The sequence below is a fragment of the Engraulis encrasicolus genome, chromosome 22 (assembly GCF_034702125.1).
Source record: "Engraulis encrasicolus isolate BLACKSEA-1 chromosome 22, IST_EnEncr_1.0, whole genome shotgun sequence".
Classification (NCBI taxonomy): domain Eukaryota; kingdom Metazoa; phylum Chordata; class Actinopteri; order Clupeiformes; family Engraulidae; genus Engraulis; species Engraulis encrasicolus.
The window spans coordinates 19,614,089-19,686,022 of record NC_085878.1 but is presented as its reverse complement, the minus strand read 5'-3'; the positions used below and the strand labels follow the sequence as shown (position 1 = coordinate 19,686,022).

Here is a 71,934-nt window from a genome sequence, read left to right as displayed (position 1 = left end):
TGGAAACTCCAACGCCCATTGTCATTGTGGCACAGCACTCCACAGCACACAAGTGAACACTGCACACAACGAAATTCCATTTATGCCTCACCCGTGCAAGGGGGCAGCCCTCAGTGGCGCCCCATGGGGAGCAGTGCGGTGGGACGGTACCATGCTCAGGGTACCTCAGTCATGGAGGAGGATGGGGGAGAGCACTGGTTGATTACTCCCCCCACCAACCTGGCGGGTCGGGAGTCGAACCGGCAACCTCTGGGATGCAAGTCTGACGCCCTAACCGCTCACCCATGACTCACCCATGACTTGTGATGTTGCACTAAAGTTATTGAGGTGGGTATTGAACCAATGCAACATTTCAACACCAGAATGCATTTCTGAAAACATGGTGCATATTTTACCACATTGAATTAACTGAAAGCTACATATGTAGCAGCCATACCAAGACAGGTCAGTAGGAGGCAATACTACTCCAAAGTACAGTAACTACACTCTGTCCAAAATAGAGGAGGTGATTACCAATTAATTGAGCAATACTTTTAAATGACATGACATTTGCTGCAAGCTGATAAGTTTCATTTTCATTGGGACATTGCTCATATAACTTGTATAGGCTACTGGACATACGTTTAGATAGCCTACTCGTGGCCCCATGGTCTACCTATAACCACAGATTGTTTAAGGGCTGTGCTATAACCCCTGCCTTTCCGTTGTAGGGAAACGCCCTTTAATTACCGGTACATGATATTTAGGGCACAAGCGCATGATTGGCTACATGCAGGCCCACGTTCACATCGCATATATCGACTCCACGGATGACAGAACTAGTGGTTATTACGGACAGGACAGTATATATAGCCTGTGTGACTACTGCGCGACTTTCGCATTGGGTTGTAGTCAATTAAAATACATGAAAATCACTCGCGTGTACACACGCCCATTACAATGTACGAGTTGAAAAGATAACAGAAAGCAACAAAAACAAAGACAGGACCGAATTAAGCTACATGAAAATAGCACAGGGCGTGAAGATAAGATGAACATTCACTGCATGTCTAGGTGACACCGTGGTGGCCACATGAACGCAAGCCAAGTATTTGAAGTTCATGAGAGTCTGATATTGACAATTGCCCCCTGCCCGAGAGTAGGGATTAAGTAGCCCAGAGCGTGCAGACAATACAACCTGTGCATCGTGCGTGGAATAACTGGATTCGATTACGCAGAAGGGCTACGACAGGGAGCGCGCGAGAGAGAAAGGCTGTGTGAACCTGTGCGAGGCTGTTTGGGGGTTTTCACAGAGCGCGTTGGTTTAGTCAGCATAACTAATATAAACATCTCCCTGAAATCAGTTTGACACGTGGTTTGTCAGGAATGACGCAAAACACCATCCCTCAATCAACAGTAGACCAAAATCCACGAACTCAGCTCACACTAGCCTACAAGGGGTGTAGGCTAACTAGGCTTGCCAAACATTAGCGATCCAAGCATTCCATTGTCATTTGGACATGTCGCAATGGTAGCCGCTATTCCAATGCAGACCACATTTACGCACTACACCTAGAAAAAAAGTATCATGACGGGCATAGCATAGCCTACCGTTTTGAGCATACAGACTTTTTTTGAAAGAACGTCCATCTCCATCAAAGTTTGTCAACATTGCGCAGTCATTTAGCGCACATAAATGAGGAAAATAGACGAACCTATTTCAAACTCTCACTGAGCCCGTTTATGCGCATCAATAAGCCGTTTATGGTCAGGTTTTTGGAGTAACCTGCGCAAGGCAAAATCATTCGGGCCCAAGCCAACATGCCACAGTGGGCAAATTAATAACTAAATGGCCTTACCTTCAAACGTTTTCTTGATCACAGAATTTCACTAGTATTCCACTGACATCCACACGGTTCAACACACCCATCACAACTAGCAAGCCATGTGGATTTGTGCTAACAATAGTTGCTAATTTTTATCGGAATCCAAATGGTCTAGACTTGGCCTATTAGCCTACTTTCTTCAGTTTCTTCAGTATAACGAGATGCCATTTTTGGATTTGCCTCCGTCGACAGTGAAAATATCTGAGAAGGGTAACCAGTAGGGGCCTAGAACTCTCTTTACTGTGAATACTGACAGCCAATCTACTTCTCCTTTCACTAGAACTAGAAGACTGCCGCCAGTGATGTGGTGAGTGACTCAAGAGCAAGACGTAACAAATTGATACATTTTTCAGTAAGATGTCGGGATGATACAATTATGGGCTGCTGCTCATTTGGGTTCCTTTCGCGTCTCTTACAACAGGCTGTTGCGCGCTCATTTATTTTCACCATACATTAATGAAGGCCTACGCGATAGTTTATTATTTTATTAATTTTGGGGAAATTATTATTTAATTTTTTTCTACAGCCACGCTACGCCGGATTTCCGGCGCGGCGCCGGACTGCTATCACCCCTGATTCCAGCCAATGTCAACATGCAGCTGAATATTATAACACACTCCAAATAGCATCCCATACGTTTCTGCCTTTGTTGATGCAAGGCTGATGCTCATCATCCCAAAAAGTGATGGGCGTATGCATTTGATATATTATTGTGACATGTGCGTCAGCTGACACTTTACAATACAGCAGTATCATGTGGGATGATGTAAATGCCACATCTCCAGGAAAGCATGGAAAAGTCCAGGGTAGTGTGCGTATGACCATTGCAACTGCATGTTGAAATCAGCTGGAATTTCCCTGTGAAGTGAAATAGGGTGTGCAGTATGTAGTCTCTTCTAATTCTTTAACAGTCCATATGGTGTACAAGAAAATGAGTGTGAGGTAAATGCAAACAGAGAGGGTAAATGCAGTAGGTAATAGGCTATTCTTTCAAAAAAAAAGAAGAGCAGAAGTACAGCAGTAAACATTTGTAAAGTCCAGGGAGGTAGCAATGTGGGGTGGCATTACTATTGTTCAAAACTAATATTTACATTGTTTCTTCAGATGGGGATGCAAGAATGAAGAACTGGCCAGAAGTTATTACGAAATGCAGCATCGACTATCACACACAGATGTCCTGGTGCGACCAGCCGGATTCAGAATTTCTACTCAGCACCCATTTATCGGGGCCTCACCTGATGGGTATGTGTCCTGTAGCTGCTGTGGCACAGGGGTAATAGAAATCAAATGCCCATTTTCAGCAAAGGACTTGTCTGTGAGTGAAGCTGTAGATTCTGGTGGACACTTTTGCCTAGAAAAAAATGTTGACGGAAAAATTTAAGTCAAGCGAGACCATCCATACTTCTACCAAGTCCAGATGCAGCTATTTGTCACAAAATGTGATTACTGTGATTTTATTCTGTGGACGGAAAAGGAACTCTTTGTAGAACGCATTGCATTCGACTCAGAATTCTTTCAAGTACAACTTGAACTCGCTCGTGCCTTCTTCACAAAATGTATTATCCCAGAGTTGTTAGGAAAATGGTTTTCTGCACCTAAACAACCAACTGCTGACTCCGATCCCCAGCAACAGTGGTGCTACTGCCGTGCACCTGCGGCAGGGAACATGCTCGTTTGTGCCTCAGGGTTCTGTGCCGTGAAGAGGTTCCACCAAACCTGCCTCCAGCTGAAAAGGGTACCAAAACAGTGGCTGTGTCCAAGCTGTAGGAAACTATGCAATGCCCCAAAAAAAACCTTAATTACTTAGTCTTACTAACTTGTTCCTATGTACTCATGGTTGCACAGTAAGAAGATAATAAAAAGAATTGTATGTGTAATAGCTGTGTCCTCCTTTATCATCCAGAACATGTCGGGGAAAATTGTGTTTTAACATCTGGGTTGTCTCACCCTTTAATGAGACTAGCATACCGGTAGTCACCTTTTGAAACCTGATTGAGTAAAAGGTTGAAATCTTGGTAAACGCAATGCCACAATGTTGTTCTCTTCTGTCTGTAGTAGTATCTGTGACGAGCATAAAACATGGATAGATCACTCAAATCTAGTGTGTGAGAAAAGTAGTCACAACAAACAAGTGAGAAGCCATCATAAAAGGTTTATTTTCTGTTGGCACACAAATTCACTCAAAGGGCACCACAGAATCTGGTACATTTGTTAGTGCACAACATACACTTACAATTTTATCAAGATAAGTGACATCATTTTCTGTCTCTATGTCTGTGAAAGTTATTGGCACAGTGCTTTGTAAGATAGTATATTTCTGACGAAGTACTCCTATGACTCTTTCAATGTGAATTCTTAAGGAGGCTAGGGATCTTGTATTCTCTATGTCAACAGGATCTAACTGTGCTTTCCCACGAGTAAATGCTGGGATTTTCAATTCAGCCAGACATCTTTCAATAGCCTCTTTCACCAGAAAGCCCCTGTCTGCCAAAACAATATCCCCTGGGAGAATATTAGGTAAAAAATTACTGTGTTCTGTAATGAATTTATCACTGGTGCGACCTCCCCATCCATTAGAGATGAAAGAAATTGAACCTTGAGGGCAAATGGCAATTAAATATTTCATGGTGTGATGTGATTTGTATTTTGAGTAACACTGTGCACTGGGTCGCAATCTACTTGGTTTCTCTAAAAATATTTCAAAACAATCTATGATACAAACAGTCTTCTCATAGCCACCATTTCTAAATACATATGGAAGAGATGTTCTTAAAGATTCTCTATCAGGCCACACCACTAGACTTGGCACCAGTCTACAATAAATCAAATTAACGCAGTGTTTGAAGTGTCTAGAGGCAGTAGTTGGATCGATGGCAAAATAAAAACCTAAAAAGTCAAAAGTCAAGTTCATCCGCAGCTTCATCAAAGTCAACATATATTGTTGAAAACATGTTATTGATGCTCTAAGTTTGAGAAATGGAGTCAAACATTGAAAGATGGTCATAAGACATGTATAGGTTGCTAACCCAGTGAGGGTATTCACCTTTTTATCATCATTTTGCAAACTAAGCTCTGTCAGGGTCTTTCTATTTATTTTGTCCCTTAACAACATATTTTCAGTCCTTAGAGCTTGGCATTCTAGCTCAAGAGACTGGATGTGCTTACTAGGGTTTAATCCCGGGACCCGGGATTCCCGGTGTAGTAATCCCGTAGGTTTACTAGAAGTCCCCTAGGGGGCACCGTAGGATTACCATGGACTTTTGTAGTCTGTAACAGGCTTGCCTACGCCAGTTCAATGTAACCACACGATGGCTGTGTAAATTGCCCTTAAGTTCTCTGAAGATAAAAGAACCAAACAGACCCATGTTGTGCGTGTCAGTTAATGTAGTTAAGATACTACATATTGGCGACGAGGACTCCATGCAAAGTGCAAATTCCGGACAACTTGGTGAGAGATAATCGTCAATTTTGTTCCCTGAAGTTACGAGGGAGGGAAGAGCTAACTAGCAAGCTGTGCTAATAAGTAACTATGGCAGCGACCATTGGAACACTGGTGGCTTTCGACCACAACTCGCAAAGTTGGGAGGAATACATAGAAATCATACAGCATTTCTTTGCGGCAAACGGCATTAATGATGCAAACAAACAGAAGTCTGTTCTCATTAGCGCGGTAGGCGCTGAAACATACAGTCTGATGCGAAATTTAGTAAGCCCAGATAAACCGGGAGACCGCTCATTTGATGAGCTGGTGAAGTTGATGAAAGACCATTATAACCCACGACCCAGCGAGATTGTGCAGCGTTTCCGATTCAACTCCCGTGTGAGGCAACCAGATGAGTCTGTGTCCGAGTTTGTTGCTCAACTTAGGAAGCTGGCACAGGACTGTAATTATGGGGTGTCATTGTCACAAATGCTGCGGGACCGACTAGTGTGTGGGATAAACGATGAACACATACAAAGACGTTTACTTTCCGAAACTGGCCTCACGTTTGAAAGTGCATTAAAATCCGCCCTAGCCCAGGAATCTGCACACAAACACACGCAAGATCTACAAGGAAAGACAGCGTGCAATAGCATACGAGAAGGGGGGAATCCCAACGTTGCATTCAGGCCAGGGGAAAAGAAAACAGGAGGGGAAGGAAAAACGTGTTACAGATGCAATGGCAGTCACGATCCCTCAACCTGCCGTTTCAGGCAAGAAAAATGCCATTCATGTGGAAAAATAGGCCACATTGGGCGGGCATGTCGCAATGCAAGAAAGCAAAGTGATCAGAAAGCAAATAAAAAGGAAAGGGGCCGCAGTAGCAGTAATAGGGCACCCAGTGGGAGTAGTCACTCACACCATGTCAGTGTCGATTCAGATGAAGATGAAACAGCAGATGCAGAGCAAGCTTTTTCAATGTACAGTATAAAGGACAGACATTCAAAAGTAAAACCAATTACAGTGGACATGGAGGTTCATGGAGAAAATGTGAAATTTGAAGTTGACACTGGATGTAGCATTACACTAATGAACGAGTCAGAATTCAATGCAAAGTGGAAAAATGGGAAAAAGCCCAAGATGGGGGAAACCAGTCTGAAATTAAAAACATATACAGGGGAAGACATAAAGGTGCTGGGAGTAGCCGATGTCAAGGTGAATTATCAAAACCAACGGAACAACTTGCCCCTCTACATAGTGAGTGGCACTGGACCCAGTCTGCTGGGCCGAAGCTGGCTAGAACAGTTGAAGTTGAATTGGGCAGAAATTCACAACATGAAAGTAGCTGGGGGAGAAAGGCTGACCGTGGAGCAGGTGCTGGCACATCACGAAGATGTATTCAAAGATGAGTTGGGGACGTTAAAGGGTGTCAAAGCAACCATTAACATTGTGCCAGGTGCTGTACCAAGATACTTCAGGCCCAGGCAGATCCCTTTCGCCATGCGCCCCAAAGTGGAGGCCGAAATAAGCCGCCTCTTAAAGGACGAGATAATCACACCTGTCAAACACTCAGACTGGGCGTGTCCTGTTGTACCCATATTAAAGCAAGATGGGTCAATTAGGCTGTGCGGTGATTACAAACTCACCGTAAATCGAGTGTCCCTTCTAGAACAGTACCCAATCCCGAAAATTGAAGACCTGTTCACAGCCTTGGCGGGAGGCCAGCAGTTTTCAAAATTAGATATGAGCCATGCGTACGCCCAGATTCTGATGGATGAGGATTCTAAGAAATACCTCACAGTGAACACGCACAAGGGTCTTTTCGCATACAACCGCCTCCCTTTCGGCGTTTCCTCCGCTCCGGCCATTTTCCAAAGAACGATGGAGGGCTTACTGCAGGGCATACCAATGGTGGCTGTGTATTTGGATGACATTCTTGTCACGGGTCTAAATGCTCAAGACCATCTCAAGAACTTGAATGAAGTGTTGGGACGCTTGGAGGAGGCAGGGTTGCGTCTGAAGAGGTCAAAATGTGAGCTCCTGAAAGACGAAGTGTGTTACTTAGGACACAAGGTAAATGAACAGGGTTTGCACCCAATGAAGTCCAAAGTCAAAGCAATCAGTGAGGCCCCGGCACCATCCAATGTCTCAGAGCTCAAAGCTTTCCTAGGCCTGCTAAATTATTACAATCGATTTCTCCCAAATCTGTCCACACTGCTTGCCCCGATGCACCAGCTGCTTAGGAAAGATGAAAAATGGGTGTGGAAAACTGAGCAAGACGAAGCGTTCCGTAAGTCCAAGGAACTCCTTCAGTCAGCTGATGTGCTAGTTCATTACTCTGCAGACAAGGAGCTAATTTTGGCATGTGATGCATCTCCTTACGGGGTGGGTGCTGTCTTATCACACAGGATGCCTGATGGGGCAGAGAGGCCGCTTGGGTTTATGTCAAGAACCCTCAGCTCCGCAGAGAAACGGTACTCTCAGTTAGACAAAGAGGGATTGGCTGTTATTTTCGGCATTCAAAGATTCCATAAGTACCTATATGGGCGGAAGTTTACGATCACCACTGATCATAAGCCTTTGATTACACTCTTCCATGAAATGAAACCTGTACCCCACATGCTTTCACCCAGAATCCAGAGATGGTCGGTTCTTCTCAGAGCCTACGAATACAAGATCATCTACAAGCCTGGGAAATTCCACAGCAATGCCGATGGGCTCAGCAGACTCCCGGTTCCATCCAAGCAGAAAGAGGAGGAGACACCTGAGCGAGTGCTGATGTTGGATCAGGTGGATGATATACCCATCAATGTGGCCCAGGTCAGAAAGTGGACGTCCAAAGATGTCATACTGTCCCGAGTCTATAGTTACATTCTGAGTGGGTGGCCACTGGTACAAGATTCAGAGCTCATGCCATACTACAGCAGGCGAATGGAGCTTAATGCGCAAGATGGGTGTATCCTCTGGGGAGCGCGAACTGTGATTCCTCCACCAGGACGAACAGCACTCTTGAAAGCTCTCCACCAGTCGCATCCAGGCATGTGTCGCATGAAGGCGCTGGCCAGGTCTTACATGTGGTGGCCGCAGATGGACCAGGAAATAGAGAAAAAAGTGAGTAAGTGCCAAAAATGCCAAGAGAATAGAAAAGCACCACCAAATGCACCACTGCACCCATGGGAGTGGCCGGAGAGGCCATGGTTGCGCATCCATGTCGACTACGCAGGGCCATTCTTGGGGAAAATGTTCCTGATAATCGTAGACGCTCACTCCAAGTGGTTGGAGGTTTACCCCACAAATGGCAGTACAACCCAAACAACCATCGAGAAGTTACGCCAGTGCTTTGCAGCTCAAGGCCTTCCACAGATACTGGTCTCCGACAATGGCAGCTGCTTTACAAGCTCAGAATTCTGCCATTTCATGGCTCAAAATGGCATTCAACATATAACATCGGCCCCATTCCATCCCTCCTCAAACGGGCTGGCCGAACGGGCAGTGCAGACTTTCAAGGAGGGAATGAAGAAAATGGAAGGGGGCAGCATTGAGGCACGGGTTTCCAAATTCTTATTTAGCTATCGCATTACACCACAGACCACTACTGGGCTATCACCAGCCGAAATGCTGATGAACAGGAGGCTGAGGTCTGCCTTTGACCTGTTAAAACCAGACATTAAGTCCAAGATCGAGCACAAACAAATGAAACAAAAGGAGAACCATGACAAAACTGCTCGGCTGAGAAGATTTGGGCCTGGGGATGCTGTGTACGCCAGGAATTATGGCCTGGGACCAAAATGGATACCTGCTACTGTAGAGTCACCAACGGGCCCTGTGTCCTACACTGTCATCCTGGGTAATGGCCAACGCATGAGGAGACATGTTGACCAGGTGAGGGCTCGTCATCCTGAGTCGTCGCTGACCGTGGAAAGGACACCAGAACTTCCAGAGGCTCGCTCACCAGACGGCGAGCCTGAAACATCTTCATGCCAGCCAGAGACAGCGCCGCCACCTCCTGACCAGATGAATCTGCAGGGTTCCACGCCCGAACGACCAGACTCGCCTGCAGCCCCTTCAGCTGAGCTGCGCCGATCCACCAGGGATCGGGTGTCACCTCGATACTTGAAAGACTATGTTAGCTAGCAGTGAGATCATGTTGAAGAAAAGGCAAGAATGCGCCTTATGATCTCACGGAAGACAGGCAGTCTACCCTGTACTTCCTAGATAAAAAAAAAAATGATGTTTATATACTGTCAAGATAGTGTTTTCATGAACTAGTTTAATTCATGATCTTGTTACATCTAAATCTTGGTCTCGTTAAAATCTATGATTTGTTACAGTAAGGTGGGTATGTTACGTATTTTTGCATTTTACTCTGACATGTATTTCTATCTTAACAGTGGGGGAGTGTAGTAATCCCGTAGGTTTACTAGAAGTCCCCTAGGGGGCACCGTAGGATTACCATGGACTTTTGTAGTCTGTAACAGGCTTGCCTACGCCAGTTCAATGTAACCACACGATGGCTGTGTAAATTGCCCTTAAGTTCTCTGAAGATAAAAGAACCAAACAGACCCATGTTGTGCGTGTCAGTTAATGTAGTTAAGATACTACACCCGGGAAATCTGATCAAAACAATTTCCCGTTTCCCGGGAAAGCCATGACGGGAAACCGGGAAAAAAAATTAAGTGCGTGTCTATTTGTTGTCCCAGCAACATAAGCAACAGTGCCATCTAGCAGCGGTAACACTTCAGGCTCATTTAAGCAGCAGCAGTACAGGCCCATTTCAGCAATGTCTGAGGTGCGCGGTTGACGTATTTCATCCGCAACCGCTTCTCAGAATTTCTAATCCACCCGCCCTGATGTTTTTTCTCCAATTTCCAAAACCGAATCCGCCCGCCATCCGCCTATTAGTTTTTAGTATTTAAGATGCCTGAGGCACATAGGCCTAGTCGATCGTCTTTTTCAAGCAGTGCAGGTCATTTACATCTTGCCAGCCCATGTTTAAAAAAAATCTCTAACTTATAGCGATTCCCAACTTGTCTCCACCCATCGCACAACGTGAAAGTTGAAACGTGTGGATGCTTTAATGCAGCCTAAATTTTAACAGTTTAAATAGCCTACATCCAGTCCAAGCAGCACAATCGAAACTATTGGCTATCTAGCTTACAAGTTTGGATGGTATCCAATAAGACGAGTCAAGTGTCTTGCGAAGAGTGCAGAGAATTACGTCGCGCGTGTGTGTGTGAGCGAGAGAGGGTGAGAGAGGGAGCGATTCCAAACTTGTCTCCATCCATCGCACAACGTGAAAGTTAACGTGTATGCTTTCATGCAGCCTAAATTGTACCAATTTTGCCTCCTCTCCAAGCAGCACAATCGAAACTATTGGCTATCTAGCTTGCAAGTTTGGCTGGTCTATCCAACAAGATGAGTCAAGTGACATATGTCTTGCGAAGAGTGCAAGCGTCGCTTTGTGTGTGAGCGAGAGAACCAGAGAGAGAACGAGAGAGAGGCGCTTCCCAAAATCGCTCTGCAGAAAGGGCAAGGCGATGTCTCCAGATATTAGACAAAATGCAGCTTATTTTAGTTAAGTAGACATCAGGAAAGTATTTTGTTTAGTTGCAAAGCCGAGCTGATTGGTTCATATTGCTCTGAAAGACACTCAAGTCTATGCCTATATTTTAATGGGTTTATTATGCGCGCGAGGTCACCTAACTGTAGTGACGCCCGGTGCTATTACCAGAGGAAAACGATAGCACTTGGGCAAACGGTAAAGTCAGTTTAGCCATGCATACCTGCCTATGATGAACCAGTTTTCTTGTTTGAAAAAACACTCTTCCCGGCGCTAAAGCAAACTGCCATTTCTGACTGACCCAGATGAAATCCCATGCACGGAACTCCACTATTGAGATGACATCGCATAGGCTATATTTCCCACCGCTTATCACAGTAGCCGACAGTGAAACATTGTTCTCATGAAGCTGGCGGTAGACGTGTATACTATCCACAGGTGAAGGACAATGTGCCATGATTTTGCGCACAACCTCAAACACAATTCCTTAATGGAAAATAGCCAACCCACTGTTGCATCAAACTTATAGGTGAAAGTCGTGAGCTCCACCAACAATCCACTGTCATTGATAAGCGCTGCATGCTGCGCACAGGCAATCATCTTACACTTCATTATTATTGTGTTGGTGGATAGGAGAGCTTAATCTTAATTCCTTTCTCCCAATAATGATACAAACAGTAACAACTTAGGCTACAAAATGCCAGTTTGGGAGGAACAGTTGAATTATAGCCTGTACATGACTAGATCAAAAAATTTGAAGAAAAAAACGGGATTTCCCGGGAAATGGGCCATCAGATCCCGGGATTTGATTCATGCCATTTTCGGGAAAAATATTAAACCCTAGTGCTTACTACAGGTTTCAGAGGTGCAAGGTGGTGTTGCTGGATCAGGCTGGACAGGATCTTCATCACCCGAGTCTTCCAAAGGATCTGTGATGGGGGGCTCTATGACTTGGTTTTCTGTGGTTTGGTCTTCTGTTGCTGCATTGTTTTGGGGACAATCAATTGATGCCCTGATGAAACACAGAACCAGCAAATCATGCATAAAATACTAATGACAATGACATGTTTACACGTTTACTGTTTGACATGTTTCATGGAAGCAAATCATATGTTATTCCTTCATTAAATTACTGGTGTGGCGCTTTTCTTTATAACCACATCATGGCAGCAACATGTAAATAATCAATCAGACGGGGGGCTTGATTTAACAACTAGTTTTACCCACCTTACACGGATGGCTTCTGCAGTTAGCTTTGCCTGCTCTATTTTCGCCTTCTGCCTCCTGTTGAACACCTCCAGTCTAGCTGTCCGTCTCCTCTTCTCTGGAGACGGAAGATAGCCAAAAATCGATGGCACAAAGTCTGGACTTAAAGGGTTATCACTCTTTCTCCCTACAAAATAAAAAAGGAATGTCAACACGGGGTTGTTTACCACTAGCTTACTACAAGCTACTGCTAACTGGCTAGGTTGCGCCTGAACCTTGTTGTGTAAAAAAGGGACGCCACGGTGTCCACTAATTATAATAATTGCGTGCTGTGATTCAGGTATACATATACATACGTAAATATAAATATTAAAATTAAACTTCCAGAAATGTTTTGTAACATTGGTCACCCACCTGATATGAAGTGTTCGCTGCACAAACGAAATCCTACGGCAGGCGGGTCCCACCTTTCAGTCTTCTTCTGATGGCTCCTGGCTCTTTTGATAGCACTTATCCACTTTTCCCTCCTCGCAGCATCTTTTGGGATGCGATAAAATGATAGAGCTAATCCTCCTTTCTTCTTGCCCCGTCTGTTTCGACAACCTGGAGCACAACAGTTGTCTACCATCCTGTCAAGTGTCAACTGTCAAGTCCGTCCTCCTTCACCGTGACAGCCAGTCAGTGTCTGCCAATCTACTGACGCGATTACTGCCAAAATGGCTACGCCCATCATTTTTCGGCACGCGACCAGCAACTATGACGACGGGCGCAGGAACTCAATAGGTCCTATTGTTTAGATTAGGGCTTAGATTCACCATGGCGTGAAAACACGGTGTTGTCGCGGCTAGTTGCGGCAGCTGATCATACGGCCCAGTTCTAGTCCCAGTTGTATGGAAATGCGTGCGAGACAGCACCATCGACCCCCCGTCAAGTTTCATGAATATTTATAAAGCCCGCACCGGAACGCGGAACCCAATGGAAAAGAGACAAAAGTCGCCAAAAACCTTGGCGTCATGATTGATGATGAGCTGTCAGGCTCCAACTACATCAACTCGGTCACCCGGACCTGTCGAATCCAGATGTCCAACGTACGGAATATCAGACCTGTGCTGACACAATATTCTACACAACGACTGGTACAGGCCACGGTCCTGTCCCGCGTTGACTACTGCAACTCACTCATGACAGGTCTACCTGCTTGTGCGCTAAAGCCTCTGCAGATGATCCAGAATGCGGCGGCACGGTTGATATTCAATCAACCCAAAAGGACCCATGTTACTCCTTTATTTATTGAGTTGCACTGGTTACCGATCGCCGCCCGGATCAAGCACAAGGCATTGACCCTTGCCTACAAAACCATCACAGGAACGGCCCCAGCTTATCTGAAGGACCTACTAACGCCTTACATTACTGGAAGAGAACTGCACTCATCCAGCACAAGCCGTCTGGCTCTGCCATCCAGTCGCTCTAGGTACTCCCAGTCAAGATTGTTCTCCGTTGTGGTACCCAAGTGGTGGAACAGTCTCCCAGAGGCAGCAAGACTAAGCACATCTCTTGCAGCCTTCAAGAAACAACTAAATACATTCCTCTTTCGAGAGAATCTACTAGACTAATGCTTGAACTGGCCTTGCCCCAGGGTAGACTCCTGACATGATGTTTAGTTTAGTTTAGTTTGTGAGTGTGTGTTTGTGTGTGTGTGTACTCGTTATTTACTCTTTAAAATAAACAAAAAAACAAAACACTAACCCCTCTTTGCAACTGCACTTGTTGTTCTGTATATCTCCTGTGCACTTTGTATTTGATTGTGATGTTGGCTTGATTATGTCCTCTTTTGAAAGTCGCTTTGGTTATAAAGTGTCTGCCAAATGCAATGTAATGTAATGGAACTAGGCCTACTATACTGCTACTGTACTATGCCTCAGTTGGTTGCTTTGAAATGCACCTGCTGCCGTGGTGTTTTTTGTTTAGTTTGAGACAGAGCCATACAGAGAACAGAGTTACGCGATTGGAGGACCAGGAATTAAATTGCAGCCCCGCCTTTCAGCTAGATAAGGTTGTTCCTAAAGCGGCTGTCTTCCCATAGACTCAACATAGAACCACCACATTAACAGCCAAAAATAAGGACTAACGAACTATACTGCGGGGTAATCACCACAAATATGTAAACTATCAACTGTCTCGGTGGTGATAATCACAACAGTTTTACCACCTGTGATGTTTATCTGAAGTTATTACTACAGCAAGTCTTGTCATAGCAACAGCAAGTCTTGTCATATTCCCTGCATTGCATCGCATTGCATTTGCTGTGTGCTACGCCCACTACTAGGAACTAACATTCGCAACGCTGAGCAGTACTGAGAAGCTAAAACAGCTAATTTTGCTAATGAGGAAGTCGGCCCTAGCAGACAGCGGAGATCGCCTGACTCTGTTCTCTGTATGGCTCTGGTTTGAGATGCTGCTCGTCATCGAATGTTATGTGCACACAGTTGTTGTTGGTGGTGGAGGTGGTGGCGGCGGCGGCGCGCGCATGTTGACAATAGGTAGGCTAACTAGTTACCCTTCTGGTTGCTGTGAAATGCACCCACCGCCGTGGTGTTTTTTGTGTGTTTTAGTTCAAGATGCTGCGTGATCTAATGTGTTATTTGTACTTGAGTGTGTGAGTGTGGTAGAGAGGGAGAGAGAGATCGCTACTACACGTCTACCCAAGCAGCAAAATACGCTTTCTGAACCAATTGACATGTCTTTTAACGGTGTCATTTAAGCTGGGCTTACACTGTGCGACTTTTGCCCCGATTTTGCCCCGATTTGGCACTCGCACGACTTTTTGAGAGTCGGGCCGATTTCTTGCTCAATCGCAGGTCAATCGTGAGTCTCTCATCGTGCAGTGTACACGGGGTAAGGACAAGCGATTTCGCCTCACGGTCGTGCAATCGCAGGGTCGCAAGAAAATCATAACGGTTTGAAATTCTGGTCGTGGCTCGTGCGTAAATCGCACAGTTAAAGCAGCGCTACGACCCAATTTGACACTTCACATGTACAAATTAATAGGGCCGTGCAACTCGCTGTTGAGCGCGACCTCATCTCCACCTCAGGTTCGCATGTTCCCTCCTCTGCAGACCGGGGAAACATGCCTGTCGCGTCGTACGGTCGAAGCATTTCGCTCGCATCCGAGTGTCGGCTCGTGTAGTATGAGGACGTGAGTCATGAGTTGTGAACTTTTAAACAGTGAAATTCCATCGTGCAGTGTGAGCAGAAGCTTAAGACCCACGAGTGAAAATATCGCACAGTGTATGCCCGGCTTTAGGTGTTGAATAAAACCAAGGTGTCAAACACGTTTGTGGAACGTTTTCTTTGACACGTTTGCAAAAACACCTTTTAAAAACGTTCAATACACGTTTAGGTTTAGTGTCAAATGACACCTGAAAATACCAACGCATCTGACACGAAATCTGAACGTACAAATTTTGTGTCAAAAGACACGTTTCTTAAAACACTGATATGACACCAATTTCAAACATGCAGTTTTGGTGTCAAAAGACACGTTTTTTAAAACACTGATTTGACACGAAATCTGAAAGTACAGATTTGGTGTCAAAAGACACGTTTTTAAAACACTGATCTGACACTAAATTCGAACATACAGATTTAGTGTCAAAAGACACGTTTCTTAAAACACTGATCTAGCACCGAAGTCCAAATTGTTTTTGTCTGAACTGGATGCAGCTGTGCAGCTCGCGGTTGGCCGGTTGCTAGGCGACCGCTCTGATTAACTGAAAATTCACTTCTTTTGCCTGACCTGACAGACCTTCACCCTCTTGATTTCTCCGTAAACTTTGACTATTTTATCCTTCATCTTTCATATTTTCACCTTCTTTGACTTTACCCGCATCCTCTTTACTACCAACTATCAACCCTCCTTTTGACAATTTCTCTTTCTGGATCGACGACGTGAAACTTCAAACGTGAAACTCCGGTGAGTTGTAATTAGCATTTCGCTAATAACATTTGCTCATTAGAAACAATGGGGGCTTTTGGACTGTAATGAAACGTGGTTTCCATACTTCTAGCCTACCGTTACGAACATTATATTGTACTAGACTATTATTTAAGATTACTACAGGTGCCACCTCTGTATTATTTTATTAATAAGGTGAGAAGACATAGAAGTATGTTGATAAGATGTTGTTTCATATTTCATACACGAGTCCCTTGAACCCAACGGACATTACAGTGAAATCCTCGCGACCAGCAAAGCATGATATTTTGAGTGGGCTCATGCAGCTGCGGCCCATTATGATATTTGTCATGAGCATCACTTGTTGAATAAGTTCTTCTTTTCATGTTTCAGGTGAAGCCAACGCAAGCGTCCTCTTCAACATTGACAACAGAAAGCCCAGACACAGACTGCACTCCAGCCCAAGTCCAAGTGTTTAAAAAAATAAAATAAAATACATGCATTACACATGCTTTTCTTCTTTTGCATAACTAGGCTAACTAAGGCTATAATAATAACAGTAGTAATAATGGTAATGGCCTCATAAATGCTATAGGATAATGCATAGGCCAAATTTTAAGCCCCTAACAGAAAAAGCAAGGCCATATGGCGCTGCGGCAGGTTTTATTTTTGGTGTCAAAAATAGGTGTTGAACACGTAATAAAACCCAAATGTACACCTTATTTGTACGTCCATGGACGTGTTTTTCCGAACGTGTTGTTTGACACCATTTTGAAACGTTTAGAGAACGTGTTGGACACAAAAAAACAACCCTTTCAGAACGTGCTGAGCACGTAATCGGGAACCTACAAATTAACCATATCTGAACGCAATTCTGAACCTATTCTGAACCAATTCTGAACGTGTCACTCACCAAAAATAAACGTTAAAAAAACGCGTTGGGCACGTTAATTTGCTGCTTGGGTATCTATCTCACTCTGCCAGTGACGAATGCCAAAGTGTTCCCCTTCTAAACTGGGATTGGTAAAAAGAAGCCTTCGATCCACCAATGGCCAATGGCCAAGGCAGATTGAATCACTTGTCGTCTCATTTGTCTTGACATTTTGCGTTCCTTGGACTTTTCAAGTCTAACTGATGACATTTTCTACTAAAAAAGCCAAGAGGACAAACTTTTTTTAAATGACTCTGGTTGTTGATCATCTCTTTCAGTAGCCTACTTTGTCTTTACTGTCATTCATTATAGCCTCCGTGTCCTTCAGCGTTTCAGTAGCTTAAGGCCTAGTACAGGCACAGACCAATAATTGTTCAGTTGCAAGTTATGATTGTTGTCAGTCCATTGGTTTTGGTGTTCTGTTTCACTGGCCCAGCTGTGCAAAGTTCAATAGGCCCACAAAATAACAAAGCATAACCAAAAGACTAAAAAGTAGCAAAAAAAGCAAATTCTTTACATATAGATCATGGGATAACATAATGGTGGTGGCGCAGCGGTACGGCCGCGTGGGGGAGGGAGGGGGGCCCCACTTCAGCTTGTAGCCTAGGGGCCCCTGGCAATGTTAATCCGACCCTGGTCGTAGCAATGTTGTTATGATATAGTTGAGTATTTTCATCAAATAGTGAATAGGCCCGCCGGAGACCTCATCTGCAGTATGAGGCTACTATGCTTCATATATGTGAAATAATGTATATGTAGCCTATGTATGCTACTTGTAAGGGATAATTGACGACACGGTGTGCGTATAACAGGAAAAATAATGCACACCTAGGTGGTGATGCGGCCACGACGGGAAGCATTATTTTTCCTGTTATACGTGTAACAGGGTAGACCTGTTTACGGTCAAGGTGAGCTTTGTCCCTTGCCAGCTCCCGTACTAGTCTGACGTCACAAACTCGGCTAGCTGCTGAGTGGCTCCGCAGTAAGTGGCGGCTAGCCCATTGTTTTATAAAACAGCTGAAAGTGAGCGCTTAGCTGGAGCTCTCCCGGTGTTTGGGATTTTGTGTTGGCGAACGCTGCGCTCTGGCTGAGCTAGACAGAGATCCTGGGATGGCCAGCCCCAGGTGTGAATCCATGTCTGTCAATGTGGAGGTACGTGTTCGTGTAACCATTTATGATGTGTGTTTGCTGAACCTTCCGAACACTGTATTCACTACCGTGTTGATGTCTAGGTGAGCCTGAGATTCCCCCTTGGTGTGCGACCTGTCGGTACCAACCTGTAACGCACACTCTGTCCTCCTGTGCTAAGGTATGTGTACCGCTGTGTTATGTTAACACTATGTTCTATATATTTAATGATGGACTCTCATTCACTGATGTTTGTTTGCCTCACCCCTCAGAGTGTGCCGTCGAGGGTCGGCAACATTTGCTTACTGCTGTTTTGTCCCTGCTCAATTAGTTTTGCTTTCCTGTTATGTTTGGTTTTGTTTGTTTAATTTCCGCCCGGCCGCCTTCCCCCTCTCCTGGTCTGACTAGTATTGCTGCTGTAGTAGGCCTACCCAGGTAATAGATTTACCCTGTTAAAGTGCTATTTTTCCCACCGCTGTCAGTGCAGGTCATCGTGTCTCCTTACGCACTTAGCTTTAGGTTTGACGCGCACAGTTTGAGAGCACCTTTGCGGTGTAACGACTTACTGCTTGAATCACTTGCTTGCGGTGTAACGACTTACTGCTTGAATCACTTGCTTGCAGTGTAAAGACTTACTGATTGAATCACTTGCTTGCCGTGGAAAGACTTACTGTTGAAATCACTTGTTTGACGTGGTAGCCTATGCCTATGCGCATTGTGTAAATAGGAATACTGCAGACACGGTTCACCTGCACTGATTGTCTGGTGATTTTGGACTAGTTAAACCATAGGAACCTCAGACCTCCCCCCCCCCCCCCCCCCCCCCCCCCCCCCCCCCCCCCCCCCCCCCCCCCCCCCCCCCCCCCCCCCCCCCCCCCCCTCTGCACAATCCTGTCCCCTTTTGTTTTAGGCGGTGCAGGAGTTTTAATGTATGTTCATTATCTTATTTTAAATCCATGTTAATAAAGAAAAGATTTTTATTTTGAAACAAGAAGTACACATCTCTGTCTACGTTTATCCGAACCTGTTGTGCCTTGGGTTATCACTGTCTTCAATCAATACTCTGGGTGGCGAAATTCCCCCAGTGGCGTAGTCGTGCAATTACACATAAAAAGGGGTAATTATTATTTTAAGGATAATTACCAGTAAAAGTCCACTTTGCTACATACGCACACCGTGAAGTCAATTATCCCACTTATACCACGGTTGCCACACTGTCTGAAAGTAATTTTAGGCATTATTTCGATGCTTTAATGGCTAAAACAAAGGTTTTCTGTAGAACTACTTCCTTCCTTTCTGGCGAACTGCTGTTACTAATTCTAAATGTAAGGTTGCTATGGCCAAGACACCGTCGTTAGTTCAGCCATTAAGACTCAGAGAGAGGAATTCGTATTTAACGATTTAATGTTAACGTAGTTGACAATGGAATTGGCATAAGTAGACAGAGAGAGGAATTCGTATTTAGCGATTGAATGTTAACGTAGTTGACAATGGAATTGGCATAAGTAGACAGTATTTGGCGGAGGTCCAATCATCAGCCCGGGTCTTGCGCTGGCGGATCCAGTAGAGCCTGCCGTAGCCGTGCAGCAGGAACTGGACCTTTAACCCCCCGGACAGGAAGACTGGACCCAACTGGTGGCGGTGGGGATGGAGGAGGAGATTTCGGACCGGCCATGCCTAAAGCCAGCAAGAAGGGAGAGTTAGACACATAGCAATAAAGGAGATGGCAGCCGCTGATTGGCTCTGCGAAATGCACAGGTGATCTGAATCTTCCTGGCAGAACTAACGCAGGCTACATTTCTGCCATTAAGATTCAGAGAGAGGAATTCGTATTTAACGATTTAATGTTAACGTAGTTGACAATGGAATTGGCATAAGTAGACAGAGAGAGGAATTCGTATTTAGCGATTGAATGTTAACGTAGTTGACAATGGAATTGGCATAAGTAGACAGTATTTGGCGGAGGTCCAATCATCAGCCCGGGTCTTGCGCTGGCGGATCCAGTAGAGCCTGCCGTAGCCGTGCAGCAGGAACTGGACCTTTAACCCCCAAAACTAAAGAGGGCATGCCGGATTTTAATACTGCCGATGGAGATTGAAATCCTGAGAAAATAACGCAACTTACCCCCAAAAGAGAGAACAAGGACAAGAGGAGACGCGTGACCCACCGTAGGCGACGACTGGAACCCACCTAGAGCATTTGAGGAGGACAAATAAAGGAGACAAACATGAAACACTGCAAAACCATGGGCAGGAACAGGCAGGACCCTGCGGCCACATGAAGTGGACATGGAAATCCCCGACACCACCACCAGTGGTTGCAGCTTGGGCACTTATGCAGGGCACTTATGCACTTTTATAGGGCGCCCTCACGGAGGGCAGTACATGAGACGCAAAGCGAGAGCCCTCACAGAGAGTGGCACACTTGTAATAACCTATAGCATGGGCCATTCGATTAGAATTTGCATGGGCCACATTTCGAAACCGTGAAATAAGATAACTGACGGCCGTAACTAACGTGTGGTAAAGACCGCTTGAGTACTTGTGAGTTGTAAAGTAGCACCCGATTGCAGTGTATATTGCTACAGCTGGGGCCACTTGAGCATGAGTGAGTAACGCACCAGCGAGGCGCAGGCTCCATTATGAGGAGCAATCACACGAATGCGCCACGCGGGGGCAGGAAAAGACTAAACGCACAGACGAACGGAGCAGAGAGAAATTGACGGACAAGGCAGACGGACGCTCTCACGAAGTGATACTCTTAATCGTGATACTCTTAATCGGCGCAGCGTGCGCGTGCCTACGAAGGAAGCAGTGATTGTGCCTCGCGGGAGCAGTGAAATAGTAGGTAAACATACGTTCGAAACAGAAGGAAAATAATGGACAAAGGGAGACAGACGCTCTCGCGGAGAGCAGTGCGTGATGAGCGCTAATCGGCGCAGCGTGTGCGTGCCTAGGAATGAGCACTGTGCCTCACGTGGGCAGTGAAATAGTAGGTAAACATGCATACGAAACAGAAGGAAAATAACGGACGATGGCGGACAGACGCCCTCACGGAGAGCAGAGCGTGATGAACACTAATCGGCGCAGCGTGCGCGTGCCTACGAGGGAAGCAGTGTTTGCGCCTCACGGGGGCAGTGAACACGAAACAAAAGGAAAATAAGGGACGAAGGCAGACAGACGTTCTCACGGAGAGCAGTGTGTGGTGAGCACTAATCGGCGCAGCGTGCGCGTGTGAATGGTTACCAGGATGAGAGCCAACACCAACGCGTGTGAGGGAGGTTACCTTATCGACTGACCTAGCATATGAATCATGAGCGCCCTCTCGCAGAAGGTGACGGAATTGCACAGAGGCCCTCCCGGGGGCAGCCAACGAGGCAGAGAGCAGCACGATAGCAGTGAGAGAGCTGCACGATAGCAATGAGCGCAAGATATTATAAATTATAATATAAAACAGTTAACAGATAAGGACCAACAGGCAGACGGAACAGATGATGGGCAAGTGAAGCCTTGTTGAAGCTCCGAACCATTTAGGCACATCGCTTCAAAATTGGGTTAGTACTTAAAGCGATGGTTCGGAGTAGAATCACCCTAATGCCATTTGAACCGTGACACCCATCCACCTTTACACCCGAAGTGTTTTCTGCCGCAGGCTTACATCAACAGAGTTGCCGTGTTATTCGATGTTTATTCCGGTTAGCTTGACTCAAGCGCATATGGATACTGGGCACCGTCTCCAAACTTTCCCCACAAAAATAACATGTCATGACACCAAACTTCTGCAGTAGCACAAATATGGTCTGTACTCACGAAACGAAGCATTTGGAAGTTTGGAAATAGTCCAGGAGTTTATTATTATCAACACAAGCCGAATAGCTTCTCTGCTGCTAAAGCTGCGCCAACGTTACTTCCGTCATCTAAGACAAGCATGTAAGAGTCCTCAACGAAGCTCATAATATGCACAATGAAAAGTGAATTCAGCATCAGTATTGATAACGAAAATCCTTGTCTAATTGATAGTAGGTAAGATTTGAAATATCTTTTAAGTATTGCCTTGAAAATATAAGCCTTAATCACAATTCAGTGAAAACTTTTTTAACACTCTCGTCTGGAAGTTTGTTGAAGACTTTTACGGGCTTGTCTCATATGACGGAAGTAACGTTGGCACAGCTTTAGCAGCAGAGAAGCTATTCAGCTTGTGTTGATAATACTAAACTCCTGGACTATTTCCAAACTTCCAAATGCTTCGTTTCGTGAGTACAGGCCATATTTGTGCTACTGCAGAAGTTTGGTGTCATGACATGTTATTTTTGTGGGGAAAGTTTGGAGACGGTGCCCAGTATCCATATGCGCTTGAGTCAAGCTAACCGGAATAAACATCGAATAACACGGCAACTCTGTTGATGTAAGCCTGCGGCAGAAAACACTTCGGGTGTAAAGGTGGATGGGTGTCACGGTTCAAATGGCATTAGGGTGATTCTACTCCGAACCATCGCTTTAAAGCTTGAGTAACAGGGCCCCCTCCTGGTGAAAAGCCATGTTTGCAAATAAACGGGCTCAATTCGATAAGTTGAGATGTTGTGCCCTCATCATCTGCGACATGACCCCCATTATTGGACTGAGCTCATACTTTTGCATGCTAACTTTCAGACGTTTGACATTTAGGCTACTGATGAGGCAGTTGAGGTAGACGACGTTGCAAAGGCTACGATGCCTCATTTATTTATTTATTCATTTAATTAGGCTATTTTTGGACGATCGGAATAAAGCGTTGCTGAACATAAATGTCTTCTTGTAGTGTTCATAACTTATGATGATGATGTCGAGGCCTACTTGTCTTATCGAGTGGGACTTACAGGCCTAATGACAGTCATTAAAATATCTATTCTCTCCACTGCAACCTGGTAGACGGCTCTGCAACAGGCCAAACACTTTTGTGCGCGCCTGCTGTTCGTGTGGCAGAACGCTGCTTTCGGAAAACTGAACCAGTTTACTGATTCATACGAAATATATCGCGTGGTTCTTCCGTACTGAAGCGAATTTCGGAACAGTGGATTAATGGTTTTCGCTGTTGATGGTTTGGAACGCGTTCCGGCGCGCTTGAGCTGGACTGCCATCACTAGGACAGACGGACGGACGGACAGACAGACAGATAAACAAGAGGTGACGGACAGACATGAGCAAGCAGACGCTCACACGGGGAGCAGTACGAGAGAGGCGTGAAACGACGCAACGTGCGAGTGAACAGTTAACGGGGTGGGGACCAACGCCAATGTTTACGTGTGAGGAAGATTACCTTATTTACCGTCACGGACATCAGCAGGGTGAAAACGGGCGACCGCAGAGCGTTACGATGAGCGTGTGCAAGATGTCGAGGGTGATTCGTGAGGGTATCGTGAGTCGGGCGCGTTGGGCATGGATTTGGCTATGTCTTAAGATGAGTTGAATGGAGGTGCAGAGACCAAACTATGGGAGACCTTGATCCCAGCCGCGTGCATGAAATTGAAAGCCAAACGTCGTACGATTGGAGGCGTATTGAAATTTCAGGTCTTGGAGTTAAAGACCGGAAACATGCACCTGTCGATGGGTGGTGAGGACTGAGAAGTGTTGGGTCGAGGAGAAAGGTAGTGCAGTATAAAGCATGAGGGCCGAAAGAGGCGTAGTGATGTGCAATAGGCTAGTAACCATGACGCCAGTCCCGAGAGTATCGGACTTAGATGTTCGAGAAATGTACGGAGAGGCCTAGTAGGGAGGGCCATTCAGAATAGCCAGACGAAGACGGGAATTAACTGAAGTGCAGGAACTGTAAAGTGCTAAAAAGAAGACGAGTTCAAAGAGAAAGCCGAGAGAACAATGGATAAACGGGACGCCTGGGTATGGACTTCACAGTAGGTATACCCTATGGGAGGAGAATAGAGATGAGTGAAAATTAGTTAGGGTAACCAGAGTCACTGTGCATGAAACCAAATGACATCCTGTAGGCCTTCTGAGGACATATTAAGGGAGCACCAGGCCTTTGAACCTGTGATAAATGAAGGAAATACATGACGGTAGGAAACGCACATGGGCAGCTATGGGCCCCAATGTGTGGACAGCATGACCATCTGAGCACCTGGGAAGGAAAGATAGAGTTTACAGTCAGCAACAATGACAGTTTGCCATAGCTAGGCAAGCATTCCTTTTCCTTGCCACGACTAGGCAAGCGTTGTGGTTTGCTAACAGAACTGGCATGCAGCATATACACAGAAAGGAGAACGAGACAGCCACGAGATAACAAAGAACGGGTGAAATTAGCAGTGAGAACAAATTGCAACGGTTGATTCATGGTGCGGTAGAGGGCCTGGCGTGCCTACGAGAGCAGAGAGGTTAACGGGAACTTGTGCATGGTTCGAGGGTTGGATACTCGTATCGAAGTTCGTCAATTTGTAACGAGGCCTCCTACTTCAGGTGGATGTCGCACCGTACAACGAGTAGTAACGGTCCTGCTTTGCACGTGAAAGAAAAAGCGATCATAAGTTATGCAATTGTAATAATTTGAAATGAAATGCACTTAGATAGGTGCGCCCCTAAAATGTAGACGAGCGTGTAGCTAGTTAAACTTTGTACCGCATCTTGATCCCCCCAAAAGAATCCCGGGTCCATTTGCATGACAACAACTAAAAGTGAGCCACGGAAAACCATGCACGAAGCAGTGAAAAGCCGAGTCACACAGGTCTCCAGGCAGCGGCACAGTGTTGATTGAATTAACCTATGAGACGGCGGAAAGAGAGGGACAAATACTATACTATGCATCGGAGGTGGAAAGGGCTCCAGCTGCGAACGTGGATGCGATAATCCCGACAGCCGTGTACTTGGAACATGCAGCGTGCATTCGCCAGTAGTTAACCTAGAACGAAAGAGCATGGCAATTATCAACGTATCGTTTTGATGTGTGGTTATTCACACTGAGTCCCGGCAATGGACAAAGCTAATTAGCATGCCAAACAGAGTGAGAGAAACGTCGGTGCTAGCATGCGAAATCACGGCACAAAGTCTCTGAATCATGAGCGAAAAGCGGTGCGTGCTACATTCACAACTACGAATATTTTAAGTCATTTACCTAGAAACCAGAGTACCCACATCAATAACCGCATAAATCCAGACCTCAAGTTATGCCAAAGTATTTTCAAGCATGAAACAACGAAGGCAGTTGACCAAGGCGGCAACGGCAAGGCCTAAATAGAAGGACTGAGGGCCATGTAGGCCTAACACCGCGGTACAAAAGCAACAGTAAAACAAGAATGCACAAACATTAATATGAAATACGGTATAGCCAAACTAAAAAGTCAATGAATCAAAGTCAAGACAATAAATAGCCTAGAAATAACAAAGAGCCGGTTGGTTCACATCATTAATCAGGTAGGCTTAATGCCACTGCGCCAGCGAAGAACTCCACCAGCACTACTCCAAAAAACCCTGCACGTACGCGAGTGCGAAGCCAAATGATGCACAGCATGGGCAACGTCACCGGAAACAGATAATTAAACGGATTATGCAAAATGTAGCAGGTCGACAATTGAGCCACTCCCATAGAGATGACGAACCGATCCTTAGGAACGAGAACCTCGTGGGAGAATTGCATGACTAAAGTAGAGGCGAGAGCCGACTGTAGTAGGCTACACATAACACGCCGTAAAGCACAACACATTGCCACCACGCCACGAAGGCTACAGACGAATGCACGAACGATCAGTCAATGGACAACCAGATGAACCAGTTAGGAATATCTTAAGTCGGCAAGGGTCGCAACGCGACCAGTAACACATTAAGGGGAGCACTCCACAAGTTAAACTAAGCGGTCAGAGAGGAGATAAAACAGCGGTAACGGGAAACGAGACATGAGAAGAAAGTAAACTGCATGACTATAAACTGAGAACCTATAGCAGCCTAGGTTGATGAAAGCAATACATTTTAAACGACGATGAAAGCAACACATTTTAAACGACGATGAGAGGCACGCCTCGCTGACTTACGGCACATGTGATCACAAAAAGCACGCGCTTCCGACCTTACTGTCCCTGCGGGCGTCCGAATTAGATGTCGATGTGATAGTAGGACTAGAGCACACGGTGAAAGAGAGAAAAACGTAGCACCAGAGAAACCCCGACATGTAATGAAGACGCCGAAGCCAGCTTCCTAGACATGGCGAGATCCTAAAACTGACTTGAAATAAAAAATAGCCTCGAGAAGAAGCGAAACGGCACGACAGCCTTCGATTAACAGCGTGAATGGAGTGATGAGAGATAATAATCATTGATGCTCCTGAAACGACGATAAAGGAAACATTTAACTGCAATAAACAACGTTTTGGCGCGCACAGATTTCGGACCGGCCATGCCTAAAGCCAGCAAGAAGGGAGAGTTAGACACGTAGCTATAAAGGAGATGGCAGCCGCTGATTGGCTCTGCGAAATGCACAGGTGATCTGAGTCTTCCTGGCAGAACTAACGCAGGCTACATTTCTATCGCATTCGATTGTCAAGTCAAGAGCCAGTCGTTAATTCTATTGCATTTGGTTGTCAAGTCAGTCGCCCCAATGTTCTACAGTACACGTCCCATATAGGCGCGTTTGACTTCTTGCCAGTGTTGGGGGTAACATCGTTACGTAATTTAATTACTTTTGGCACTAACTTAGGAACGTAACGCATTACTCTTCAAATTTAAGTAATTTAATTACAGTTACTGCGCTGCCGTAACGGTCGTTACTCGTTATAAATTTCAGCCTTGAACTCATCTTACGGTCTGCTGTTATTAGTAGTTCTAGATGCGCAAAGAGCTCTGTCTGGGCTGTTTTCCCCAGCCCTTCTCGAGCTCTCGGAAGTGTGAGAGCGGGCGCACGCAGACTGCTGTTCCTTTCTCGTGCATGCAAGGTCTTTCACTGGGACTTTCATGAGCCCATTGCGCTGTGATGTGGTTAACCTATACTACAATAGTTGGACTTCCACCATCACTTTTTTCTAACTTTTTAATTTACGCCATAGAGGGAAAGTGAAAATGATTCGCTGCGCAGTTAATTCTACAGTCATTCCGAGTTCATCGTTACGCAAATGCATTCTAAAACAGCTGTACCCCATATCGCAAATGCCATAGCCTCTTTTGTGCTCACTGATGACAGTTAAATAGGTTACACGGCAAAAAAACAAAACAATTTGAGTAGCTCCGTCAGCAGCAGCCAGCGCGAGTCAAGTAATTGTGAATAATAACATGAGAACAACAGCGCAAGCAACACCATGGCGTTGAGGCCGCCACGTTCTTCAGGCTATTCAAATGTGCCTGATCAAACCGTCTTCCAGCACGAACGGATTCTGCATTCGGCAGAATCTTTAATAATGATGTTGATGCATATGCAATGCAATGCGCAGGTAACTGAAAGGCTTTGGCGTAGCCTAAGCTGCAACATCTAGGAGAGGATGTAAGCAGAGTGTCCTACCTACAACATTTCTGTTTGGTATGGCCACCTCACCTTACTCATTCTGTTTTTATTCTGTGAGACCAAAAGTAATTTTAATGCTGACATGACAATAAAAGACAATATTCTATTCTATGGTGTAATGTTAGACTAGATTCAAATGTATTGACACTGTTATAAACAGGCCTACAGGGAAATCATGAAATGCATTTTAGATGTGAGAATGACAACATGCCTATATGAGGGATTCCATAGAGGTAGGCCTACAGTTTGCACAGATTAAAATATTAGGCCATTTACACAGCCGGCCTACTACCTTGGGAAGCAGATGTATTATGAGGTGTGGTTAAAATCCCTTTTCCCGCGAAAAAGTAAAGTAAAGTAATAAGTAACAAGTTACTTTTTAAATTTAGTAATAAGTAAAGTAATTCAGTTACAATTGAACGCAGTAACTAAAGTACTGCTTTTAAAAGTAACTACTTTTAAAAAGTAACTTACCCAACACTGCTTCTTGCCCACTAGATTATGCTGCAGTTGGCATGATGATTCACAGATCTCAATAGAAATAACAATAAAAATACCCTGCACATCTTGCCGAAATTCTAAATGCCTCGCCTCGCCATTAACTTCATGAAAACAGGCACCTCGTCAGTCTGCTCTCCTCCCATGGGAAACTTTCCATGCGCTTGCTTAGCTATTGATCCGAAAATATCCCCCAATTTTTTAAGATTTATTTTTTAAAGTCCTAATTTTGCGCGAGGAGTCTCTCTCTCTCTCTCTCTCTCTCTCTCTCTCTCTCTATCTATCTATCTCTCTCTCGCAGAAAGTTGACATAGTGATGGTCAGCAGGGAGAAATACAAATGTTTCTAATTGGATTATGTCTTTATATTACGATTTGCACCAGATTCACTTTGCTGGTGTTTCCAGACGCGCCATGCGCCATGTGTCAATTCAGCGCGTAATGCTTTGCAACTTTCTTTCCCTAACTTATGAACGAGCCTTAGCGCATTAATACACTAGAGTTATGCTATCCATAGACAGTTAATCAACACCCCATTTAGCGCGTCACAATGGGAGATTCCAGACTGCCGTGGTATAAGACATCCTTAATTTCCTTCAAGATGAATAGGTATACATTTTACTCTACTCTACTCTACTCTACTCTACTCTACTCTACTCTACTCTACTCTACTCTACTCTACTCTACCCTACTCTACTCTACTCTAATGTATAAGATCACTATTATTAAGTTATTTTCTGAGGTTGTAGGGAGGAAAGGAGTCACAGTCAGCCCACAGACTTTACCTCAGAGGCGGGGCGGAGTTATCTAGTGTGAAGATGACTCTTGGTGGAAGAGCATTTTAACAGGAAGTGATCTTTCTGTTTAGTATGTTAGTCAGTGTAGAGTTGACACACATCCACTGTGTTTATCTACATGCAACAAGTTAACTGGACTTTTAATTTAGGCTTACAAGAAGAACCATGGTTCCGACTTTTATATTCATACTTTTCCCCATGTGTAAGTTCATGCAAAATTCCTTACTACATTTGTCATTCAGAGTGATTGCTCTAAATACTGATCTTTGTTTTATGGATATGTATTTGTAAGTGTAAGAGTGCAGAATAGTACAACTATATCAGTGACTTATTTTCCAGATGCAGCAATTGAAGTTCTCCAGCTGAATAGAGTACAAAAAGCAGAGCCTGGAGGCACAGTGACTTTGTCCTGTCTTTACCCTGCGACTTTTGAGAATGAGCAATGGAGTTGGTACAGGCAGATACTGGGATCAAGGCCTGAACCAATAGTTAGACACTTCAGAGGATTTGTTTCATGGCATGAACCATTTTTAAATCTGGCTATAAGTGGACGTGTTATACTACAGCAATCCGAGGGATCCTTTAATCTTACCCTGAGGAATATCACAACATCAGATGAAGCAACATATTACTGCATTGTCACAGTTATGAATGACATACACTTTGGAAATGGAACATTTTTGACTCTGAAAGGTACATGACTTTGACTACAGCAATGTATATCATACATCACTGTGAAATGGACAGGATGATTCACATGAATGACTGGCTTCTTCTTAATCCTTTCAGGACCCAGACAGTCTACTGTTGGCATCAACAGTCATGTAGAATTCTTCTGTAACGTGGCCAATTGTGGAGAAATAAACAGAGGAAACAGAACTGACAAAGCTCTGAAATCAGGTAGGCATGTGTCCATGAACTTACTCTGAACATTTTAAACTAATAGGATGTTTATTCTGTATGTTTAGTACATGCGAACAGGGTTGCATACTGTAGCCTACATACATACATATACTCTACATTGTATTACTAAAAGAATATTAGTCAGTAACTGTCAAGCCTGAGCATAAATAAGGTGTTGATATATTCTCTATTACAGTTTCTCTCAATTGGTTTTGTACATTTCTCACAACAGAATAATGATTCTCAAAGGTCTTTGTTCAATTGTGACTTCCTGGTGTTACCTCTGCACATGGTCAAATCAGTTTCTCATTGTTTTCGGCATATAGCAAATACTCTCATCCACCATGCCATGGCTGTGTACAATTCTCAGTGATTTCGTACATTATCAATTGCTTTTGTCATATCACTCAAAAAGCTTTGTCACTGATTGCATGAAACTATCTCACCCCCCAAAATATTTAGGCCCTATGTCATAGTTTAAGTCTTGACATGCAAAATGATTTACCAAGCTGTCATAATGTGATAAGCACTGTATAATTTTACATTGGATTTTTATCTAAATGTGATCTGAATTGGTAAATTGCTCACAGGTAGGCTAAATATTGACTCTCTCTAATCAAAGGCAATAGAAGGGATAGAGAAAACAGCCATGCAATACAACAATAGGCTCTGTACTGCAGTATATTACTCTATGCCTCATGTGCCCTTTATAATTACGCTCCACGAAAAATTACAATATTTCCCTAGAATTTCACAAGACAGTAAGTGCACTTTATACAGTCTCAGTGTATTGTTTCAAATTTATTTTGCTTTACAGTTCTAGATTTTTTTTCACATGGGCTTGCAAGACAAGTAAAAAGGGATAGTAGAGGGCGCATTTTGACACCTCAACCAGAGTTTGCTATTTTTCCTATTTTGCGATGAGAAAACCAATAAATAGGTCATAGTCTAAATGTATATCTGGGACAATCTTATCTGATCAATATAATATAAAGTCGAATTTACATTTAACATTTCCCATCCAATCTAAACAACATTTTGCTTCAGAAAAGATCCTCAAAAGTGTACTATTCAATTGACAACTTGACAAATCGCGCGCATGTGTGTGTGTGTGTGTGTGTGTGTGTGTGTGTGTGTGTGTGTGTGTGTGTGCACGGATTTCTATCTATCTATCTATCTATCTATCTATCTATCTATCTATCTATCTATCTATCTATCTATCTATCTATCTATCTATCTATCTATCTATCTATCTATCTGTTTTGGCTTTACTCTGCAGCAAGAAATCCAGTTGCAGTTTCCGCCATCATTCTGTCTGGAGTTCTGGCTGTGGTGTTTGTGTTGGCAGCTCTCCTTTACTGTAACAGGACAGATAACACTTGTAAGTCTCATTATGTGGTAAACAGTACTGTTTGTTTTTGTATCATATTGCGTGGAAAAGCATTTCCACATTATCAGTATCATAATATTCATAAAACTATTTAGACTACTTGAATATGTGCTTGAACCATATTGTAAATGTATTTTTGTTATAGGCCTATTTTCAGTGCACCCAAGTGCAACAGTTACATAATTAATCAGTTGCTCCCTCTCTTACTGTAGCTGCAAACATCAGATGCTGCCGTGACACATATGACAACGGTTTTGACAAGATGCCAGTAAGTATTATGGTCCCATGTTTAAAAAAATGCATAATGATATGAATAAGCTATTCAAAGGTTTGCTTTCTTCCATCCAGATGATTCCAAATGAAGATGACTTCACATGTGTCATCTACATGAGGACCTAGGATACGTTGCTCTACACAAAATCAGAACATGTTCATTATTTCAGCTTTTATTTGATGAACCACATTTTCAGCCTATATGTTACCCTCCTGATAAATAAATTCAGATACAGTAGGTCTATTTATTGGCCACGTGTCATCTGTTATCATCTACTTAAAAAGTATGATCAGATGAAACAAGTCCATGCAAGTTTGTTTGTGCTCTGCAATGTATTTCATGAATACTGTCATGCGTATAAAAATGTAAACTGACAGTAGTACTTGACAGACATGACCTTGCTTGGTCTTTGTTTTGTAAAATGTTTTGTAAAATGTTATCTCTATCTTGAGGTATATCTAAATTATCTATTCCTTGAGGTCTATTATCTCTTCATTTTCACTTTTGTCAAGTTAATAATGTTGAAAGAGCTGGGATTTTATTGACTGTAGTTTAAGAGAAACAGTGTTTTTGCATGAAAATAACAACTTTTTGGGGTTCCTCAGAGAACATTAAGGTTCTTCCAAGATCCAACTACAGTTTGTGTGAGTCTTAATGCTAACTTGGGCTTTAAGCGTTACAACTCCACTGAACAGGCTTGGTACTGTATGCTTAAAATATTTGACGGTGAACAAATGTCTTACAGTGTATGGTAAATAAATACACTAGGATTACAGGCATAACATACACATAACAAAATGTACAGTATATCATAACATTTCAAATAAAATGTGTATAATACTGTTAATGGAATTAAATACTACATGTATAATGTATATGCTCTAACAATTGCTCTTACATTACATAATACAATTTTGCTTTGATAAGTTTGGCAAGTTCTGTTTTCACCAACGTCTTCTCCGTAATCATGAGATTTTGAAGATGTGGCTTGTCCTGCTAACATCAGATTGCAAGCTTGACACTTCTTTACGCACACCTGACCTACATAATGCACACACTGTCATGGCAGCCTGATCTCCAAAAATTCCGTGCTCCTGGACACGGATGTTAAGGACACGAAATCTGTGTCCAGGAGCACGGATTTTGCCAAAATTCCGTGCTCCTGGACACGGAATTGTTTTCCGTGCTCCTGGACACGGAATAGTTTTCCGTGATGGGCACACGGAAGTGCTTTCTATAGGCTATTACCACAGCACTGTGTTAACTCTATCATTAGAAAATTCAAAAAGAGGGCCTGCGCCTTTCAATGTGGCTTTAGTTATGTGGTGGTGCGTTGGCTTGAAATATTGAGTAATGCAAAGTCAGAGAGTCTGGAGCTCGCACTCAAAAAAGACTTGAAAAGAGATGCCCAAATAAAGTGGGTTTTTAATGATCTCACAATATGCCGTGCAGTATTTACAAAGGTGCAAACGTTTCGGGTGATCCCATCCTCAGTGCAAAAAAAACAGAACAAACATTCACAGAGGTTTAAAAAGGAAGTGACATCAGAAGTCAGGAGGCAATCAGTTACGAATAGCCAATCAGGACACGTATTCAATGATGGGTGATTCAGTTGCTGTATGGAGAGATGACAGTGATTAACAATAGTTTAAAAAACAGTAGATCATGTGCTCAATCACAATCACAGCAAAACAGATTAGACTTTTGTATCATGCTGTGTCTATATTTCAAAAAATCATGATTCAGCAAGGCAAAAAACAATTATAGGAAGCAGGTCAAGTCCAAATCCTCATTGAGGCCCTTGGGAGACAATGTTTGCATATAAAAAATCCATTTGGCTTCACATTGTAATAATTTGGATTCCACAGCACGGTTTCTGCGGCTGGGGGTCACACGGTCAATCCCAATGAATTGCAATTGGGCCGTGGTGTGTGGTGCTGTGGAGAAATGTCTGGCAATGGGTGACTTTGGGTCATTCCTGGAGATGGCGCTCCTGTGTTCATTTATGCGGACCCTCAGTTGCCTGTTGGTCTTGCCGATGTATTGTAGGCCGCAGGGGCATGATAGTAAGTAGATCACAGAAGAAGAGCTGCAGGTGATGAATTTGTTGATGTTATATTCTTTGCCCGACACATGGCACATGAATTTGCTGGTCTTCTTGCTGCCTGTGGTGGTACAAGATGTACAGTTACGGCAAGGAAAAAACCCCACAGCAGCATCAAGTCTGTCTTTTGGCGCCTTGGAGTGGTCAAAGGTGTCGGCATGAACTAGAATGTCCCGAATGTTTCTCGACCTGGAATGGGTGAACAATGGAAGCTCTTTGAACAAGGATGAACATACAGGATCTGTGTTGAGAACATTCCAATGTTTTTTGATGATCTGTGTGATCTGGTTGCTGAGGGGGGTGTAGGTAGTGCAACATATCAGAGAGTGTTCTTTCTTTTTCTTGCTAGTTAGGGTCCCCATGTGTGTCTGGTTCACTTTGGTCAGTGCCTGGTCCAATGTTTTCCTGCCATACCCCCTGTCCAAAAATTGTGTGTACATGTTTTCAGATTCAGTCTGGAAGTCATTGTCATCACTACATATTCGCCTGACCCTTAGAAATTGGCTATAGGGCAGTCCTTGTTTCAAAGAGGAAGGGTGAAAGCTGGAAGCATGTAATATGCTATTCTTGTCGGTAGGTTTGACAAACAGGGATGTGTGTATGGAGTTGTTTTCAAAAATCACCCAAGTATCTAAAAAACTGACTTTGTGAGGGTCACATTCCATGTTGAACTTGATGGTGTTGTGCAGGCAGTTCATATACAGCAGAAAGGAATTGAGCAGTTGTTCCGAGCCCTGCCACACCAGAAGACAATCGTCAATGTAACGTTTGTAAAAGAGGATGTTGTTAGAAAAAATGTTGTTAGCATAGATGTACCTCTCTTCCAACATGCCTAGAAAAAGATTGGCAAAGTCGGGAGCAAATGCAGCGCCCATAGCAACCCCCATCTTCTGCAGGTAAAAGTCCTGGCCAAAAAGAAAATAGTTCCTGCTCAGGACTATGTCTGTCAGCTCCAAAATAAATTGAGTCGGGGGAGATTCATTCTCACGCTTGTCCAAAAAATGCTGAAGTGCCATAAGACCGCTCTGATGTGGAATGTTGGTGTACAAAGATGAAACATCCATGGTAGCAAGTATTATGTTGTTATCAGTAACATTCAACTGTGACAGCTGGTTAATGAGGTCACCAGTGTCTCTGATGTATGAGGGCAGATCAGTCACCAGTGATCGTATGTGGTGGTCGATGTATTTGGAGAGGGGCTCTGTCAAGGAGTTGTTGCTTGAAACTATAGGACGTCCAGGAGGGATCTTTGTAAATTGTTTATGCACTTTGGGCAATGTGTAAATCACAGGAATGGTTGGGTGCTCATTGATAAGAAACTTCTTTTCTGAGCTGGTAATGTGTCCAGCTGCGAGAGCTGCATTCAAAAATGTGTCAATTTCTCTCTTGAATTTGGTTGTGGGATCACTAGGGAGCTTGCTGTATGCGACTGTGTCTGCCAGTTGTTTAGCAATCTCTGTCTCATAATTGACTCTGTCCATGCAAATAAGACCGCCTCCTTTGTCAGCGCCCTTGAAGATTATGTCTGACTCTTTGGATAATTTCTTAAGACATACCCTTTCTTGAGTATCGAGGTTGGAGTAGTGCTTGGTGCCTGCATTCTGTGTCTGGAAAACCACATTGACATCTCTTTCTACCAGTTTGCAAAATGTCTCTATACTCGGGCAAATAATGGGTGGCACAAATTTGCTCTTAGTTTTGAAGGGTTGGGAGATTGCACTGTTTGAGTCAATCTGGTCAGTGGGGGGCAAATGAATCTTGTCTTTACTGAAAAAATATTTCAGCTTCATGTTGCGGAAAAATTTGAAAAGCTCTATTTTAGTCTGAAATGGGTTGGCTGTAGGGGTGGGGATGAAAGACAGACCTTTATTCAACACTGCAGTGTCCTTTTCAGACAAATCCCGGCTGGACAGGTTGACCACTAGGTTCACATCCTGCGACCCCTTGTAGCCGGTCGGTTTGTGGTTCTTCCTGCCCCTCCTGCCCCGGCGCCTGGGTTTCTCTTGGTTTTGGCAGGATATAGTCGTCCCCTTGGAGCTGTATGGTCTAAAAAATCACAGTCAGAATCAGAAGGAAAATCAGAGATGCTGGAATCAGATGTGTTGGCACCCCTAACCGATCGTCTAGCTTTAGAGGAGGCCCAGGGCCTGCGTGCAAGCCAGGGGTACACCATGTCTTCTTGGTAGTCAGTGGTGTCTCTTTTGAATGTTTTGAGCTTGTACCTACGTAGTTCATGTGTGTACTTTTCTGTCATTTCCTTCAATTCATTCTTCAGTTTGTTCAGGTCAGTTTTAGACATCAATGATTGTAATTTGGTCTGCTGGTCAGTAATTTCCCCTTTAACCTTTTCCAGTTCTTTTTGGGTAAACTCAATTACGAGTACAGTCAAATCCAGTGAAGCTTTGTTTAAAATTTCACACCATTTCGTGCAGAATTCCTGGTTGTGGCGGCCAAGTGTGGGCCGTTTCTGTATACGAAGGCCTCTTGGAATCCTTTTTAAACGCACATACTCACTGAGAGTAGACCCATGAAGTTGATATCTGGTTTGCTTGTTGATTAGGGACTTGAGAGTCTGTTCCGCTTCATCTCTCGATGGCCCAGTGTCCTCTAGAATCCCTTCACTTGGAAAAAGTATTTCTTCGATGTCCTTCTCTGTGAATGTGTGAGTTTTGGCATATTTGTCTGTGAGACCACTAATCTCTGTAAAAGTAGCCATGTCAGACCATGTAAAATGGTGGCTGCAAGGTCCAGGTGCAAACAGCAAAGTATTAAAAAATTCAAAAAGAGGGCCTGCGCCTTTCAATGTGGCTTTAGTTATGTGGTGGTGCGTTGGCTTGAAATATTGAGTAATGCAAAGTCAGAGAGTCTGGAGCTCGCACTCAAAAAAGACTTGAAAAGAGATGCCCAAATAAAGTGGGTTTTTAATGATCTCACAATATGCCGTGCAGTATTTACAAAGGTGCAAACGTTTCGGGTGATCACATCCTCAGTGCAAAAAAACAGAACAAACATTCACAGAGGTTTAAAAAGGAAGTGACATCAGAAGGTAGGAGGCAATCAGTTACGAAAAGCCAATCAGGACACGTATTCAATGATGGGTGATTCAGTTGCTGTCAAGTCCAAATCCTCATTGAGGCCCTTGGGAGACAATGTTTGCATATAAAAAATCCATTTGGCTTCACATTGTAATAATTTGGATTCCACAGCACGGTTTCTGCGGCTGGGGGTCAATGTGAAGCCAAAAGGATTTTTTATATGCAAACATTGTCTCCCAAGGGCCTCAATGAGGATTTGGACTTGACCTGCTTCCTATAATTGAGGCAGTCGGTTCATATGCAAAATAGGGAGGCGGAGCACTCGGAGGGTCACAGGCAGCCTCAAAATGAATGGCAGTGAACGAGGAGCCCGCGTATTGAAGGATAAAACTCGCTGTTTTGAACTAATAATCGTCCGGGGAAACTTCCTTCAAAGTTCACCGCCTGCCTTGTGAATTCAGGGAAATGACAAAAAAGTGGGACAAGCATACGTACATCCAGATGACCACGAGCACTTGTAGAATCCACAGTCCCCCCCTATCAGCTCAGTGTGACAGCTGTCAAGACGCTCTCGGAGAAGTTATATTACGAGAGGTTCCACTCGCCAGGTACTGCACTGTAGGGGCGCCAACGGAGGACTGCAGACTACATTCAGAATGAATGGGCTGCGCTCCCGTCTCGACAGCGCCCCTAACTGCAGGCATGGGTTAAATAGCGAGAAGGCTGTAAATAGTGTACCCTCCGAATGCTCCGCTCGCTGGGTGCGTTCTGACAGCTGTCAAACTGAGCTGATAGGGGGGGACTGTGGATTCTACAAGTGCTCGTGGTCATCTGGATGTACGTATGATTATCCCAATTTTTTGTCATTCCCCTGAATTCAAGAGGCAGGCATGTGAACTTCGAAGGAACTTTTCCCGGACGATTTTTAGTTAAAAACAGCGAGTTTTATCCTTCAACACGCTGGCTCCTCGTTCACTGCCATTTATTTTGAGGCTGCCTGTGACCCTCCGAGTGCTCCGCCTCCCTATTTTGCATGTGAACCGACTGCCTCAATTGTTTTTTGCCTTGCTGAATCATGATTTTTTTGAAATATAGACACAGCATGATACAAAAGTCTTATCTGTTTTGCTGTGATTGTGATTGAGCACATGATCTACTGTTTTTTAAACTATTGTTAATCACTGTCATCTCTCCATACAGCAACTGAATCACCCATCATTGAATACGTGTCCTGATTGGCTATTCGTAACTGATTGCCTCCTGACTTCTGATGTCACTTCCTTTTTAAACCTCTGTGAATGTTTGTTCTGTTTTTTTTTGCACTGAGGATGGGATCACCCGAAACGTTTGCACCTTTGTAAATACTGCACGGCATATTGTGAGATCATTAAAAACCCACTTTATTTGGGCATCTCTTTTCAAGTCTTTTTTAAGTTGTGCCCTGACCAAAACATTCCCTAACCTTAACCTGTCATTAAAGACATATTTTTGAGAAATACCTTTTCCAGTCGGTTGCTAGGCTATCAAACTCATATAATGAATGAAAAAAAACTAGCTGTGCCCAGACCAAAACAATCCCTAACCCTAACCTGTCAGTAAGAAATGTTTTTTTTTAGACAAAATATTTGAAATTAGAAAAATCCTGAGAAAACACAAGACTGTGGAAATAGCCTATAGAAAGCACTTCAAACAATTCCATGTCCAGGAGCACGGAAAACAATTCCATGTCCAGGAGCACGGAATTTTGGCAAAATCCGTGCTCCTGGACACGGATTTTGTGTCCTTAACATCCGTGTCCAGGAGCACGGAATTTTTGGAGATCATGTTGGTCATGGACACACATACACACCCACTGGTTATAAAACTCACCCACCCCTGGTACATCACACAGAGCACTTGAACTTAAATCAACACTGTCAATAGGCTATTTCTTTGTTACGCAGGAGAGTAGGGTTTCATATGTCAGACATGTACTCTACACAGATAATAGGCCTACTATGGACTGTCACACTATTCAGGACAACGAGTAAGTATTTTAAAGAGCTTTAAATTAATGTGCTATAATACCTGCTTTATTTTTGTATTTTGGTGTACCACCAGCCATATATTATAACAAGATAGAATTTATATCGTTTTCTATCACCTGTCATATCATGACCACTTACTCGTGTATGTATATGTAATAAAGCACTTCGTATTTGTCATATTGTTATAGGTGCCACCATCCATCAGCCTGACTGTATTATTACAGCTCAGCTCGGGGAAAGTGTAACTCTAAAATGCTTCTTCAGCTTCTACAGTCGAGAGAGTATGTCTTGGTACAAGCAAAGGCCAGGAGAAAACCCTGTACTTATGGTCATAGTAAAGGGAGGTTTAGGACCTGAATTTCAGCAAGGGTTTAACAAATCAAGCTACTGCATAGAGAAGGACAACAGGGTCTTCCACCTGACCATTAAGAAGACTACTTCCCTTGATGAGGCATATTACTTCTGTGCGATGTCTGAATACGTCAAATCTGTCTTTGGGAATGGGACTTTTCTTCTATTGAGAGGTAAGTTGGGCATTAAGTAAAAGTTTAAATAACTGCCCTAACAATGCGAATTACTGAAATTATATTATTTGTTTGTTCATTCATTTGTTTGTTTGTTTAAAGACGAGACTGGTACTGTCGAAAATAACCATTAGTGCACATTGTTATGGCAGACATTCAATGAACAGAAATGTTCAATTAAGTATTCATGGAAGTTAGTGTGTAATATGTTACTGTAATTAAGCGGGCTTGCGGAGCAAGGACCATGCAGAGCATGGCCCTTACAGAGCAAGGCCCGATTATAGTAATCTCTAAGTCCTGTTTCTTTATTATTTATCGTTCTTGTGCAGGGCAGCAGTAAAATAGAAAATGGATCTCCTCCTAGGCCTTTCGAGATAGAGACACCGTTCAAACACTAAAACGACCGGCTCGGCTTGGAGAATGCGTATAGTTATAGGCTTCTCCGTGTCTCTTGTCGTTTTCCCGTTTTTGGCGATTTTATGAAAGCCTGGGTCCCCATTGAAAACCATGGTGGAACCTTCATGAACCAAAGTTCCGCCACTCTAGAGATTAGAGTGTAGGAGGCTTTTTCGGTCATAAAACATCAACACTTTCACCTAGAAGTTTAGTTGACGCGTTGTTAGCGAGCTCTATGGGATGTCTCCAAATTGTCAAAGTTTCATCTCCCAACTCCCAATACTTTTTAAATGGCAGGTTTGTAAAAAAAACAGGCCTGGGTCTATGGGGAATCCCAGTCTTTCCAAAAATGCATTTTTCAAGAGATCAGCGCATGTCCCACACGGAGGTCCATTTGTGCCTGAACCCTTTAACCTATAAACTTCATTCAAAGACTGTTAGAGAGATCACAAGCATGACTCCGATCTGTGAAAAGGACACGTGCCAACTCCTTTTAGTTTTTTTACAACGATGTTGTAAAGACAAAAAACTCATTCTCATTCTCTCCCCTTTTTAAGGCTCAATACTAACTGTCAGTTAGTATCAGAACAGGTGCTCCAAATGAAGTGTTCCATCTTAACTGCCACTGTCTCAAGATTCTATTCTTAACGAGCAGGTGTGAGCAGCCATTCTAGAAGTCTATTGTTCAGCTCTTCAATGCAATGTGATATAGTCTTGCTAGACTGTGCATGACAGCTAGCTGCTTGGCATAATGGGAATGCATGCTGCTGGATTAGAGATATGGAGGTTGAGGGTTCAAACCCCACCCAAAGCCATGTTGATTTTCAAAATTATATCATATGCAGTGTTCCTTGGCCAACTTAAAATGCCATGTATGTCATTTAGTATGAATGACAAATGTGCTGAATTACAGATATGGAGGTTCAGGGTTCGAACCCCAGTCGAAGCCATGTTGATTTTCAAAATTATATGATATGCAGTGTTCCTTGGCCAACTTAAAATGCTATGTATGTCATTTAGTATGAATGGCAAATGTGCTGAATTACAGATATGGAGGTTCGGGGTTCGAACCCCAGTCGAAGCCATGTTGATTTTCAAAATTATATCATATGCACTGTTCCTTGGCCAACTTAAAATGCCATGTATGTCATTTAGTATGAATGGCAAATGTGCTGAATTACAGATATGGAGGTTGGGGGTTCGAACCCCAGTCGAAGCCATGTTGATTTTCAAAATTATATCATATGCAGTGTTCCTTGGCCAACTTAAAATGCCATGTATGTCATTTAGTATGAATGGCAAATGTGCTGAATTACAGATATGGAGTTTGGGGGTTCGAACCCCAGTCGAAGCCATGTTGATTTTCAAAATTATATCATATGCAGTGTTCCTTGGCCAACTTAAAATGCCATGTATGTCAATTAGTATGGATGGCAAATGTGCTGAATTACAGATATTGAGGTTGGGGGTTCGAACCCCAGTCAAAGCCATGTTGATTTTCAAAATGATATCATATGCAGTGTTCCTTAGCCAACTTCAAATATCATGTACTGTATGTCATTTAATATCAATGGCAAAGGGGCTGTATTACAGATATGGAGGTTGTGAGTTCGAATCCCGCTCGAAGCCATGTTGATTTTCAAAATTATATCATATGCAGTGTTCCTTAGCCAACTTAAAATACCATGTATGTCATTTAGTATATCCCCAAAACGCAGAGCTACAACACTTTCAAGATGGCTGAATCCAAGATGGCTGAATTGTTTGGCCCATAACTTCTGACTGGGTGGATGGAGTTTTTCCAAGATTTCTTTTAGCTTTGTTTTCTCAATAGTACTTTGTTTCATCTCTGCCCCAAAAGGCAAGCCCGCTTCCAGCATTTTCTGTGAGAATGCATTTCTAGTTTGAAATCACAATGCATTTTCTCACAACTGCAGATCAGAGACTTGACTTAGCAGTGCAGATCCAAACCTCAGTATCAGACCCAGGGAACCATGCCAGTGACCCAACGACCCTAGACTGCACAGTCCTGAGTGAGATGAGAACCGAAGAGCTCAGTGTGTTCTGGTTCAGACCCACTTCAGGCAATTCCCGTCCATTGAGCATTTACATGGAGAAGAACTGCAGCAGTGCAGCTGAGTCCAAACCTCACACTCAGAGCTGTGTCTACAGACTCCCTGTGGAACACTCATCTGGTTCTGGAACATTCTACTGTGCCGTGGCCTCTCATGGACAATTACTGTTTGGAAATGGAGTGACACTGGACGATAAAGACAGAGGTAGGCCTACCATATGCTTTCGAGTTTCGACAATATGATCTCTAAAGGATTTTCCCCAGATAACTACTGTATGTACCTTTCCCCTTATTCTTAGTATTGAATTATCTTAGTTTGAAGTCAGCAAAGAGTTGTTCAGAGTCCCCTACATTTCCACTCTCCAAGCAGAAAATAGGAAGGCAGTTAGCTATTATATGATTAATAAAAAAAATATGACCAAGCCTTTGTCTTTGTTACTGAAGGCCTTGCAAAGTCATTAAAACAAGTTTGTGCTGCCATGGTGAGTTCTGGGAGCCACTGACGAAGGCAACAGCCAAAACGTTTGTCTGCTTTTGTGCTGCTATGTAAAAAATAAGAAAGCATTACAAAGAAAAGAAGAACAGAGTGCGATCCACCCCTTCACTCTACGATTTATTAAACTGGAGACGCACCAACATGGGAGAGTGCTGTGTACCAACTACTACTACGTTTCTATAGAAAGTCCCATTTTTGTATTATTTATTTAACCTTTATTTAACCATGAAAATAAACCCGTTGAGATAAAAAAAACTCTTTTACAAGTGGCGGCACAAGTTACAAAATCAAAATTCCAGGTGCATTGAAATAAATCAAATGACACAATAACAAATCAATTGCCTTTGCTGATGATGAAATGATGTGATGGAATATTTAATGTCTGACATGACTGTTCAATCCAATCATATGGCAGTGCTCTCTGCCCTTCTCAGACTCAGTCTCTCTCTCTCTCTCTCTCTCTCTCTCTCTCTCTCTCTCTCTCTCTCTCTCTCTATCTCTCCCCATTCTGTCTACCCTCTGCAGCAGATGGATATCCAGTTGCACTGTCTGCCATCATTCTGTCTGGAGCTCTGGCTGTGGTGTTTGTGTTGGCAGCTCTCCTTTACTGTAACAGGACAGATAACACTTGTATGTTTCATTATGTGGTAAACAGTACTGTTTGCTTATATATAATATTGCATGGGAAAGTATTTCCATATTATCAGTATCAAATACTACTATTCATAAAATATTTACTTGAATATGTTCTTGCACCATATTGTAAAGGTCTTTTCAGTTACTATATTTTCAACTTTAGTGCAACAATTAGTTAATCAGTGGCTCCCTCTCTTACTGTAGCTGTAAACATCGGAATTTGCTGTGACACTGATGACAACGGTTTTGACAAAATGCCAGTAAGTGTTACAGACCCTTTTTTCATGTTAGAAAATTCACAATGATTTGAATAAGCTATTAACATGCTTGCTTTCTTCTATCCAGATGATTCCAAATGAATATGACTTCACATGTGTCATCTACATGAGGACCTAGGATTTGTTGCTCTACATCAGGGGTATTCAATTAAATGTCAACGAGGGCCAGTTTTCCAAATTTCTCCCAGTAAAGGGTTCAAACTATGTATGCATTAGGTTTGCTGACTGTCCATTTAAAAAAATATATGGGACATTTCATTGAGGTGGGGGGGTCTGCGGGTCCTCCCCTAGAAACTTTAGCATTTCTTAGATGTAATTTCCTTCATTTTAACATCCCCTGTCCCGTTTCAGCTTGATACGGAACACATACTTTTATCTCTTAATTCCGATTCTGTATTTGAAGGGGCTTGTGGGGGGCCAGAGCCTTGCTGTCCAAGGGCCGCATTTGGCCCAAGGGCCGCCATTTGAATAGCCCTGCTCTACATAAAATCAGTCATTTTTCATTATTTCAGCTTGTACTGTGTATTTAATTAACTTAATTTACAGCCTATTTTCCCTTGCTGATAAAGAAATACCAACACATTTAACTATTAGCCTCACTGGTACTGTGTGCAGTGCAAATGAAAAAAATCCCATACAAATGTGTTTGTACTCCGCAATGTATATTATGAATACAGAATGTTATGTCTCACATGTGTACATGTCATTTAAAAATGTAAACTGAGGGTAGGCCCTACTTGAGAGATATGGCCCTGCTTGGTCTTTTGTTTTGCAAATTCTGTAAAATTCCACGACAGTAATGGTCTCTTCATTTAGTGTGTGTACAGTATCACTTTATCTTCACTTTTGTCGTGTTAACAATTTTGATAGCTGGAATTTTACTGCCTGTGTAATTTAAAGAAACATATTTTTCAGAAAGGGTACTGTTTAGAGATGCACCGGATCCTGATTTTTAGGATCCTGCCGGATCCGGAACCGGATACCGGATCCTACGAAAGGGTTGAAACGTATAGCCAACTCGTACACGTGGGCCCTTTTAATTACGTTGGCGCAAACTGTTTTTAAGACTCATTGGCTTACTGCCACACTGCCTTCAACGGCCACTTCCAAAGGGCTTTCACTCCATGCAGTGAATGGGGTTGTGAAAGACTGACTGAAAAGCCTAGGCTACATAAAAAGTAGACATCCTGATTTTTAGGTAACTGCCGGATACCGGATCCACTGCTTAAGATCCTGATAGTCTGAAAAACCCTATTATCCTGCCGGATCCGGAACCGGATCTTGGATCCTGTACATCTCTAGTACTGTTGCATGAAAATAAAAATCATTAAACAGCAACACAGAAAATTCTGTATACCCAAAGAAGCTTTTAAAGTTCCCCAAAGAACCTAAATGTACTCCAGGAAACCCGTGTGTGACGAATTGGATTTTGGAATACCCCAAAAGGTTTTCTGGAAGGTTCCTCACAGCACCAAGGAACCCCAATGCTTCTTTGTGGAGCCCTCTGACTGCCACGGTGGAAGAACCTCTAAAGATTCTTTAAGACAGTGTTTCTCAACAGGGGTGCCGCGGAAACGTGGCTGATCAATAAAATGATGTAACATAATACATATTTTCATCTGCCATTTATGCACAAAAAAGTAAATATAGGTCACCCCATGGTCAGCTGCAACTTCAAACGTAGGTCATGTGACGTTTCTAAATGTGTTACTTTTCTAAGCTTGTGTGGTATCGGATGCGATGCCATGTTACGGCTTGTTGGTTTGGGGTGCCTTGAGATTTTTCATGAATTGAAAGGGTGCCTCACCTTAAAAAAGGTTGAGAAACACTGCTATAAGGAACCTTGGTGTTCACTTTGTGAGAACTTCGGAGAGTTCCTCAGAGAAATTAGTTTCCCCCACGATCCAACTGAAGTTTGTCAGAGAAAAGTAGGTATTAATGCTAACATGAGCTTTAAGCATTACGCCTCCCCTAAACAGGCTTGGTCTGCATAAAATGTTTGATGGTGAACAAATTTTGTTTGTCTTGCATTGCATGGGAAATGCACCAGGATTAGAGACATAACACATGCATAACAAAATATACAGTATATCATAAAATAAAATGGAAAAAAACATATATAATACTGTTTATGAGATTGAATACTGCATGTATAATGTATATGTGCTAACAATTCCTCTTAAATAAACATTATCTTAAGCCAAGTTTTTGTTTTAGTTCATCTTTGGTAATATTGTCTATGGCTACTGTTACGTGACAAAACGTTGTCAAATTAAAATCTAATTTATGAAACTGGGGAGTGTGCGGCACTTCTTTCCTCTTGCAAATGTTTTACTGGTTGCCAGCACCTCCTTTTCTGGTGTGCGTTTTGCACCTCCACTCATCAATATTGGCTACTGTACCATTTCTGCAGACGTGCAGACTTCTGAACACTCAACCTCGCCAATGTCTGAAGTGGAAATTCAACAAGTTTCTATTTCTGGGGTATGCTATAGTGGAAAGGTTTATCTCCACCTGTTGCAGTAATGTAGGTCGTTGTAGAGCAGAATACTTAGGCCTATACAGTTTACTGATACATACATAGCAATGACTTCAAAATATTCTGCCATTCAGGTTGATTGCTACAGTGTTTACTCTGTGTTTCGAACATGCAATAGTCAGCAACTTAGTATTACTAACACAAATTCAAGAGTGAGCACTGCCCAACTTTAACCCCAGTAATAAAATCTCACCTACAGATCACCACAAAACGGTTAAAGAGTCAGGTGATTTTGATTTCCTGTACTTCAGGCACTCCGTGCTGACTTAACACTGGTAGAAGACCTTGGTGTGAACTTAATAAATCTCTTCTTTTAGTCATGACCAAAACATTCTGAATTGAAATTGTCCTACAATGTTCTGAACAGGCACAATGATATTTTTACAATCTTGAGCAATGCTGCACCACTGTGGCTTTGCTTTGAAATTCTCACCAACCTCTGATGTAACAGAAAATACATGTAGGCCGTCACTTCATGGAACATAGGGCAGGAAGTACAGTACATCAACAACAAACACTAACCCAGCACAGTTATATAGTGAAGAGGAGAGAGAACGGGACACACACTGTACACAGTACAAACAGTTACAGTGAAGAAGAGTCTTTCACAAATCAGTCATGTGTTGTTTGAGGAGCAGACTTTGGTTTGTCGTGCTGTTTGGGACCATATGTAAGTACCAGAAATCATGATTGTATTTTACAGAATCTGAGACTATTTTAATTCGCTCCCTTGTTAAGGTATTTCTGAAGCGCTGACAATCAATCAGCCTGACACGGTGATTACAGCCCGGCTTGGGGAGCCGGTGACTCTGAACTGCACCTTCTCTAACACTCAGTACGTGTTCTGGTACAAGCAGAGGCCAGGAGATACACTGCAAGTTATGGTCGTGGCACATGTGCGATCAGGCAGTATTGACTTCAAGAGCGGGTTTAGTGCACTCGATTTCAGCATACAGAAGGACGATGGGGCCTTTCACTTGACTATAAAAAATGTTTCCTTTTTGGATGAGGCATCCTATTTCTGTGCCACTAGTGAGCTAACAAAATTAGTGTTTGGAAATGGTACCTTCCTGTCAGTAAATGGTAAGCCTGGAACACATTCTTAATGTTTGTGTGTGTGATAAATGTATCTTTGTGTAACTTTATTTCAAAAACATAGAAGCCACAAAAAAAAAAAACGTTTTAATCATATGAAAAAATATATACTGTTCAATTTGTGTAAATAATATATTTCAGCTATTTACCCACCTACGGTTCAGTCAATTGTTTTGGTTACTAATTGTTTATTTGTATCGATTGCAATTAAAAATGATTTCAGATAACAGAGACCACAGGCTGGAGTTGAAAACACAGATCCACACTCCACAGATCCACCACTCCAGTGACCCAATGATATTAGACTGCACAGTCCTGAGTCAGATGAGTACCGAAGAGCTCAGTATGTTCTGGTTCAGACCCACTTCAGGAGTTTCCCGTCCTGTGAGTATTTACATGGAGAAGAACTGCAGCAGTGCAGCTGAGTCCAAACCTCACACACAGAGCTGTGTCTACAGACTCCCTGTGGAACACTCATCAGGTTCTGGAACATTCTACTGTGCTGTAGCCTCCTATGGACAATTACTGTTTGGGGATGGAGCAATCTCTAACAAGAAAGATAAAGGTATGTCAGTATTAGTACGACTTCAAGATGTCTAGGCTAAATAATTTGAATATTTCCTTTGTTTGCCCCATTTACTATTCAGTTCTAAGTCTGTGCAGCACACAATATTCAGAAATTTTATGGGGATTTTAAATGCAAATTGATCATTTTAAGCAACATTTTTTTCTGAAAATGAAGAGGTTTTAGTGTCTCTATCTCACTTAGAAGCAGTAGCCCAAGACCCTGTGTTTCTCAGCTTGACTGTGGCGTTGGCCCTGTGTGCTGCAGCAGCCTTTTTTCTGGCCTATTTGAAATGCAAAGAAACCAAATGTAAGGACTGTAATGGTAAGACTTAATTACACATAAACTAATTGAAATAGTGCACTAATGGACTTTGTGAAAATAAAATGTTTTCTTAATGTTTCATCAGCTGCATATCAAATATCTTTGGGGACACAATTAAGAAGTCAGGTAAAAACAAATTTATATTTTTAAGTGTTCATTATATATATTTTCTCTCTCTCTCTCTCTCTCTCTCTCTCTCTCTCTCTCTCTCCCCCTGCACATGCATACACAATATATTGAAACACATGCTGACAACTGTTTGAACTAAATCCTGTGAAATGCTAACAAAATATTTTATATCGTGTTGTTCAGGGTGATGAAGAGATGGCGAGCTACGCAGCCCTGCAGTTCACTGAGGGCAGAAGCAGAGGGGGCAGGAAGAAGAGAGGGCCGCCACAGGAGAGTGTGTAGCCTACTCTGGTGCTTTCTCTTCAGTTGCCTTAAGACTTGCAAAGACATACTTTTCAAATGATTTGTTATACAGCATTTGTATCAGACACACTTTTTAAAAGAATAATCTCGTCCCGTGTTTTATGATTCTTTAAATAGATGTCATATAGTGGGCACATATACATTTTCATTAATCAAATAAATTTTAGACATAATCAATATTTTATTCTCTCTGTCTCTTTATTATAAAATTTATGTTTATATTTTTTTGGTCTTTTTATACTTTATTATGGACAGGACGGTATGAGAGGTAGACAGGAAGCGAATGGGGAGAGAGACGGGGAGGGGTCGGTAAAGTAGCCAGGTCGAGAATCGAAGCTGGATCAGCCGCATGGCAGGCGAGTGCCCAGCCGGATGGCCACGGCAGGGCCACAATCTGTTACAGTTTAATAATACTTACAAACAGGGCTTCTGACAGCTTTGGCTGGGCCCAGGACAAAGTAATCTGAAAGGGCCCCCCACCCAAAACAAAATGCAATGAGGACCTAATTGTGGGCCCCCTCTCTCCCTGGGCCCGGGACAAGTGACCTGCTTCCCTGCTTACAAATGTCAAAAAGCACTCCTACCTTTACACAGAGGTGTCAAAAGTACATGTAGAAATACATTCATGGAGTAATAGTAACACCAGTACATGATATTACACAGTGGGTGCAACATTTATCCCATCGCACAGATATACTGTGTTGTTACCTAAAAGATGACTGCCTCAAATTCAATCCAACCATCAGCTGATTGTAAGACAAGTACTGAAGTGTTAACTGTAGACTAGATCAACTGAAATCAGCTGTGTTGTGGGTCAGTCTATACGCAAATAGGCCTACTAAATGCCCATCAGCATCAACCCCTGAGAACTGTTGGACACTCTGGGTAATGACCTGTATGCCAGATTACCAGTCTAGGCCTGGTGACTGTATTGCAAATCCAGAATTACATGTCTCTCTGACAGTAAAACTCGCGCCATTAAAGATGTTTTTTTTCCCGAATGTGCAAGTTGAGGTCTCAGAGAAGATACCATTCATTTAATTTTTTTGTCTTTAAAAGAGCTGACATCGTTTTTTGATTATTCAGTATTATTTCAGTATTTTTTAAAAAGTCATCTTTCTTATCTTTTTTATCTACAGAACAACATGGGACATTCCCCTCGGGGATAAAGAAATTTCAAGTCTTTCTTAGAATCAGTATCCCAGTACTATGATATATCAGTACTATCAGTATCTATGATATATGCCAACTTGCGGACTGTTTTCTTGTGAGTAGTCACACCTAAAGTACTCGCTAACCTGTCTTGACTCACACATGAACCATTCTTCCAAAAGCACATTGGTGAGGTCACACATTGATGTTTTCTGAAGAAGACCTGGCTCTCAGTCGCCACTCTAATTTATCCCAAAGCAGTTCAGGTCAAGACTGTTATATCCGTATATCTACTGTATGAAATAAACACACCAGTGTGTTCCCCATAGCCTTTATTCACTGAACCTTTACCACACTCCCGAGCCCCACTTGATGACCACAGCTGTTACGTGATATTACCGCAACACCCCTAATAGGGCAACATTAAAAAAAGTTAAACATGGGGGTGCTGTGTCGCAGCACGCTAAGCCCCCCACATTTGGGCTTGCATGCCCACCCATGGGGACCCCGGTTCGAGTCCGGCCGGGGTCGTTTTCCGATCCTCCCTTGTCTCTCTGTCCCATTCGCTTTCTGTCACCATCTTCGACTATCCTATCAAATAAAGGCATAAAAGCCCCTAATATATATATATATATATATATATATATATATATATATATAAAGTTAAACATTAACCAAACACCACAATTACCCCCCACCCCTTTCGAAACCTGAACAGTGCAAAGAAACCCAACCGCAAACTATGCCCATATTACTACTCAGTTATATAGTCCCCAAAACGGACTGGTGGGGCCCTCAGTCTCTGAGGGCGTGCTGGTTTTTGCTGAGCAGCCCTGTCCGGCGGCTGACTGGGTGGGCCTCTGGGGCCTTACCAGCAGAGCCGCTGCCCCAGGTGTTTGGGCAGATAGGCCCCCAAGTCGCTGCAGTGTCGCCGGTGGGGTAGCGGCTGTGTCGGGTGGTCCCTGGCTGTGCGGCTGCCTCTGGAGGAATGGTTGCCACAGTTGCAAAGGGCCCGGTCAGCCTGATGAGGCCTACTGCTTGTGGTTGGGAGAGCTCGGGTGGCGGATGGGTTGGGAGGGGGTGGCGAACCAGTGTAAGCGGTTAGCGTGCCAGTGAGTCCCATCGCTCCCAGATGCTTCTCCACCTGGAGTGGCTCCGACCAGTGTGACTGCAGCTTGTTTTTGCGATGGAAATGTTTGACCCTAACCCAGTCCCTAGGTCATGTACCACCAGCAGGTAGCGTGCATGCGCGGGTGCCCAGTGCAGTTCCCCACAGAGGTCTACCTGGAGGTGTTACCACGGTGCTGACGGCCAGGGGGTTGGGGTGAGTGGTGCAGTAGCCGGCTGGCCTCCTGATGCACTCAGGAGGCAGCAGGCACAGTTGCGGACCAAGTCCTTTACATCAGTGTCTATGCGGGGCCATCAGACTGTGTCCCGACAACGCTGCTTTATCTTAACCACACACAGGTGTCCTTCATGTGCCATGTGTAGCACTCTTGCCCTGAGTGACTCTGGGACCACAGCCCGATGCCCCCATGCGAGGCACACTGACCCCCAGCAGGAGAGCTCATCCCTATAGCGATAGTAGGAAAGCAGTGCATCGTCCAACCGTTCTGGGCGCAGGCTCGGAGAGCAGTGAGGTAAGGCTGGGCGATATGGAGAAAAAAACATATCTTGATATATTTTCTCTATATCTCGATATACGATATATATATATATCTCGAATTTTCAATTTCCCCCAAAAAATAAAATAAAAAATAATTACAAAAATTAAAACAAAAAAAACCCTTTGTTTTAATAGTTTAGACAACTGACATCATATATAATACATATCTTATTGATATGCCTACTATTATGAATAACATTACATTAAAATAATATAATATTAATATATAGGCCTCACATCATGACAAGTTGCTTTAAATGTAAATGTTCCACATGCGACTATTGATGAATATGCAGTGAATTATTGCTCACACAGTTGAGTGTTTTCACTGTTTTTATGGTAGATGTTGAGCCAAAACCTCAACTCAATTAGCCAGTACCTGTTGACCCGGCACTTCAGGGGTTAATTTAAAACTCATGTCACGCTGCTCCAAATAAACAGCAGCCTCACACAAACCCTGCAGGAAAGGAACCCTTTCTCTCTCACCCCCTCCCAGGCAGTTTCACAAGAAGGGTTCACAAAGCAGTGAAAAATAATGTCACTTGTGCAAAGTGCATACAGTGCAACATGATACTATTCCAACTGTAAGATAAAGTTCTAAATAAAAATCCTAAGTAATTGCTAATGCTAACCGCTATCAATTTAGATTGGAGATGTTTCCGCCCTTTCCCATGCATGTTTTCAAACACCTATTGCAAACTATTGCATCTGTGTTTGTTAGACGTCCTTCCTCATTTGTGGTTAAGCTAAATTGCCATATTGCACTTTGGATGCAGCAGCTATTCTCCTCTCCTGCTTATCTCTCTGCTTTTGTTACAATGCAACGTCAAGTGGTGAGTTTGAGGTACTGTTGCATGTAGGTTACTTTTTGTCTCGTTCGCCTCTATTATTGCCATATTATCACCCGGTGAGCCGACGGAACGTCTTCTGATGGCTGAGCAGGTGTCCATTATTCCCCGAGAGCAGGACACCTACGATGTCATGCGGGCGTCTAAGTTGTTTAGAACTGCCGTTACTAATTCTAAACTCGAGGTTGCTATGGCCAAGACCCCGTCGTTAATTCTATCGCATTTAGTTGTCAAGCCAAGAGCCAGTCGTTTCGCATTTGGTTGTCAAGTGAAAAACCCTGTCATTCGTTCTATCGCATTTGGTTGTCAAGTAGCCCCAATATTCTATGTGCGTCTCCGATAGAGACGTGTCTCACTAGATTAGGAAGTGGTGCCCATATCAACGAACTAAGCGCAGTGGTGAATCTACTTCTCACAAAGCCTTAGATCAACATATTAATAAAGTAACACTTAAATGCTGGTAACCGGGTGATAAGCGGAATAACGACCTTCGAGGTGTCCCGATATCAAGGGAAAATGGACTTGGCTGCGCCGTTGGGCTGTTAGAACGCTCTGCCTCGTTCATTAATTCCCTTGATATCGGGACACCTCGTCATCCGTTATTCCTTACGTAACTCACACACGGAACACACACAGGCAGAGTAAAAGCATGCACTGGTTCAAGAGCGATAAATGCGATATATCAAAATCTATTTCGAGATGTTGTTCCTTCTCGATATATCTTAAATCTCGATATATCAACCACCCCTACAATAAGGGTGCTGTCCTCGGCCGAGGCCTGCTGCAGTTCCCCCAGGGTGACAACGGATCTTAGGGGCCCATGCAGGATGTGAAACCAGTCTTCGTCGTCTTTTATGTCAGCTGGCCCCTCCCTTATCTCCTTTGTCAAGGAGATCGCTCTGGACAAGAGGTCGGCCAATGTGCAGCTGCAAGCTGAATTTGTACTGATTCAGTCGGTCGGCCCATCTGTGTATTCTCAAAGGCCTGTGGCTTGAGACTTTGGTCACCAGCAGCGTCAGTGCCTGATGATCGGTACAAATGGTGAACGCTCGGTAGACAGACTTGCCAGTGTTCGCAAGCCCACAGACAGGCCAGTGCCTCCCCCTGCCCCACGGAGTACTTGTGTTCTGCAGGCTTCAGTGCCTGAGGGGCAAAACCGACTGGGCGTTCCGGGCTTTTGGCCAGCTAGATCAAGGGTGCATAATCGCGGAGGCAGTATGCCGATCCTTGCAAAGATCATCAACGGAGATCAGCAATTGCAGGAGTTGCACGGTCCCTCTGCAATCACGTTGATCCCGCTATTATTTAAGACCATGTGAACCCATCTTTCCTGACATTTTTTGATCTGATGGCACATTTAAGACCTGGGTAGACACTGATGCAGACTATTTGCGAACTGACAATAATGTTGGCCTACATGTTCACAAAACAAATACACAAGAATAAATCAGCATAACCGAAACGAAACTGTGGTGGTGCTGCCCCCACAATTCATAATCCTACAACTAGAGATGCACCGGAACCTGATTTTTAGGATTCTGCCGGATACCGGATCCACTGCTTAAGATCCTGCTGGATCCGGAACTGGATACTGGATCCTACAAAAGGGTTGAAACATATAGTTTACTCGCACACATGGGCCCTTTTTATTACGTTGGCTCAAACTATTTTTTAGACTCATTGGATTATTGCCACACTGCCTGCAATGGCCGCTTCCAAAGGGCTTTCACTCCATGCAGTGATCAGGGTTGTGAAAGACTGACTGAAAAGCCTAGGCTAGAGATGCACCAGACCCTGATTTTTAGGTAACATGCCGGATACCGGATCCACTGCTTAAGATCCTGCCGGACCCGGATCCTGTGAAAAACCCTATTATCCTGCTGGATCCGGAACCGGATCCGGTGCATCTCTACCTACAACAGTATCATCTTTTTTTAAGGAGAACATGATAAACCCATATGGTGTTTTTTAATGTCAAAAGGACATAAACAACAAAACCCACGTTCCGATTTTTTTTGTAAACTGTGCCCTTTATTGGTGTTCACAGTTTCTTTTTGTGTAATTAATAAAGATGACAGACTGATTCATGAACACGTTACGTTTTTTTTCCCCTCAGGCTGTATTGTTCATCACACAATCTGTTGTCTAAAGAGACTGCTACCGCAGAAACTCAAGCTCAAAGGCGGAGCTTAGTTCTTTAATGTGAACGTGGAAGGCCATTTAACAGGAAATGGTCTTTCTGTTTTGTGTTTGGCAGTCTGAAATCATTTGATCTTGAGAGATGAACAGCGTGGTGACATGTTAAGCTGCGTGTTAACTGGACATTTTTCATGTGCAAGAATGATTCCCGTTTTTATCGTCATTCTTTTTCCAATGTATACACGTAAGTTAATTTACAGGCATATCAATATACATTACCTATCACTTGTGATTACTCTTGTGTACTCTTCTTGGTTATTTCATATAAATGGTTGAGGTAATAATGTGTAAGTAGACAGAATGTAACTGCTCTTTTTATTAACCTATTTTCTAGATGCAACAATTGAAGTTGTCCAGCTGAACAGAGTGCAGGAAGCAGAACCTGGAGGAACAGCGACTTTGCCATGCTTTGACCCTGCGTCTAAAAGTGACAATTTGAGTTGGTACAAGCAGACATTGGGATTGAAGCCTGAACCAGTCGTTAGATGTCGCAGAACCCTTACCACATGGAATACACCGTTTTTAAATCAATCTAAAAGTGGACATATTGCAGTCCATAACTCTGAGGGATCCTGTAATCTTACCCTGAAGAACATCACAGTGTCGGATGAAGCAACATATTACTGCACTCTCACAGTTATGAATGAGCTGCACTTTGAAAATGGAACATTCCTGACTTTGAAAGGTATATGACTTTCACTACCTGAGTGAATACAGCCGCCTAAATCACTGTGAAATGAACAAAGCAATTCGGTTGAATTAATGGCCTCTTTTTAATCCCTACAGGACTAAGGCAGTCTACTGTTGGCAACAAGAGTCATGTAGAATTCTTCTGTAATGTAGCTAATTGTGGAGATGTAAACAGAGGAAACAACACTGAAGAACATTTGAAAGAAGGTAGGCCTACATGTTCATCATTATACTTAGACAGGATAACTTAACTCTAATAAGAGCGTACAACAAAGATATTCATACAATATGTGACTAGCCACAAAAAATCAGGCATATTGAGATAGGCTAATCATATGTTCTGATAGTGCAGATTCTAAGGTTCACAACAATATCTTATACATGGGGAATCTGGTAATATCTGATGAATTTGTGGCCATTTGTTGCGTTCACTTCTTAGTGTAGAAAACAGAAATCAGCACGGAAACATGCCATGAGAACAAGTCATGAAGAGACATGAAATTAGCACTTCTAAAGACAAAATGTTAGCTTTTAGATAAACCAACCTTTTTTCTGAGGCATAGTTGGTTCTTCAAGCTTCTTCTGCATTCTGCAAAAAAGAAAGAGAGGAAAAAAAGAAAATCACAAAATAAAAATGTATAAATAGCTAGTATCTTAAATACAGTTTTGCTCTCAGAGACATAAGAGAAATCCAGTTATATATGCATTGCTTACAATAAACTGACAACATGAGTCTGCCTTTAATGATAGGCCTATACATTATTTTTTAAAAGACACAGCATCACATTTATAAAATAATAAATGTCAATATAATATGTGTGTGTGCCGATAAAATTCATTAAATGTCATGTATTCTTAATTATTGCACATTTGGCTGGTGCCAAGAACCATCTAGTGTAATTAGAGACTTGGAATCACCAGTAAATCATTTCAGAAACATCCAGTGGATGAATGGACGGTTGTTGAGTGGGCATGACAAACATTGCATGATTTTGTTTTTACTTATTCTGTTCTAGAGCAATCTTTGGATCCTCTCCATTTTGGGCTGATTGCGCTCTTGGGGCTGTGTCTTCTGGTCATATCTTATTTGGTCTACTTAATATACCAGCACAGGAGAAAACAATATAAAGGTACAACAAATGGTATATCATTCCTTAGACTATCTTGTGATTTTGTCAATATTTAAATATGTACATACAGTACATCTGTTAACAGTACCATTTGTCTCTTTATTTAAGCTGCAAGTTCTAAGCCTTCAGACTCGGGTCAATCAGTTCAAAGGCAAACATCTACTCAGGTATTTGCATTGATGATTCAGTGTCTGTTGTGTGATCAACAATTTTCTTTTGATTAAATTACAATCTTCTTTAGGTACAGTATAAAGCAAATTCAGCATGCTTGTTTACGTTTCAAACTCTACCGTTATATCGTCCGTGCCTATCCAAAGAACTAACTTGTGCTTTTCTGTTTGTCCAGGATGCTGATGAGCTGGTTAACTATGCAGCCTTGAACTTCTCAGAGAAGAGAGCGAAAAGAGAGAGGAAGAAGAGAGAGCTTCCCCATGAGGATACATACGCCCGTGTTCGCTGTTAAGGAATGAGAGACGCTCAAACTGTCATAGGCTCAAACAAATGTAGTATATATTGAAGTTATGGCTTTTCCTGTAGTTGTGTGTATATTTTTCAATGGAATTGTGATGTTCTTTGTTATCAAATCTGGGCCAGCAATCAGCTGGCAGCTTAAAGAATTACACTTGCCGACGGTGTCCGGTATCAGTCCAACACGGTTAGAATACATGTAAACAGATCATGCCTTGCACACAGGAGCGCGGTGTAAGTGCGGTGCATGTCCGTCCCGACCAGACATGTCCATGTTGCTCCTTGAAAATAGAACTCGAGTCTATTTTCCTGCGCGGACGTCCGCGTTCAATGAGCGGGCTCCATTGAAAATGAATGGCTGCTGCCAGCAGATAGATCATGGGGGGGTCATCCCTATGTTCCCCGGGTCCTATGTTCCCCGTAACTGGGGAACTTCGTACCCTTTTTCCAAAAAAGGGTTCTATGTTCCCCACTGCAATAAGTAGACTGCTGTCGCATGGCAAAGCGCAGGTTGTTGTTGATCTCTGACAGGTTAGGTTTAGGGATAGTTTTGGTCAGGGCACAAATTCAAAATTTAGAAACACTGCATTACTGAAAGGTTAGGTTTAGGATGGTTTTGGGAAGGGCACAATTTGAAAACTCGGAAACATACAATGCGAGGAACATAGAACCCTTTGTTAGAAAAAGGCTCCTAAGTTCCCTGGTCCCTAACAAAAAGACAGGGGAACATAGGACCTGGGAAACATAGATACGCTCCCGAACGTGGACGCTCACTGTGCAGTGTGCAAGGCAGCCCAAACCTCTCGAACTTGCAATGCTCGCAGACACGTTCAGCAAACGCGCATATGTTGGTGTGCATGTACCGTGAGGGTTACAGGTTGAACTGACAGACAGGTTTGCCTGTCCAACGCTCTTTTACATCTTCCTCCATGACCTCGCTGGTGTCTTGAGGACAATGGTGCTGTCCCCCCCCTGCTTCACTGAGAACTCTGTTTTCATGCCAGCCCTTGCCCACATGTGTGGTTATATGAAGATTCAAATAGTCAAAAATTAAAAAAGCTTTATTGTATATGTTGCCATATTAAAAAATTGTCTTGAAGGAGGATGGCGTTGATCTTCCTTTCCACTGCCTATACAGATTCTTCAGCTCTTTCTGGTGAATGCCTATCAGCTTGTATGCTTACTCATTCTATTTATTTTAAATTATTTGTGATGTGGCATGTGATGATGTTCACACCACACCACATCTTAAAGGGTTTATGAAACGAAAACAAACGGTCATTCCCATTAAAGCCTTGTTTTTTCTGATAGCATCGATGAGACTTTGAACCCAATCATCCTGGAGGAACTTGTGAAAATGGCAACACAAAGTGTGAATTCTGTGAAATTTGGTTTCACTAATGAGCTGGGCTGTGATGTCATAGAGGAAAGTCCCTGGTTTGCTAGTATGGTGATCTGAGAAAACAACACACATTTGATGGACCCACATCTTATAAAGGAACCAAAATTCTGATACAAACATCAGCATGTCGAAAAACCACACATCCAACCTCATGAGAAAAAAAAAACAGCAGCACAAATCTATTTCAGAGGCACTGATACATCTGCAGAAAGTGACATGTCTGACAGGCGAAGTGACGATTGTTGACATAGCCTGACAGTTCGTTTTGTTTATGGTTACGGACAGTTGCTAAGGGCGCTTTGCCATGACCCAAAGATGACGTGGCGTGTGTATTTGTTGACAAATGGGGGGCATTTTGATTCAATTGCGCAATATAGTGTGATTGAAATGCATGTACATGCAAAAATATCATCAACTAGAGAAAAAACGGAGGTATTAGGCTGTTGGAAAAACACCCTAGATAGCCTGAGTCCTCAACATATCTTTAGCGTTTATCATTATTATTATTTTTGTGCTCAAAGTCACAGGCGTCGCGTGTCCCTCAGCCTGACTCTGAGGACGAGGTGTGTTCAAACGTCAGCCACACGTGCACCACAATACTAAAAACAAACAATCAAACGCTTCAAAGTAGGCCTACGCTATATGCATCTCCGTTTATTCGCTAAGCAGTAGCCCAGTCTGTGAGTTGGCTGTCCTCAACCGAGAGCACCACGGAGGCTGAAGCGCGGATATCCTCCCAAAACCAATTTATTGACCAGTTGATTGGCAATCAACAAAAAGTGCATATCCCGAGAGCCTTCGCATCGGTTTGGCATGTAATGTGCATTACCCTTTCCTGAAAACAACATACAAAGCAGATGGACAAGGTAAAACGAGTAGCCTAAAGCAAAGCAGTGCACTCACCTGTCTTTGTCCCCAAGCAGTTAGGCTACAGGGGCAGTTTCAGTCTGCACACCGGCGATGTCAATTGTTGGAACTGCTTGAGGCAATAGCATTCTCTTCAGTCCAACCATGCCCGCGATCTCCACATTTGTGGTGAAGCACAAGGGGTGGAAATGTGCCGAGCACAACAGTGACCACGAGCTTGCTTCAAAACCACGCCGGTGCCTGCGTACGAATTGGATCCACAGAGCCCTTGTTTTAGCCTTCTCCTTGTCGGCCACAGTTCCATCATTCTTCACAGAAGGGAACGTGTGCAAAGATATTCCTTCTGTCAAGTAGCCATTTTTGCAGCTGGCACCGTTCAGCCCTCCAGCAACACACTGCTTGACACTGCGCTTTGTTTTGGTACTAGCCGCCATTGATCTGAACAAGGTGGAATGAGGTGAACTTTCCCCTTCTATGTCACGCATATCATTTGCATAAAATTTGCATGTCACGAAAAAAAGTAAACATAACACTTTTTGGGAACGTTTTAACATGACTTTTAGGACAAAATATCACCCAGACAATATCCCATTTTATTCACAAGGCTTAGAACTTTCAGAATCTGTCCTGGAAATGGTCAAATTCCTTTAGTTTGTTTTCGTTTCATAAACCCTTTAACACTAGAACTACCAGGATTTTTCTGCCTACCTAGAAGTACCAGAGAGGGGTCATTTGACCCTGCGGCTTTTACCTAATACACTAATCACTCATTTTGTTATGGTAATGAGGCTGTTAGGGGCCATGTGTGGGTGAGGGGTTAGGGGGTCACACCTTACAGTGCTAACAGCCAAGACAAACAGGGACAGGCAGCTTCTTCCCAAGGGCTGTCAGCCTCCAAAATCACCACAGGTAAATAGCAACTTGCATGAAGATATCAGCAGCAAAGACAGATAGCACAGTTTGACGGACAGTGTGTTACAGTTTTTCTCCATTGGTTTGGCTCATTTCTTGAAACTGAGATGTCATTCTCAAAACATGGACAAATCCCAAAACTAATTTGCAGTTCCTCACAACAGAATGGCATTTATCATTGCTTTCATCAAATTTCAAATGCTTTTGTACATGTCTCAAACATTTAGTACATCCTTGCAAATGGCTATGTACCCTACAGTTAACACAATCAGCTTACAGTTAGTAGAATTTTCAAATGAATGTACCTTGCTGATCTATCCCAATTGGTTGATTCTCAGTGTAATGGTTGTCCTGAAAACATGTCAGCACATTTTCTTCATACAAGTCATCAATGAACGTGTGAATGTCCCATGTGATCATGACGAATCATATGACTGCAACCAGATAATGGTTGAATAACAGTTTTTCTCCATTGGTTTGGCTCATTTCTTGAAACTGAGATGACATTCCTATAACCATTGGGTCATTTGGCCAAACATTCTTACACTTCTGCACAACAGGTCAGATAACTAGCAAAATGTCATATACCTCCCAAAACACCTCATTCTTGCATCAGCACTAAACCGTCTCACATATAAATAGTCAGTACCATCAAAATGGCATAGATCCTTCTCAATTGCTTTGGCTCATTTGCATTCATTTAGTACTTCTGTCAAAATAAACTGGATGGTTCAGCATAACTACATGGATCCTCATCACTCGCTCATATCACCCCAAAAACAGTTTACCCATGTGTCAAAACTACATTTCTTCCCCACATATATCATCAGTACCCCCAAAATACATTGTCCCTTTGCCATTGTGTAAGCACTGCCAGTCAAAATGGTTAGGTGTTTTATCTACATTCAGCTAACAGATTTCGACTATGTATAAAAATGAAAAAGTGAGTGAAACCATTGAAGTTTGACAACACAGATAATTTACCAAGGACATTTATCAGTAACTTTCTTTACTGTAAATTCATATACAGAAAGTAATGCCCATATATCACAGGTTTCTCATGGGTTTGGCTCATTTATCAAAACAGAGATAACATTCTCAAAATAACATGGACAAATGCCAAAGCAACTAGCAATTGTTCAAAACAGAATGTCGTTTGAAAAAATGTCATGAAATTAGCCAAATAACAGGAAACTGTAGTATACACGGTTGTAAAATTATTTATCTAGTTTAACTTTAACTAGTAAAGTTACAATACCATCTGACCTGTTGAACACTGTCATGAATTTACTATGTAATGAAATTCTTAAAATATTATGTCCTTGACTGTTTTGGGAATTGCGTAGACCACTTTGCATATGATGACTTACACAATGAAATAATGCTGACGTGTTTTGGAGAGGGCAACCATTAGACTGAGAATTGTCTAATTCGTTTAGATAAGTGCTAAATGTATGCTGAATGTGTCAACTGAAGGGTATTTGTACATATCCATCTGCAGAGATGTACTAAACATTTGAGACATGTACAAAGCATTTGATATCTGATGAAAGCAATGAAAAATGCCATTCTGTTTTGGGAAATTGCAAGTTGGTTTGGGGATTTGTCCATGTTGTTTTGAGAATGTCATCTCAGTTTCGAGAAATTAGCCAAACCAATCGAGAAAAACTGTAATGTTTTTCTCCAAACGTTTTTAGCCAAACCAATCGAGAAAATCGATTACTGTAACGTTTTTCTCCCATGCCATGTGACCATAACGACTCATGTGAATGCAACCTGGCAATTGTTAGATGGATAAATACCAGTGCATGTGGACTACTGCTTCATTTCCCTCAAGAATTGTGTGGTGAAAGAAGCTCCTCTCCAAGGAATGAAGATGCAGAGATACAGCACTCAACAGGCATTGGAAATGATCCACACACGCACACACACACACACACACACAGACACTCACACACACACACACACACACACACACACACACACACACACACACACACACACACACACACACACACTCTGTGTCTAAAGTGACAGCTGTGAGCTGCTAACAGCCACATTTCCACAACAAAAGGAGTGTCCGCAGGGGGTCCAAAGGGTCAAATGACCCTCTTGTGGGGCTTTTAGGTAAAAAGGTCAATTGACCCCTCCGTGGTAGTTCTAGTGTTAAAGGGGCACAATGTAGGATTATGTAGTTTGTGTGGTAGGCTTGGGCGATGTCCCCCTAATTGGCAGCTGACGATGTTTACAGTGAGACGATGCGATGGACGATGACATGGGGGGGGGGGGATTAATATTATTTTTTTAATTAGGCCTATGCTTTTTCTATTATATATTTCGTTTTTTTGTCTTTCACCAAGCTATTATTTTAATATATTTGCTTTAAGAGTAGGCCTAAGTCAAATATATAAACAGTTTTAAAATTCTTACCAAAAAAATGTTTAAACCTCCTCCAGCTGCGCTACTCTGTCTGCAACAGAGATGGTCGCTCTGCTGTCTGTGAGAGCGACTCTCCCCCTCCGACCCCTCCCCCTTGTCTCTCGTGTCACCATCAGCTTCAAGCTCTACTGCGTGGAAACTTATTTTCAATAAATTTCACGATATAGCCTAGCCTACTAATGTAGCTTACCGCAGGCTGCTACTAGAGTGTGTTATTTATCGGTGTAGTAGTTATATTTCAATATGAACTGTGTCACTGCGTTTTTGCATAATCCATAACTTTAGCCATACAGTGCAGGGAAGCCCAGAATGTTTGTCAAATGGAAGAGATGATAACCCACGCGTGCCCTCTCGAGGTTTTGCTATGGCTTTTATCCCGAGTTAGCAAATTACCCGACACTATACGAATAGGGTGACCACCTGTCCGGACTTCGGCCGGACAACCCCGCCCCTTAACTATCTAACCTAGCGTCCTTGCGCAGTACCCGTGGCTTCAACTGGCTGACTCCCCGCCTTCGTGTCACTCCCCGACTTTGTGTCATTCTAAACAGCAGGCTGAAATCAAGAAGCTGCGCTGCCATCTTACCTCGACTAACTCAGCCGCCAAAAACAGTTTTAGTTGTAAAACAAGATGTTTTGGGAAGGATCTTCGCATTTCATTACACCTACCTCTCCACTCCGATAAAGGAGTCATCAGAACCATTAATTTAACGTTGTATCAGAGACGGTAGAGTATACGATAGGCAATCCCTCCGTTTTGTAGTCTGTATTTATTTCATCTTTTTTCATGCATGCATGATGTGTATAGTAGCCTATTTGATGTACTTTGCTGAAAGTAAAGGACAGGAGTGTGTTTATCAGCAGTGTTTTAAGACGAGATGCGGACGCTTCTGTCAGCATGTTTCCCCCCCTGCAGACGCTTGGATAACCATAGCAACAGCACGAGCTCAAAATACAGAGAGCGCCCGTGCAGAAAGACGCTTTCTCTGCCCTGGTTGAAAAGTTACGAGAGCCCTCGTTGTAAATGCATTTAGCGGACAAACTTGCTTGCAGTATGCGCTGCCAGTACAGCAATACAGTTAATTTGTTGTGCGCAGTCTGAAGTAATATCTGGAGTAACATGGCGGCCCCAGATATCGGAAACACGACCGTCTGTCAATCTAGTTTGTGTCAATGACGTTGTCTCGTATATCGAGGCCATAAGCACAAGGCGAGGAGGAGAGGAAAGACAAAGAGAGGGACACACGAACGTCGTAAACAGGTCGTAAAAACGGACCGATGGCCACCCTATATACGAATGTTCCTTTAGCACATAGCGAGACTTTTTTAATTCGGTGAAGCCACAAAGACGTGGGCAGACATGGAATCGCTTGCGTTCCCTCTTGACAGTGGGCTAATCAGAAGTGTAGCCTATAATCTTGTGTGGCTACTTCACAAAACATCTCCATCGCGGAGAGATTAAATATCTTGAGTTGAATTTCCGTTAAACATGAAATGGTCTCCGTTGTAGAAACTTGGGTCACAGAAATAAATGTAGGCAATCAGACACTTACTTGAACTCATCTGCAGAAAACAATAGTAGGGCTTAATTCACAAGTTTTTTTTTTATTCCATTGCGTTTTTTTTCGTAGAGAAATTGACTCTGCTTGAGGCTTGTGTTGACAACCTCGGTCAGTTCATACCTGCACACAGTGCGCAGTCCGCTGCTACTAAGGATTTTACGGTAATGTTTCAGTTACTTTCAATGCCAAGCACCGTAATGATGACAATAGCAACGGCTTCAAAAATACACAAGTTGAGGATTCCTTGGCATCACGATGTTTGCGTCCATCGTGATGCCAGCTGTCCATCGCCGATGGACGATGATGTCGTCTATCGGCACAACCCTATTTTGTGGTGCCCGTGGCATGCCTGTCTCAAAATCTGAAAAAATGCTGTTTAACTAAGCTCGCTGTGAAAATGTTTTCATCACAGAGTGCCTGCAGTCGATAGAACAAATAGAATATGTATCGGGCGGTATGTAAAGCAATTTTTTTGTATGAGAAGTGTAGGGTCTACTACAATGTATGGGTATGAGGAATATAAATTACCCGCGGGGACCATTAAATGTAGGTACTCTTGCAATTAATGGGCGTGAGGAATATTCTTCCTCACCAAGGGGCAACATTAATGTAGGTTCAACTGCAGTTATGCAATCGAAATTACAATATTGTGTGTGCAGAGAATGACTTCCTCGCACGGCTTGCACCATTAATGTAAGGCAAGTACAGTAATGTAATTATAATTACATTAATAAGTATAACATTCTTATACAGTTCCAAATATGTAATGTGTTATTACTATATGTGAGGAATAAGAGTATAAGAAATGATGCATGAAGAGTGTGTTAAACTCTTCGCGCTGGGTATCAATGTGTAGGTGTGTACTTATGGAATCGTCAATTGTCTAATTAATGATTGCATAAAACACTTTTCATGACCGTCTCATAAAATCATAACCATTATTTAGTGATGATCTGAAGGTTTTGTGTGAATTCTTTTCTGGTTGACTTCGTAGAAATTGTTCAAATAAGACAAACACTGTTCACCACAATGCACATTTATTGTAAAAGCATCATTCGGTCATAACACTGATACAGCCAATGTGACTTACAGGGCATAAGAACTTAAGTAAAATATACAATATATACACGGGGTATGGGAGGGTGCGCTATGCGTGTGTGTGTGTACGTGTGTACGCTATGCGAGGGAGAGAAAGAGAGAGAGAGAGAGAAATGTATGTTCTGTATGAACTATGGCTCAAATGAGTCTGCGCAGCTCGGGCGCGCAGAACCGAAGTATGAGATACAAGGAGGAGCGTCAAGCTTTCGGCTGATGAAGCGGGAAACTATCTTCAAGATAAGAATTCGAGCTGATCAGGGAATACCGATCTTTTTTAAAGGGATTACTGTATTCATGGGGGAGGGTAAAGGGAGCGCTTGGCGCTCTTTTTCAACAATAGCTTGCGTCCTCTACTCGATAACTCTATGGGTTAAAACCCTGGTACGTGTATCTCTGTGAGTGGGTAATTTATATGTGGGTGCATGTATGACAATACTGCAACTATGTAAACTAAGAATAGCATGTGGCTATTTGTGGTGATGAGAGGGGAGAAAGAGAAGAAAGAACAAATAGAACAAAATAACCCAAAATAAAATATATCACACTCTACAAGTGTGGATATTTAAACACAACTCTTAAAAGCTATGTAACAGTTCTAACTGCATATCTGTGCCCAATTCAGTGCTTACTGCGTTATCCTTTGTAGGAGAGAGAACCCTTTAATCTCTCGGGCGATGTGCGCTTCCTCATGCGCACGAGTTCCTTTGTTTCGAAGACGCTCGGGTCGTGTGTGGCCGAGCGGTTCCAAGCGCGTTTCCGGCGCGCGAGGCTGCGATATGTCCAAAGTTGAACACGGAAAGGAAAGCAGGATTTCATTGATCTTTGCCGTGCCGTCCTGCGAGGGCCAAGTGAGAGGGGGCGTGCACGTGGATCCGTACCATGCGCTCGACGCTCTGCGCAGCTGTACCGGGCTGTCCACTCTCTTGGGGGACAGACCATCAGGCTCAGCCGAATCTCCGTCGACTCTAGGCAAGTTTCCTTTGATTTCGGTACTAGTAAAGGATTAACAATTGGTCCACAAACGTTATCCTATAGCGTGTGAGCTCTTGCGTCCTGACTCACTGATGTCCTTGCAGTGTTCGCAAGATCACTCGAAATATCGCAATGGGAATGAGATACACAAATGAAAACCAGTTGAAGGAAGAAATATATCGACTGTAGTGTTAACTTGGCCGACGAAAACTTACAGTTTCAATATTTTCTAAAATAGACGTCTCCAAGGAGACTCGTCCCGGGTGCGTCTCACATCTCGATGGAGGAAGTCGGGCAATGTAAAATTACTCTGACCTGGGTCTTACAGGTAAGGGGCGGGGCTGAGCCACGTATGTAATAAGAGCCAGATGTCCTCATCTTACAAAATGGCGGGCATTCGTAAAATGAGGGGAAGGGACTTAACTTAGGTGTAAAAGTCCCTACAGAAGTGTTTCCCACAACACTCGACCGGGTCACTGTCAAAAGTTAGATTCGGGGTTCTCTGATAGCCAACCGTGAAAATGGTCGCGAGAGTCATCGTTCACTTACTTTTGACTCAAATAAGCACCGGCTGACTCGGGACAGTGAATTAACCTTTTAATCCTACACATGCAAGATCTCAAATGGTGTACTTGTGCACTTCTGTGTTCATGTTGCAGTGTGCATGGTGCATTAATTACACACTAAAATGTAGTGCTCGAAGTTCAAAAGTGCACCATCTGAGACAGGGACATTGATGACGATTATAAGGCCAGAACAGAGCTATATAATGTCAATGAATGGTCACCAAATGTTGGTACATTAGGTTACAGGGTGTGTGACACACATTGTTTCCCATCAAAGCGAGCTGGCCACAAACAGTTTTTGCTGGTCAGCTCGACTTAACTTTTACGCAAGACCAGATTCATATCCCAGACCAGTTATGAAACTTAACAGTCAGGCCTGAAACCTAAATACTGTATACATAAATGCATATTTCTAAGATTACTGTATTTCCATTGTGTAATCCAGGGGTGTCAAACTCATTGTGTTTCAAGGGCCATATACAGGCCATTTGATCTCAAGTGGGCCAGACCACTCCAGTAACGTAATTGTACAATATCACACATTTCTGCTTCATACTGGAATATCATTGCTAGTCAATCATCTCATGGATGACAGTGGATATCCCATCACGAGCACTAATTGTAAATGGCGAGCAAAAAGGCAAATTTGATCATGAATTTAAAACCTGAAATCTCAGTGATCTACAGGAACTTGATAAATGGAGGTTTTGTTCTCTTTTGACATTCTTACCTTTTATTCTGTGCAAGTCTGGGGCCAGAGTGAGCCATCTGTCGGGACAGTTCTGGCCCCTAGGCCTTATGTTTGACACCCCTGGTGTATTCTAACCACCTACACACACTCTCTGGATTAAACTGACACTTATTCAATCATACGTCCTTTTTATTTCCTTCACATACCGCTACTCTCTTTATACACATGACTGTGTGGCTATACACAACAACAACACCATCATCAAGTTTGCAGATGATACCACTGTTATCGGTTTAATCACAAACAATGATGAAACAGCCTACAGGAAAGAAATAAACAACCTCATGGAGTGGTGTAGAGGAAACAACTTGTCTCTGAATGTGTCCAAGACAAAAGAATTAATAGTTGACTTCAGGAGGAAAGAACACCAGTTTGAAACCATTAACATCAACGATGAGACAGTGGAGAGGGTGAGAGACTTTAAATTCCTTGGAGTTACCATCTCAGAAGACCTCACCTGGGACATTCACACACAGCGCATTGTAAAAAAAAGCCAGCAACGTCTGTACAACCTCAGACGATTGAGAAAGTTTGGGATGAGACCCAAGATCCTGAGGTCGTTTTTACAGAGGCACCATTGAGAGCATTCTGACGGGGACCATTACTGCTTGGTATTGGAACTGCTCTCAAGCCAACAGGAGAGCTCTTCAGAGGGTTGTGCGTACAGCTCAGAACATATGCGGCTGTGACTTACCCTCCATACTGGAGCTATTTGAGGGAAGGAGCATCAGGAAGGCTAAAAAAATCTTGGCTGATCCTAGTCACCCCAACCATGAACTGTTTACTATGTTACCATCTGGGAAACGGTACAGAAGCCTGAAATCTCATACAACCAGACTCCAAAGTAGTTTCTTCCACCAAGCAGTTAGATTATTGAATTCATGCTGAAGACAACAAGGCACTTTCTTTGCACCCCCCCCCCCTCTTTTTTATTTTTATTTTTAAATCTTTTTTTAATCTTTTTGAGGACACAAAAACACAAAAAATTTTACTCTTTATAGGCTTCAAACCTATATTAAGACGTAATAAACTAATCTTGAATCCTGAATCTTGAATCTTGAGTGGCTGCTGGATTTTTATTCAGTTCATTTCCTTTTGCAACAGGGTTCTACTCTCTGATTGGCTAATGGGTCTTTAAAGGGGCATTCCACCGGTGGAGACATGAATATGTATTGAAAGTGGGTCAAATAATATAGTGGAATAGTAGTATAATTTTTTAATTTGGTGCCTTCTTGGCCGAGAAAAGGCAGAAAATGACTTTTTAGTGCTTGTGGATTTGTGTCAACAATCCCCATAATGCACTGCAATGCTCAAGTTCCACAGGCCACACCCAGTTATTTGGGACTCTACGCATCATCCCTCACTCAGCTTGCAGGCAGTGTTGCCAGATTGGGCTGTTTCCCGCCCCATTGGGCTGCTTAGTATAGCCGTGTGCGAAAATGGCATTTAGCAGAACCCCCCCCCCCCCCCCCCCCCCCCCCCCATTTTAGCCATAGAAATCAATAGAATTGGGCGGGAATTTTGAGCTCCGAGGCGGGTTTTGACCATTTTTTGGGCTGGAAATCATCAGCCTCATCTGGCAACCCTGCTTGCAGGTGCATCACAGTGGGACAGACATCACTGGAAAGGAGAAGCTGGAGCACACTGCAGCTTAGTTTTGAAGACTTCAGTTTTGTGCACCCACGTGACCAACGTTTTGGTGTTGCTACACCTTCTTCAGAGTCAAATGATAGCATGAGAGAGACACACATTTTACACACATTTTAAGACTTAACATTCACAGGTGATCCCACTCGGTTTGGCTAAAAGTTGGTCTCATCTCATTGCAGGTAATTGACCCCACCCCCCAACACCAGGACGAATTTTCCATCCACTCGTGTCCTCAGGCAACGCTCCCGTACTACACCATGGCCAATGCAATTCCCCCCGAGAGATTGTTCTTCTGTCGAGTTTCTTTGGTTGTCACCAACCATGCACAATCCTGGATTCACCCCCCGAGCCGGACGCCGCTTGGCCGCCAGCCCCCAAGCCGGACGCCGCTTGGTCGCCAGCCCCCGAGCCGGATGGCACGTTCCCTCCCAAGACCCCTGACACGTCTGAGACTCTCAACGTGTCCAAGACACCCATTGCCCTGGCCGATACTCCTGCCGCTGTGGACAGCCCAGATGCCATAGTATCTGACGACGCGAAGGATGACTTCGCGCCCCCTGACCCCATACATCCGTCGCACTGCTGGATGACCCAGAGCCAGAGTCCATCACACTTGCCCTATCCAACCCCCTGGTGGTCGATGCACCCACCCTGACCGAGCCCCTGGCAGGAGAAGAACCTGACTCTCGGACTCCGCCTACCAGTCTAGCAGTGCCACCCGTAACCAGCCCTACTACTGATGCTTCCCTCGATCTTCTTTCTGTTGGCGCCGCCTCTGTTCCTGTTTGGACTGTTCCTGTTGGTGACTGTTCTGTTCCTGTGTGCGCCTCCTGTTTCTGTTGGCCCCCGCTCCTGTTGGTGCCTCCCCTACTCTGGTTGGTGCCGCCTCTGCTCCTGCCCCAGCTCCAGGCCCCGCATCTCCTGCACCAGCTCCAGACCCCACTTGCCCTGCACCTGCTCTAGACCCCGCCTCGCCTGCCCTGCACCACAGTGGGTTTACAACAGTGTCCAATCCCGCCCTCCAACCCTTGCCTGCAGTTCACCTAGGGAGCGCTGTCGAAACAGCAGAGCCCATAAGGCTGGCGCTAATAACTGACAATTGCGCTCACTGTCGGCTGAAACTTGACAATATTACTGTAAGTTCTGAGAAACCAATGTGGATTTAAATGAAATGTACAATAACCTGGGAGTTATGTCCTTCTGATTTCTTACAGCTTTGGCATTTATGAGTCAGGCTCCGCTAGCATCTTGCTAACAAAATTGCTCCGGACGACCAATCCAAACGCAGTGTGTGAAGCCACTCGTGACGTCATATTGACAATAGAGACGTATTTTACAAAGATCCAGCGAGTTTAAACATTCAAACTAAGTGCTGTTTGAAAGGATAATTTATCCTGCCTTTGGGAAAAATAAAATGAAACAATGATACCAATTCTCTCCCAAAGCAATGGCAGCATCTGTGGTTGAGCTCCATGGGACCCCATTCATTCTAACAGCCTCTGCGCTCCTTGGCGCTCCTCTGCGCTGTCTGGATGGCGCCACTTAGTTGACAGTACCACCCGGAAAAAGTTGCGAGATTCCTCTCTTGTATTACCCATAGATCCTCTCTGCCTGCACCTGCTCCAGACCCCGCCTCGCCTACACCAGTTCCTGCTCCCGCCTCCCAGTCATCGTCTGTAAACCGGCCTGCTCCATCTACTCACCTCAGCCCAATGTTCCAAAACCCCTCCTTATTCCCCTGCCAGTTACCATACCTGTTACTGTTCCACTCACCATTCCAGTTTCAGTCCCAATTTGTGTCCAGGTTCCCACTGCTGTGTCTATCCCTGTCTGGGTTCCAGCCCGTTCGGCCCGTTTCCCCTCATCATTTTTTGTTAACGTCACTGTGACTGTGCCTGTTCCTGTCATCATCTCTGTCCCCGTTCCTGTCACTGTGCCCGTCAAGGTTCCCATATTTGTCCCTGTCTGTGTCTCCCAGCCTCCAAAGCCGACCTCCCAGCCCTCCTGTTCTCCTCATCCAAAGCCTGACTGCCCCATGTCCAAATTTCACCGATCCAATGCTCAAGTTGAACCATTCACCTAACTCTGCTGTCTGCCCCTTGACTTTGTCCATTGCACTGAGTCTGCCTGTCTTGCTCTGTCTGTATTGCCATCCCCTGTGCCTGCCCCTTGCACTGGGTCTGCCCCATGTCCAGAATGTATCCGGCTCTGTGCCTCCTCCGTTGGCCGGGCAGTGTGCCCAGCCCTGCCGTTCCTCCCCCTACGGATGTCCCCAATGGGGCACCTAAGTCAGACCCTTCTACTTCCGATGCATGGGGCTGTAGCTCTCAACATTTTGAATGGGAGTAAATGGAGCGAGTCAAGCTAAATCCTGCTATGATGGCAGTGAATTTGAAAGGTTTGGACTTGCGTCGTAAGACCGTTCATTTTCGGCACGCAAGAAAGGTTATTTTAACTATTGCTTAAAACTGTGTTAGAGACTACAACGTGCGCCTCGCATATTTGAGGTGAACCGAGGCACAGCCAACCCTACCGCTGCACTGCGGTTGAAGTGGTTGCACGTCGGACATGAGACTTCTGTTGCGTAGTCCAAATAATTACACATTTTTGCACACACACAACTCAAAAATCGCTTGCTAAGTGAAGCCAACAAGCACACCATTGGTTATCATTAATTCTGAGGTACAGCATATCTGTGATCGACGGGGGAATGCGAGGTGGATTGGAAAATCGCTTTGATCAGTCCATTACAGCCCAGTCAAAAGTTTAGGCTTTCACAGCCCCATGAGCCGCCCGGAAGGAGTGGAGACTTAGGTGCCCCATTCGCAGCGTCTTTTGTGCCTCCAATTGGCTTTGTGGGATGTCTGGAAGCTGTCCCTTGAGGGGGCCGTACTGTTAGGATCTGGACTCTTGTGTTTTTTGCAAGATTATTAGTTGTTTATTTCCAGAATTCATGCTACCCATCACTAATGTTACCTTTTTCATGAATACTTCCACCACCATCAAATTCTGGAAGTATTCATTATGACAGGGAAAATTGCCATTTTCATACATTAAACGGGGGATCTTCTCGATGGTACGCCATTTTTAATTTCCAGACATACATTTTTAGCTGCAAAAATGACTGTTTCAGTCATGAGCTATGAGCAGCATAGTTGCAGTACCTTTTTTGACCATTTCCTGCACAGTGCACCTTTAAAAATATCAGCATGTGTATGAAGGCCAAGGTATAAAGGCTCATGCAGCACTCTGGCCTCTCCACAAACTCAAACTCAGAGGCGGGGCTCAGTGATTTACAGAAATGCACGTAGGACATTTAACAGGAAATGATCTTTCTCTTTTGTGGAGTGTTTCAGCCAGTCTGAGGTTATTTGAAACTCAGACATGACCTGTGTGTGTTGACACACAGGACTAGTGAGACAATGATTTTGTTTTTTGTATTCTTTCTTTTCCCAATGTGTAAGTACATGGAAGATTGTTTTCTGTATTATTTGTCACTTATAATAGTATTCATCATTTAACATGATTAATTTGAATTTTAGTTCAAATGTAATGTTGGCGTGTCTGAGCCTATTGTATGGATATTAATATTAACAGAATGAAACTGTTATGTTTCTGGTTTCTGAACGTCCAGATGCAA

General features: G+C 43.4%; 5 protein-coding genes across 5 annotated transcripts in view; 4 read left to right on the top strand and 1 right to left on the bottom strand.

Annotated features, from left to right (window-relative positions):
* LOC134439345 (uncharacterized) overlaps positions 1-3,632 on the top strand; it is a 5,537-nt gene extending 1,905 nt beyond the window's left edge. Inside the window, exons 4-6 of the mRNA XM_063189253.1 lie at positions 2,777-2,835; positions 2,970-3,107; positions 3,493-3,632. Coding sequence (XP_063045323.1) covers positions 2,777-2,835; positions 2,970-3,107; positions 3,493-3,632 — 337 coding nt within the window. The remainder of the gene's footprint in view (positions 1-2,776; positions 2,836-2,969; positions 3,108-3,492) is intronic.
* Positions 3,633-5,394: 1,762 nt separating this feature from the next.
* Positions 5,395-9,420, top strand: LOC134439344 (uncharacterized protein K02A2.6-like). Its single transcript, XM_063189252.1, has 2 exons — positions 5,395-5,749; positions 6,227-9,420. Exons 1-2 carry the CDS (start codon positions 5,395-5,397, stop codon positions 9,418-9,420), a joined length of 3,549 nt encoding a protein of 1,182 aa, XP_063045322.1.
* A 23,738-nt stretch (positions 9,421-33,158) lies between these two features.
* Positions 33,159-36,066, bottom strand: LOC134439343 (uncharacterized). Its single transcript, XM_063189251.1, has 2 exons — positions 36,016-36,066; positions 33,159-35,547 (listed from the first exon to the last, which is right to left on the bottom strand). The coding sequence occupies exon 2, from the start codon at positions 35,289-35,291 to the stop codon at positions 33,159-33,161; it is 2,133 nt and encodes a 710-aa protein (XP_063045321.1). The 5' UTR covers positions 35,292-35,547; positions 36,016-36,066.
* A 2,780-nt stretch (positions 36,067-38,846) lies between these two features.
* LOC134439342 (uncharacterized) lies at positions 38,847-43,085 on the top strand. Its single transcript, XM_063189250.1, has 5 exons — positions 38,847-39,087; positions 41,421-41,762; positions 42,579-42,662; positions 42,894-42,949; positions 43,035-43,085. The coding sequence occupies exons 1-5, from the start codon at positions 38,847-38,849 to the stop codon at positions 43,083-43,085; spliced, it is 774 nt and encodes a 257-aa protein (XP_063045320.1).
* A 2,817-nt stretch (positions 43,086-45,902) lies between these two features.
* On the top strand, positions 45,903-56,070 carry LOC134439341 (uncharacterized). The gene is made up of 14 exons (XM_063189249.1): positions 45,903-45,966; positions 46,245-46,589; positions 46,825-47,166; positions 47,371-47,475; positions 47,576-47,616; positions 47,803-47,900; positions 49,906-50,008; positions 50,598-50,714; positions 52,479-52,529; positions 52,722-52,860; positions 54,122-54,267; positions 54,379-54,472; positions 55,716-55,774; positions 55,954-56,070. Exons 1-14 carry the CDS (start codon positions 45,903-45,905, stop codon positions 56,068-56,070), a joined length of 1,821 nt encoding a protein of 606 aa, XP_063045319.1.
* The last annotated feature ends 15,864 nt before the right edge of the window (positions 56,071-71,934 follow it).

Excerpts from the sequence above, each read along its gene's own strand:
- LOC134439344 (XM_063189252.1), top strand. The coding sequence starts at position 5,395 with ATGGCAGCGACCATTGGAACACTGGTGGCTTTCGACCACAACTCGCAA. Across the intron at positions 5,750-6,226 it reads TAGGAAGCTGGCACAGGACT|ATGAAGATGAAACAGCAGAT; the intron begins GTAATTATGGGG and ends GTGTCGATTCAG.
- LOC134439343 (XM_063189251.1), bottom strand. The coding sequence starts at position 35,291 with ATGAAGCTGAAATATTTTTTCAGTAAAGACAAGATTCATTTGCCCCCC.
- LOC134439342 (XM_063189250.1), top strand. The coding sequence starts at position 38,847 with ATGTCTTGGTACAAGCAAAGGCCAGGAGAAAACCCTGTACTTATGGTC. Across the intron at positions 39,088-41,420 it reads GACTTTTCTTCTATTGAGAG|ATCAGAGACTTGACTTAGCA; the intron begins GTAAGTTGGGCA and ends TCACAACTGCAG. Across the intron at positions 42,663-42,893 it reads GTTGGCAGCTCTCCTTTACT|CTGTAAACATCGGAATTTGC; the intron begins GTAACAGGACAG and ends CTCTTACTGTAG.
- LOC134439341 (XM_063189249.1), top strand. The coding sequence starts at position 45,903 with ATGCTGCACCACTGTGGCTTTGCTTTGAAATTCTCACCAACCTCTGAT. Across the intron at positions 46,590-46,824 it reads TACCTTCCTGTCAGTAAATG|ATAACAGAGACCACAGGCTG; the intron begins GTAAGCCTGGAA and ends AAATGATTTCAG. Across the intron at positions 52,530-52,721 it reads TGCAGCTGCAAGCTGAATTT|GCTTCAGTGCCTGAGGGGCA; the intron begins GTACTGATTCAG and ends TGTGTTCTGCAG.